This window comes from Glandiceps talaboti, chromosome 2 (genome assembly GCF_964340395.1).
Source record: "Glandiceps talaboti chromosome 2, keGlaTala1.1, whole genome shotgun sequence".
NCBI classification, from domain to species: Eukaryota; Metazoa; Hemichordata; class Enteropneusta; family Spengelidae; genus Glandiceps; species Glandiceps talaboti.
The window spans coordinates 15084036-15156124 of NC_135550.1; the positions used below are offsets into that span (position 1 = coordinate 15084036).

Here is a 72089-nt window from a genome sequence, read left to right on the forward strand (position 1 = left end):
CTTTGTCCCATTTTGTAAAAGATGACCCTCCCCATCACAATTGCATATACTGAAAGTTAATCAATATTCCCATTTAATATGTATACATAGAAATTAAATGATTTTGACTCTGTATTAGAAAACAATATTTGTACGTATAAAGTGACAAACAGTAAAAGACTGGCTAGTTACCTTTCTCTTATAATCATACACAATCTAGTTAGTATCTAAAACGTGCTTTCCATGTATATACTCTGCCTGGTCTGGTCACTTAATGTTCCCTGATGTCATCATCATCATCATCATCACCTTCAGTATAGCCATTATCAGTGTCACTCTAATCTGACTCACTGTCACTACTTGAGTCAGTACATGTATCACTGTCCGTGTTCTCTATTACATTCAAAACTACATCATCATCATCATCATCATCATCATCATCATCATCATCATCATCATCATCATCATCATCATCATCATCATCATCATCATCATCATCATCATCATCACCATCATATTTTAACAACAACATTCACGGACAGTGTGAGTGATAATGTGAGATAGTACACTCAACAAAATGCATTCTTACAATATATGTATTTTTAATTTTTTTAAAATTTGGCATGTAAAGTACTCGTAAAAATATATGTTGAGTGCTCATCTCACTTTTGCATCTAAAAACACACAAAACAAATTGACAATAATTGAATCTTCAATTTGGTCACAAAACTATGGATTGTAAAATGTGACCCTCCCCCAAACATTATAATGCAAAATATGACCCTCCCCCAAGAACAGATTAGTAAAATGTGACCCCCTCCGATTCCTCCCCCTTCTGTAAATACTGAAGGCTCCCTAATAATCTGCTAAAATTGATATCACATTAAAAAAAATGCAGGAATGTTCTTAAAATTTTGTATCACGCGAGATGATGAAAATTAATGTAGCACTGTTACAGTAACGATTTTTGTCCTGTCAGATCATAAAATGTAGCCATGTTTATAGTTTAAAAAGATTTGTAGCGCAAGCTTGCAAGAAGATAGCTATATAGGTAGAAAGATTTTTGTTAAGTCAGACGACGTTTTGTTTGAAGATTACTGGCTTTAATGTACCACTGTGTATGAATGACTCTAAAAGATTACCATACTTTCAGTTGTCTACTTCATTAAAAAAAAACGCCGACAAAAATGGCGTCGGGTCACGATTCGGGACAAACATGTAGCAGTGTCCGTACACGTGACTTGCGCACATGGCTCCAGAGACACGACAGTCCTCCGAGCACCACATGTCGAATGTTAATGTACGGTAACGGTGAACATATGTCTGATTCGTGACAATATCATACGAATTTAAAAGAAAGCTCCTCTTAGAAACCATTCATATAATTTTGCCTACCACCTTTTTTTTATTAGAAAAGCAAACAACCCCCATTTGCACTACCAGCGGAAACGCTTCTTTAAGTTTGCTAGATGCCTTCGATGTTAATCTGTGTTGGAGGTAGAATGGAATTTTAAGTAACGTTTATGATATATCGATATATCGTGTCTGCTTTTTTTGTTTCAAATTGAAATATCGTTGACTTTTTCCAACCACTCAAACACATTGAATCATGTCTAGCCACCAGTAGAGTTTCCCACTGTACCCGCAGCTGGTACGCAGATATGTATTATGGCGTCCGCGTACCAAAGAAATATCCCAAGTAAAGCATTCTCATTACTACACGACAAAGAGTCTCTACATTAATATCAAACCACCTCTATCCATGATATTTAACCGCTGTTTCTCAGATTTTCAATGTTAACGTTGTCACTTTGCACACTAGTTACAGACTTTGGGTTAAATCACCTGTTTCCGGCAACACGACTTCAGAAAATACGTAGGGATGGGGGTGGGGGGGGGGGCAATTAAAGACAATTAAAATTTCGGTTAGAATTAGAATGTTTCTGACGTGAAGAGAAAAGAAAGACAGTAATATGAAGACTGGACGAAAACAACGTGCAGACTGTAGGTCTTCTGAAGTTAAGAGGCAGTGGCAGATAGCCTGGTTTTTATTCTTTGCAAAATCAACATACAAGGACTTTTAGCATAATGTTTGGCCAAAAATGTACAGAAAATTCATCATACAAAACGAAAAACAAGAATAGTACATTTTTCCCATAAAACTATCTGAATAGAGTCTGTCTCTGCAACATACACACAAAATACGAACGTAAACTGGTGATTATAGTTGGTTTGCTTTGTCATGAGTAAATAGCAAAAAATAACGATGACGAGAAACTGTGATCCATTCTCGCTAATTCACTAATGACTAGTATTAAGGGTTGGTGAAATATCGGTGTTTGATTTTATTACAAATTTGTTTGATCCTAATGGGAATATTCTTTTTTTGCGGTGAAATGAAAACTGAAATTCCAGGTTCAATCAAGTTGAATGTTTATCTTATATACTGGTTTACTCGGTGTCATCCGGGCCCCAAGTAAATGGAAGACAGAGATGAGAACAGACTATCCTTGTTCCGTTTCATAAAATCATGAAGTCACAAGATAAAAAGTACTATATGATCCGTTATTACATTCTGTTTTTTTTTCAAGCCCCAACTGTATTGGCAAAATGGGATTCCTCCTTTGATTGTTCACAATTCTACTGGAAAACTGTACGGAAGGGTATAACCACAAAGGAATTTTTAAAAGGAATTTTGAGTTTAGATAAATGCGTAACATTCATTATAAATAGCCTGTGGGGAATCAAAAACGCAACTAGTGTCCTGCAATCGAAACATTGTATACCACTTCCGTTTGGTAGTGTCCAGCAGCTAAAGCTTTTTGGGAAAAGTTTATTTCACTTTATTATACCTGATATTCATTTATCTAGGTCAGATGTGATTTTGTTTTTGTAAACCAGTTTAGTCTTGACGTAGTTCGTATAGCGTTAGTATTATTGATGGAAGCCTAGACATCAATTTTGAATAATTTTCATTTAATAGTGAACTAAAAAATACAACAGACATATAGAAAGCAATTTACTCGCAGACGACTCTGAGACAAACAGCTCAAACGACAGTCATTAACTTTGCACTAATGAATCACTGTAACTTATACCATTGGCATTTCATCTTTAATAGTAGAGACTATCTTTAACAATTTAAACAAATAATTTCTAACCATCCTTCACCCTCTCCTTTACTTGTATCCTTTATCCTTTCATTATCCTTTCGTTCTACACTTGTATTGGGATAAAAATGGCAATTGGTTTCCATGAAGATATCACAAATATATTTTTTGACCAAAGATATAAACAACATTTTAAAGAAAAAGTAAAAAAAAAAAATCAGCAAAGCAGAATATCACAGATATCGCGTTTTGATAATATAAAACTGAATAGAATAAATACTAGAAGCATGCATAGCAAGTATCGATGACCAAAAATACTTTTAAAAAATCACCAGAAAGGCAAAAACTAGCTAGCGTGAATAAATTTCTACTAGTACTGCTAAATAAAGGTTGTGCAACATGACAAAACACAGCATTTTGCCTTTTATGACATTGGATCTAAATATTTAGCGTCAGTGGTTTTGAACAGGGGTCGGTCGAATTTCCGGAAACACACATTTTTTTTCTTTGGTCACATTCGTTAAAAAGCAATAGATTTGACATAATGACATGTTCATTGCATGCTAGAACCAAAACTACCGCTGAGTTGTTTAATAGCTATAACAAATATGAGTTGTTTAAAAGTGACGTCGTGATTTCTAAGGGGTCGGAAAGACCTACTTGAGTACATCATAAAACGATCTTGTCAGCGCGAAACGAGTTAAATTGTAATATTTGATTGTACATTAGATTCTGCAACATATGAGTACAACAACAACAACAACGGCAGTAATGTTTTAATCGGTTACCTTACTCGTTCACCCTTTCTTTCTATTTTTAACTGCGCAAATCAACATTAAAATATACGAATCGGTGGCTGTAAAATCAAACAATCGAAGTTACCCATATCCGCTTTGTTAATTTACGGTTTGTGCAATAACGTATTCATGACGTACGAATGAATATTACTTCACATAGCTCGAGTAAACAGCAAGGGTACAAAATGTATTACTAGAGTATTTGCCAGTTGATATATCCCCTTGGCAGTATTTTACCTGGGTCTCTATCAGCTTCAAAAAAGAAAACGGAGAAATCATTGAATTTGACACCTGAAGGAAACCACAGACAAGTAACACATGCGTTACTTGTCTGTGAGGAAACTAAGCAGTTAAGCTTTCACTTTGTTAAATTTCAAATCCATATAATTTGTATTGGTTTTCGTATTTTATTTTCTTCACTTCGAACCACAACAGTACACTGTAATAGATATACATGTAGATGGGTGAATAGTTTCTTGCTAACATTTTACCTAAATGACATGAACTATAACCATGATAACGTGTCACCATCCCATTCAGATGTCAAATGAACAGTGTGAAGGATGGAGGTCACCCGACATCAACACTTACTAACAAAGTTGTATTTGGGTTTGGCGCTGATAAGGGACTGTGACGTCAGCATATCCTATCGAGTAGCAAAATCCCTGTGTTTGATACTGAATAAAAAGTGGCACCTGCGTTCTGAGTCTAGTTGTAGTATGTTTAATTGGTTGATATCATTCAGACTAAATGTAGCAGGGCGTTGTATTCATTCCATCTTGCTATTTTAATGTGCAGTGACTCATTGGTTTGCATGCATGCATGCATGCATGCATGCATACATACATACATACATACATACATACATACATACATGCATGCATACATACATACATACATACATACATACATACATACATACATACATACACAGTACCGTAGCCTGCGGGGGGCAAGGGGGCAGCTGCCCCCCTGAGATTTTGGGGAAAAAAGCAAGAAAAAAAGCCACTTTTCAATACATACCGATGTTTTTAAAATCGTAATTTAATATTCCTAGCATACGCGATTTAAATTGATGGTTCACCATTGACTATACACTGACTCCTCCCTAATATGTATCTTATATCTCAATTGTACGTTGGCTTAACTTTGTAACTTTTTAAAATTGTAACTTTTTGTAGCAAATTAAAAGAAGTGCGCACATGCACTGTGCATTTTCCTCGAGTAACAGTACATTCTTGAAAGTCTCCTTCATTTGAAGATAGCAAGTCGCAATTATAATGTCAGCGAGTGAAACTCAAAAAAGACGGAAAAAGTCGTTCAACGTGAGGTCGCCTGCTATGCTGCGTGCAGTGACCCCGAAGATGCGCTCGATCTTATATTAAAACATTCCATACTGATAAAACGGCAGATCTCTTTTTGGAATATTTGGTGGCCCTGAAAAACTATTAAACTAGGTACGCAGTTTAAGATCCACTCTTTGAAGATCCACTTTCAATAATTGTGTTCGACGTTGTATTTGGTTAAAATGTTTGATATAATTATCTCATTGCACACTGACACTACCGTTATTCCGCAATTCATTTTGAAGCGACAATTTGCTATGGAAAGAATGGCCCTGAATTTGTAAACAGAGCTGTACCTTCGACATCAAAATCCAAACTTCCATTTCCATTATAATGAAGATGACAAGGAGAATCCACTGAGTTCACCTTGGGTTCTAACATAAACGCGGCCATAAAGGTTTTAGGAGTTGGGTAAATAAAATGATTATTTTGTTGTGTTACTTATTTGAGAAAGCACCATCCATTTTTTTTACTTTGAATGTGATATCTTTTCGGCAACAACTTTGAAAGATACGACATTAGGCCAGACAAAAATGAAAAAGCTGTTCAACCTACCCATATATTTTTCTGGTGATGGGCAATATATCCTCATGCGGGCTTCGCATTTTTTTTTCAAAAATAAGGATATTTCAATAGTTCATGTAACAACACACATTTGAGTCTATTCCAAATTATATAATATCTTGTACAGTGGTTTACTTGGCTCTGATGATGTATACAAGCATGAATTGAGATTAAATTAAGCTGTTGCATATTCAATGTGCACTAAAACGAATTGAACAAAAGTTTACGACCATTATAGTGGGCTGAGCAGTCATTGGGCCATCAAAAGTCTGAAAGTTTTGAAATGTTTCGCTTTTGAATTTTTTGGAACCAAATTAAACTTCAAGAGAAGTCATTTACAAAGTACACATCCGCAAAATATCTTTCACCTTTGCCACAACAAAATAATACTTGAGTTTCAATTGGCGGGGCTTAACATTTTTTAAGAAGAGAGAGTAAGAGGAACAACACTATTTGTTTAACCTTAAATTGTGTACATTTTCTAACTGTAGCTATGCAGTCAAATTGCAAGAGATAGTATCAAGATGACTGAATAAGTTCTATCTAAACTCGACCTGAAATATTTTGCTAACGTTATATATAGTTTGTATTATCCTTATCCTTATCGACCAACCTACCCAATGTGATGGGTTAGGTTACCCGTTGACCAACATTTTTTATTTTTCTGGCCTTACATATGATATTTAATTTCGTATGCTAAAATATATATTATGTAAAGTATATGCAAATTTATGTAAATTAGCACCTTTCTAGATTTTAAATGTATGATTGCACCAAGACGAAGTGCTGCCCCCCCTTGGCAATTTGGTCAGGCTACGGCCCTGATACATACATACATACATACATACATACATACATACATACAAAACAAAACAATTATTTTCGAAATTTAAGGAGACATATATACATGGTGGATGTAGCTTATTTCAAAAGCAGGAGGTATCAATGAATGCAGCTTACTCCAAAAGTAGCAAGTAAGATTGGAAAGTAGGCGGTAAAAGCTGAATCGGAATGAGAGTGGATACGGGGGGAGTTTGCCCTCTTCCCGCCTGTGGAGATTTTTGAAATTCAAGGACTAAAAGAATGCTTTCTGTTACTATTTTCACATGTCGAGGTACCGGTAGTAACCGCACTCCAAGTTGGTAAAATGAGACTCCAAATACATGGAAGCAGTGTGCGGGTGGGTACGGGAGGGGTGGGATTTTGAAGACTTAACAGAGTGCTATCTGGTGTTATTTTAACATGTCTAATACCCTATTGAAATTTGAATTCGGAAAACTAACGTTCTGAAAAATTCTCACAAAGTGTACTACATGTTGCATGCCATACCATTATAAAAATATGGTTTTTTTTTATCATTATAGAAAATTACAGTATTCAAAGTACTATTAAAGTCGAGTCAACTTGATATTCTTAGTAATTTGATTTAATGGTAGTGTGTCGTTTTCTTTCAGCATTTGCCAACAGTTAGTGTACAACTTTAACAAGAATCTTTAAATTAGTGTAAATGCCGCTGCCGTAGGGGGTACCCGGCGCCAGAGACACATGTAAACGGAAATTAGCATTTGTAATAGTTTCTGGACAATGATTTTATTTTTAGCTTATATCCTGGAATCAATTTTTTCTGTCTTGAGTTGGTCAGCACCCCTCCCCCCCCCCCACACACACATACTCTTCAGCTCTCTCCCAGAAGGAAATAGCGTACCCCCTATTATACCCCATTTGTCAACTGAGAGTGAAATATCACGAGGCAGCCTAGAGTCTACATTTCCACGTGCTATTCCTACAAATTCATGAATGATCATGACATTTTCTACAACCCGCACGAGTTCCAACCATACACCGGTATACGCCATGTGCACCTGGTCGATATAACGTCATGAATGACGTATATGAATGCGTCGTCGACAGTTTTATTGATATAAATCGCCAGATTTGGAGATATTGGGACATGCGTCCAAGGTAATTTGGACAAATAAACCATCATCTACGATTATAGGCTATAAATGTAATTGATGGGTATGGTTGAGGTGGTTTTTTTTACTCGGACGGAATAAAATGAAGTCAGTGAACCAGAAAAAAGCATCGTCTGGCGCGAAAAAAAAAATCCTACAGTACAGCCACATTTTATTGTCTGGCGCGACAAAAATCCTACTACACTTTGGTACATTTTATTGTCTAGCTATAAGCAGTACAACCTTTGCACCAGTTGTCCAGAAATACCCGGCGCTGATCAGCAGTAGACAAGTCAAACTGGCTAAGTTTGTAGGTGTGGAAGAGTCTTCTCCTTATCACTATTCAAATTGATATACATTGATTGATACAAAAACAAAATGGGTGCCTCACGCGATTCTCCTACATGCTGTTTCTTTATGTCTGTGAAAGTTAGACATATCATGGGGCCATTTAGCTGTCAAATGTCGACATAGGGGTGCAAGGGGTGATAAATCACAATTCCTTGGTGTCTTATCAGTAGCGTGTGTACTTTATCGTCACCTATGTACGTATAAATAGTCCCGTACATGTCAAACACTGTGTCAACATTTGATAACAGGTAAAGTGTATTATTAACTGTGATCTAGTCTAGCAGGTGAGACGGGCTAATCCCACCACCCTCGGGAACTGAGTAGGCATAAAGGCCAAGTAAAATAAACAGTGTGTTGCCGATAACTCGACCGACCCTAAACATATTTTTAAAAAATATATGTTTAAATACATACAAAAAGGTAAAATTATGACAATTTACTTCTATCTCCCTGTTGATTTTCTTGCCAACGTATCTTTGATTACTTTAAAAAAAATCAAATTCCAGAGAGAAGTGATGTCTGTGTGCAGCCTATAAGTTACAGCACATACATAATTATCGTCATTTTACGTATACACTTCATCAACTGTAACAGTTTCTGAAATATTGTAGCCAACGGGTATCTTGTCTTTGGGGTTAAAGTAATTAAAATAAAATAAAATGTAAAATGAAATAAAATCCCAACCTATTACCTACCCTATTTCCTGAAGTCATGTTATTGGAAAAACATGTTTTTAATTTTTTTTTTGTAGTACAATAGACATCGCTGGAAAGATAAACAACTCGGTTATCTTTTCTAGGGGTGTCTATTGTATATTTCTACGCTTTAGCAACCTTACATACCTCCTCAAGTTGATTTATTGCCAGGTCAAGTATATAGCAGGTCAAGATAGTATCTCTTGGGGATGTTACAGGTATCATGAGGACAATGTTTACTGGAATGTGAATGCTAAATATGAAACAATCAAGGAATAAAAAGTTAACTCGGCTCCCACCTCGTTACATTGTAATCCCTGGATTGTTACTTAGTACACGTTTGCTGGTTGGTGATTGACGTTCATTGGGCCCGATGATACAACAGTATTGTCATTTAATAAATTTGTTTGAGTACATACCATTACATGAGGGCAAAGACCGGTCTCAGACCGTGGGTTGATGGCAAGCAATATATTACCATATGGATGAGATCGGATGGTGAGTATGCGTACTATTATTCGCGCGCTTTTAAATAAAGAGAATTATACTACTATTTGAAAGATGGATGGATGGATGGATGGATTGATTGATTGATTGATTGATTGATTGATTGATTGATTGATTGATTGATTGATTGATTGATTGATTGATTGATTGATTGATTGATTGATTGATTGACTGACTGATTGATTGATTGATTGATTGATTGATTGATTGATTGATTGATTGATTGATTAATTGATTGATTAATTGATTGATTGATTTTGCAAGGGAAATGTTACAAGTAATGTAGTACATGGAGTACGTATGCATATAGGTTGTATCAGTCAAAACTAGTCGTCAAGCAAAACACTTGCTATTTGTGACAATGTAATAACGTGGACTGTTAGCCCATGCCCAGGATAGTGAATGTCTATGCTAATCTTCAGATTAGAATTACATGTAAAATAGAAGAAGTAGTAATACTAGTATACTAAGGTGACGTATAACCAACTGTGAAAATAACATGAACATAAATAAATTTCGTCAATTTTACAACGCTTAACCCAACAAGTAGAGTTAGCGACCACTCAAATTATACACACTGATTAAACTTTATCACGTGAAAAGCTAACCCTGGTGTTACTAGTATTAGGGTTAAAAAAAATTGATTAAAAATTAATGGGTTGACAATTTATGGCAACCTTTATGTCGAAGGCTAAATTATGCAATCATGGTATCACTGAGGGTCAGATACTCTTGACACAATATGACTCATGAAACATCGAAAGAGTCCCTACAATTCCCCCTTTTTCATTATTATTGTCGTAAATTAGGTCATGGAACTGTTTTTTTTTTTGCAAACGTTACGCTGAACCTTTCTAGGACATGGCTACACCGAATATTTGTGGAAGAGTTATGGGTGACTGGACCTTTGTTGTTGTTGTTGTTGTTGTTGTTGTTGTTGTTGCCGTTGCCGTTGCCGTTGCCGTTGCCGTTGCCGTCGTCGTCGTCGGCAAGCGTCATCGACCTTGTTGTCGAGAGCTGTTGTTGCTGTTTGATGTACAATTATTTGCAGGTCTTGGTCCAAGATCTCCTTCAATAGTCACCCATGGGCTGTTCTGTGTGATTTGAGTATTCATGATAAGATCGCTTCAAGTCGACTCTACATGGCTGTCTAAACTTTGATCTATACAGTCATCTCCACACTACATTGTATGATGCCAAAACCTGGTTCGTCACTTTGTGTGGTGGTGGTGGTACACAATGCTCACGATTGTATTACTTACTACCTCAAGAAGCGTAACATGGCAGTACAGTATTAGGATCCATGACTTGGTATGCCCGACCGTGGAAAGTACAAGCATTGTCTCAGACCTCTATAGTTAAGTGGTCAGATGTATTGTCATTCATACGCCTGAAAGCTATAGCAGACTACTAGGCTCAGTAACTCTGTGTTAACTTTGTATCTTTCGTTGCATGATCTGAAACAATACTAAAGAGAAAAGTAAACGGTCAACCATGATCAATAATGTTTACCGTCGTAGTTTTCCCACGTACGTCAATTAAAAGTTTTGTACGCCGATATACCTATGTCTGTTTGATGTATATAAATCACTAGTATGGTCTAATATGGTCGATGATGGCAGTTTTGCTTGTTTGATTGATTTATGATTAATTTGTCATATTTCTGTGTTAATTTGTTACTACTGGTATCTATAGGTATATATGTATCAGTCTCGCAGGTCAGCGTATATTTTTCCTTTGACGCCCACGCTTTGCGATGCGTCTAGGGTGGTGTCGTAAAGAGGTATGTAGTTCTTACGACGATGTAAACGTATGTAAACGACTAGGTCCATAGGTTCGGATTACGATCTTGTGTTATCCTTAATCGAATTTTTCAGATCTCTCTCGTTAGACCACCTTGGCACGTTGGCATTCAGACTAATGCAATCCTCGTGGCTTCACTGATAAGATATAGCACTAGTGCGAGAACCTGGGATCGAAACCCTGGCCTTTAACCAATGTGTGTACTAGATACACTGGAGTGTGTCGCGAGAGTGCAATAAAAAGTTCAAGTAACCTACTTCACGATAATTGACCTACGAATGAATCATGATATCATAACACTACCACTGATGTAAACCTTCTCCTATAGAAAGCAAGAGTATTGGACATAGAACTCAAAATAGAATTCGGCAACAGCTAAGAGTAGTACCATTCAAAAGGGCAGGGGGTTTTCTGCGAAAAAGTGAAATATGCAATATAGAGTTGATGGAACAGTTGTGCTGGGAGGGTTACGTTGCTCTCCCCCCCCCTTCTCTCTCTCTCTCTCTCTCTCTCTCTCTCTCTCTCTCTCTCTCTCTCTCTCTCTCTCTCTCTCTCTCTCTCTCTCTCTCTCTCTCTCTCTCTCTCTCTCTCTCTCTCTCTCCACCCGTCCTCTCGAAACGATAAAAGAGCATCTGTGTGTCCCAGTGTATATCTATATTACTGTTGGATCTTTGCCGGTCTCTTTTTTCTTTCAGTCCCTGTTTTTTTAATTTTTTTATAGATAGATCTGCCTCTGTCAGTCCATTTGTCTGTCCCCCCCCTCATTCCCCTCAATCTAACTTTTACGTCGATGTGGATAAGGTGTCTACTATAAATATCAACATATTGACAATCACATCATTTGCAGTATCGCACTCTAATGAATCACTAGATCTGTCAGATATTATTCCTCTGTCCTCATTACATTGAGTGGCGAAACCATCTCTCCCGTCCCGAAAATTCCCCCTCGCAAACGACCATTGTTCGATTTTGTCATGACTTCATTTTTTTGTTTGATGCTACGTGATTTGTGAACTAAATGTGAGCAACCACTGTACAACTATTATTGCCGTACTGGATTATACCAACTGTATGTAAGTCCTGACTGGCACTTCTTTTTTAGACTTTACCTCAAACTTCAGCGAAATATGTATACTACCAAGGTTGTTTCGTGGTGTGCATAATATATTTCAAAGGCGAGACCAGACGAACCAGGGATTAAAAATGGAACTGTGCTCTGACAATAAGGTAATATGAAAATTAAAACATTTGCTATAGTTTGGTTTGGAAACAAGCAGATTTTTACGGCAGGGGGACCTGGAGAAAATATTTTGCGTTTAATTTGTTTTTCGCAGCCCCATCCTTCCCCTCATATAAAATTCCATGCCCCACTTCACCCCCGACTCGGAAAAGAACCCAAGAATGTTCGTACTTTCTTGAACGCTAGATAGAGATATCTGTAAAAATGTAAAATGTAAACATGAAACCATTCACATAATTTCAAGCCATAAAGTACTTCAATATTGTCTTCAATACCTCACTTTTAATACTCTCCAGTATATATTTTGTCCTCTCATAGAGAGAGACAGACAGAGAGATACAGACAGAGACAGAGGCAGACAGACAGACAGACAGACAGACAGACAGACAGACAGACAGACAGACAGACAGACAGACAGACAGCGACTAGACAGGAGAGACAGCAAGGGCGATTATAGCAACGCTATCATCTGCATATTAATTAAATATACGAAAATGAAGTGTAAATTATTTGAGCAATAATTCAAGAACAAAATTTCTAGCGCCCCCCATTTCAGATAATCAGAATGTTCACCCCCCCCCCCCCTCCGTAAATATCTGCTCGTTCCCAAAATGACACTAGACGATTATAGTTAACTTATTTATAAAATATTTACCATTATACATTAATTGTCAATCCTCACAAGTAAATTGGGCAATTGGAAACATTATTGTTTTTTCACGTACATAATAATCAACGCTAAGAAGTTCACGTCTATATTTCCTCCATGATGCCCTGTCTTGAATGTTCCTGCTTGTCGACTGTCAACATCAATAATTTTCTTTCTTGGTTTGATTTCTTCGAGTATTAGATTTATGCTTAAAGTATTTCGACAGACAGACAGACAGACAGAAAAGACTTAGTCTATACTCAGATCACTGTGGTCCGAGGTCTATGCGACACGACATGAAACTAGTGATCTTGTGAAATTTCAACGGAATCAAATGTAATTAAAATTTTGCCTGCGACTGGGAAATTTTTAATGCACTTCCGGCCAGGCCGCAACAATATGGACCAATTTTACCACTCATTTCATATTTACATTGAGACAACATTTTTTGTTTCGACATTTGGGCTTGAAAACAGCACCAACGTTTTATAATTGTTAAATCAGTTGTACACTTTAGTTTGGTAGCGTAAATGAAGGAAAGAGAAAATCAAAAGAGCGTGCCAGGCCACGTATTAAACTTTAATAGGTGATAGGCCACCAATTTTGTGACGAAATACTATGTGTCAGTCAATAAACAATGCGGGCTATAGAGGGGAAAACCCTCTGACGGGAAAGGTGTGCCAAGCGGTATGTAGGTCTGTGCATATCAATGGATATATATTTTAATACGTTTTTTTTTTTTTCAAGTGGCAAAGTATGTAACTTTATGGTTTTTGGTGCAACCTGTCGTTTCATGATTTTTTTTTTTAACGAAATTAAATTTCTTTATAACTACTAAAACATATCAAATCATGTCTGGAGAATGTTAGAAGTCTCACCCGGTCTTTGACATGAAAATGGAATTTTGGCGTGTTTTTTTTTGTCGCCACAAATTGGGAAAAAAAGCCACAATCTTAATTACTCAGACTCTACCATACTGACGATGCCGGTTTGCTACTTACTAAGTTTAGTGTGTAGAATTTGTGTACTTTGTACTTCCAGACAACAATGGGGACACAGTTCCGAATTGTGTCCCTTCTATGATGAGAGAATGAGTTTGAGCATGTTCGGGGTTTCAAAAATGACCTCTAGGTCTGCTTTCATATACCCCCTCTCACAAACAGGTGGCAACTCGCCCAAGGCGAAACAGGGATGTTAATATTTCACGAGGCTAAACCCACTTTAACAATATTGGCTTCTTTTTTTTTAAATGAAAAAAAAAATCTTTTAAATTTCTGAATTTCATTTGATCTGTTATCGTACTATGTTCTCATACAGTGAACCGACTAGACAACGATTTAATGTTTACTTCGATAGCGGCTAGCAATTCTGATACGAAAAAAAAATGTATCGGAGCAACAACGGAACGCAAGTCTAGCGAAATTTCATAACAGTTACGTAAATCCATCGCGCACTAAATTCAACTTTCCGAAAAGGGATATTTATTGCCCGTGTTCGGAAACACAAAAATGACCATTTTTACATTGATGACAAATGAGACAGTTATATGTGTATCTAATACTGGGCTCACTAATACCAAAATTGCATACAGGTCTAAGGTATTTGTCCCAGTTGTAGTCCTAAAACCTTATCAATATTTTACTGTATAATGAGACCAGGTTATACATTGACATATTTAACTACATTTATTATTTAATCAAACACCTATACTTAGGCTATAGACCTACCAAGTTGTAAGATGTAGCCGTAGAGGCATAGCATTCCGTATTTTAAGGTAGTATACGGCCGTAAAAGAAATATTTAGATTAAGATTTGTCCAGGGCTGAACGCTGAACTCTTTTAGTTCAGTTGGGAATAGGGTCTCTTCACAAAAGAATGGAAAAAGTTCGTTTTATGGGTGAATGTTACAGTCTCGCTTATTTGGGTTATGTTAAATACAGATTCAATTGAGGGCGAATCCCATTTTATATTTCATTGCCCGCTCTGTCATGACTTGCAAATGCAATTCTGTCACATTTTGCTTAATTCCTGTCCAAATTTTGTAATTTTTAATGAGCCAGACAATGGAACTTTATAATGAGCAAAGAGCAACGAGTAAATTTATTCAACAAGAATACACTTTAGTTGATATTATACATTTTTTTATTGATAATTTTTAAAACTCAGTTTTATTCATATGTTACTATAATCTCTCCTGGGTAATCACTCCTATATTATTAGAGTGGATACAGCTATTGTTTACATCATTAACCTAATGTAGAACAGACGCATTGGGAGCAACGACTGTGTTCAATCTGTATGTGTTTATCCATGGGTGATCTAATACGTCCATGGTTTATCTGAACATAACACCTTGTGGTCAGTCTCATCGAACTTGATACGCCGTCTATTATAAACTCTATGCTCATGGTGAAACCACTGTAGCAAATGATAACGTCATCTACCCACAATCCAATCTGATTAATATACGATGTGGTAAAAGCGGCTAGATGTCTTTATTTACGTCTATATGTCCATCAAAAAAAACGTCACAAAACGATGGAAATACTGGTAAATAAAGGCATCTGTCGCTTTCACCACATCACATCAGATTTCAATCAGATTGTTCACAACCGTTCTCAGCTCACCTGTAAGTTCAAACAAGGGAATTCGTTGCTCAAACATTACAATTCAGTATTTAGTATTCATGACAACTTCGTACTGACCGTACCTTGACTAAATAATGTCAACAGTCAAATGCCCATGGGGTGTTAAAATCCTGTTAAATATTTCAAGTTAAACTTAACGATCGTACAATTTGCTACAAAAGTTTTGACTCGTACAAAGGAGTTGGCCGATACTATCCAATTAATCAAAGCGATAATTAAAGCGTTCAATGAAATATGTCCATGGTTATATGAGTATTTGTGATGTTTTGATCAACAAGTTCGTTAATTGGTTTATCGTTAGATGATAATAGTTATAAGGAGAATACTCGGGTCATTGACAGACTATTGATAATATCGGGGAGGGGGGGGGTAACAGTAGCAGTTGCCAATATTCAAATCAAACGTCACCGTGTAAATTAAAAACAATGTGAGTACAAAATTTATTGAATATAATTTACAGCACGTTGCAGGTTGCTGTTCACTGACTCTCTTTGATACAACAAATCAGAAACCAACAGAAACTGCACATGCTACACTTTAAGATAGCAATACAATGTATTACAATTTCTTGGTACAGTGAATATAATACACCACCACGCTGCAACAATACACACACACACACACTCGGGAGCCATTGCTTATATGTCTGTGTTTGATGTCTGCATGGTGACACGTTAGTTAATTTCATTTTAAAGACAAAATGTCGCAAGAAACTGTCATTAATGACTATTCATCTTGCTTATCTTATAAGGTGTAGACTGTGTTGTTTCTTATTTGTTTCTGTGTCGGGTTGTATCAAACAGAGCCAGTCCGTGAACAGCTGCAGTAGCCTGCAACGTGATGTCCACACTATATGCTGTTGTTCGGCCATTTTTTTTTACAAATTTGTCACACAGTTTGATTTTGAATGAATCCGGTATGTTATAATAATCGACTGTGTTATCTTTAATTTACTTAAAAACCTTAATTCACCAAAAACACAAAGATAAATAAGAATAAATTATTGTTTACACAAATAATTACAGACAGTAATTCTGGTGAGGACTGTGGATATGCTAGTAGTCCACTTCGAACTAAGCTAGTCCATGGTCCTTGCAATATTATACTAGAAAAATATACTAATTGCACGGCGTACAAAATGAATATATTAATGAGTAAAGTCAATCTACACATCTACAGTGTACGTGTACTTTGTCCAACCAAAACAATACTAGACAATGGATACTGAGAACAATACAAAATATACAAAGTTAACAAAAGAAAACGGAACAAAACGGACATTTACACAAATCTGATACAAAACACGGGGAAATGAAAAATAATTGAAGGAAAAGGCGTATTTTCCTTGCCACTGGAGACCATCAATGAACGGCTAAATCATACTACCTGTATGTGTATATGATAAATTAATTACTATAATTCTACCCAGACACATTATAACTAATAAACCAGGCTCAGCCAGACTGGAAATATAAAAACACAAGCTTGTAAAAGTTCTCGTTATAGTGTAAATCTGGCCAAAGAATGTAATTTAGATAGTGTTTTGAAGAGACAATTATAATCTAAGGAATTTCCTGGTAGATTATTTCCTGCTAGCATGCTACCGTTTAGTTTTGACCCCTGATAACTGCGCGTCATAGACACCGTGTTACTCAGTACTTCTTGGTATATACCTGTAGTGAATTCTTAGTACAGACGATCTATTGTTATCGAAGGAACAGGTTTCGATTCGTGGTTTAGCGAACCTAATTCGTTGGTTTCAATCTTACAAACGTTTACGTACCGTACCCACCCGAGATCTTTCAAGCGTTTTCATGTTTAGAACAGTTGTTACAGTATTATTAACTGTACTTCGACAGTTTAGTTGTTTTCCTGTGACAATCAATACGCCAACTTTTTGAACTAAAATGTGACGTGTTGGTTGTTATAGCCGGGGCTACACAACACAGTATATATCTGAGTCCAACACAGGCTTGATAAAATAACTATATAAAAGAGAGACCGACATGTGAAAGGATTCTTCAAAGAGTAAATGAACTCCCATGGGGATGCTTATGTTCTGGGGCTGTCGTCTGTCTCAGTGTCTGTCTGTCTGTCTGTCTGTCTGTCTGTCTGTCTGTCTGTTCGTGTGTTTGTCTGTTCGTGTGTTTGTTTGTCTCTGCGTGTCTGTGTCTTTATATTCTCCAGAACCATTGGTTCGAATGAATATTATGTGGTTTATGTCAGTGTTTGAGAGAATTCCGTGCTTATCAGGCACCCTAAGTTGCAAATAATTGATATGTTTGGATTTCGTGGAGATAATTAATGCTAGTATTTTCCAGGTGTACATTATTATATATAGCAATTTCTCAGTGAACAAAGTCTAATATTAATGTGTATGTGATTAGCATTTTCTCAATACCACCATTATCTCAGGAACCCTTAGTTCAAATTTAAATTTGGTACGCATAGTATATGTTGCTAGGTCTAGATAGTATGATTTTAAAAAAAAATAAATCCACCTAAGGAATTGACTAAATGAAAGAGTAACTGATATGATTGTATATTTGTATATGGGCGAAAGAATAAGTTAATTTTATTTTGTTATAGATATATATAATTCATGCCAGTAAGTCAATACATTATCTATGCTGTTGTCATCAAGAGCATTACAGTGCCTGTATCTGTTGTTTCTACCTTACAAGTCGATTAGGTTATATATATATGGTTTATTCGGTACTTTGGCCACTGCCCTTAGGTACAAATGTACAAAGATATACAGTAAATGGACACTGAACATGACAAAACAAAAAATAATCAATGTGGTAGTAATAGCTGTGACGGACATGGTATACTATTCATTATCGACTCGGATTTTGAATGCCGAGTGTAAAAAGGGTGCAATATTTCTCTAAGTCTGAATATTGGTGGTTTTCAGAAGTCTTGTATTCTTGTAAACTTATCAAAGTGGATTGTTACCGTAATACAATGGAATGATTTTGTGCCTAATATCTTAATAAAGTGGGCAACAGAGTAAAACGTGAAATTCATCTTCAACTGATGTTTTACAAAAAAAATACAAAATCTTCTCTCTCTCTCTTTGGATGTTATTAATTGCGTCTACCTGATTCAATCTGCAAGTTAGGTAGAAAGTATAGACGGATTAGACAGAAACAATAGACGGACTGATAGATAGAGGCACTGGTGCATAGGTATTTGAGCACCATACCCAGAATTCCCTACCCCAGTGTACAGAGGACGGTGCATTGCTAATTTTGAATAATTTTATATCTATACAAGTCACATTTAGAGGAGTGAAAGTGACTTTTCGTGACTCACTGGCAGTTAGGACAAAATTGAATTTGTTCCCCTTCAAAGGCGTGCCACCATTATAATGTATCTATGTTTAAGTAGTACAGTGAATACAATAACTAACTATGTATGTATGTATGTATGTATGTATGTATGTATGTATGTATGTATGTATGTATGTATGTATGTATGTATGTATGTATGTATGTATGTATGTATGTATGTATGCTCCCCAGCTCTAATTCAATTCTAAAAGTGTACAATCAGTCATGTCCGTTCACCTTTTGTCAATACTCACCCACGACAGTATCAAGGTATCTATATCTGCATGCTACATCCGTATATACATCAATATCCGTGTACATATGTTGTGTAGGAGATGACGGTCTGGTAATTCTCCGACTGGGGATGGTCGATTGTTATGTACTAAACAGAAACCTTTCTCCAATACATAAATTGAGAGTAACTGAACAACGATAACTGTTATTTGTAATTTTCCATACTGTCCTTTCACATTCTTAGGCTACATGATCCATCAGACTTTCTACCCTCTTTATTTTGATTGAATGTAAAGTAATGTTGTAACAGGGGTCACAATCTGTTCTTCAAAAGATGGTACCGATAGTCGACCCGGACATACGGGTTTATTTGTGTTACAAGCAGGCGAACAGAGAGAATGGCCGATCAAAGGACAATACACATATGTCACACACTGTGTCTGTACTGTATAGTTTCTGTATTTTTGAATATGTACCTGTCTCTGAGTCTGTCGCTCTGTTTATACCGTATATAAATCATTTCTTTGTCTCGATCTCTATGCTCGTATCGTAGGCTCTCTGTCTGTGTGTCTCTCTATCTCCCTGTCTAGCCGTCTGTCTGTCCGCCACCATCGCTTCTGTTTCTCGCTCTTTTTCTGTCTGTGCCTGCCTGCCTGTCTGTTTGTCTTTTCTTTATGTCTGTCTATATCTGTCTCAGTTTTGTCTATCCATCTGACTCGCCCAGTCTGTCTGTCTGTCTGTCTGTCTGTCTGTCTGTCTGTCTGTCTGTCTGTCTGTCTGTCTGTCTGTCTGTCTCTCTCTCTCTCTCTCTCTCTCTCTCTCTCTCTCTCTCTCTCTCTCTCTCTCTCTCTCTCTCTCTCTCTCTCTCTCTCTCTCTCTCCTAAAATAATCATCCCAAAACCACTAACGTAATACCATTTAAGATTGTTTTATTTTCTCTGATATGTTTAGAGTATGAACTTACAAAAGTCTCAAATCCCGTTATATATAATAAGTTGAAACACATCGCATCATTTTTCTCTCGCTCCAAATCTTAAGTAGGAAAGCTGCATCTACAATTGTAAGTACGCCATAGCGATAAATTCATCGGATACAAACTATATAAGTCACATGGTCTAAAATGAACATCCGATCACTTCAATTCAACAGAAACAACTTATTATGGTGGGGATTAACTAAGTTTAATAGTACCCGCCCAATACACATACATCTTAAACATTCAAATTCCTTATATATAATAAAATACACAAATATCTCTCTCTCTCTAATCTAAAAAAAGTAACTTCTTGACAAAATATAAACATTTTTTCTGGATTAAATAATTAATTGACCGGCAATTATTACAGGCTTTCAAAGTATACTAGAAAGCAAAGTATTGTATTTCATACATTAAAATGCTCAAGATTAAAGATATAGAAGTATTTCATACAGCCTTTGGAGCCCTGCTCTTAACTTGACCATAAACCACAATTCAGATATTAATTATAAAAATTGACTCAATTTCTGATAAATATAGGCAACCAGTACCTGACTGTACTCGCAAAAAAAAAAACCACGACAAAAAAATTCGGCTCAAAAGGTAACCTAGTAAAATGTACTCAATGGTATATATATTAAGGGATTTAACAAGCATGTCTCAAATCTTCAATAAACTTGAATAAAATACAAGACTGTGAAGAAAGTCGTCAAAACAATAAGATTTTATAAACAACTAAAATCCACCATTGGAAGAAAGAGATGTAGAAGTGCTCCCTATTGAATAGAGGATTGAGTCTGATATTCGATATGGTGGTATGAAAAGGCAGTGGCAGAAGCGGATAAAATGACCAAAACCCAGCATGGCCGTCAACCCTGAGCCAAGTTGTCAATCAGCACACACACACACACACACGTGTATATATATATATATATATATATATATATATATATATATATATATATATATATATATATATATATATATATATATATATATATATATATATATATATATATGTGTGTGTGTGTATATGTGTGTGACGTGTATTGAAATACACAGCAGCCTGTCAGTGTAAACACGTATAAAATGTGTAATCTGAGTAATAGAGTGACGTTAAGTTTATGTTCACCTTATTTTTTTTTTCATTTTATATAAGTTTTTTTTTACACAAATTTGTAAAATTATGTACTAGTATTTGATTATTTAGATAGTATCTATTGAAGCACAATTCTGAAAACTACATGGTATCAAATTATTTAATTCGTAGTCATTAACAAGAATATTGATTTTTTGAACGCTTCAAACTTGCAGCAAAGGAGTTGAAAAGGTCGAATACCATGTTTTAGTCCACAACATGGTGTAACATGTAGACGACGTGTTCCTTGACTACAATTAGTTCTCTCTGACGTTAGCAAACATCTGTTCGCAATTCAAAGTACCTTTTAAAATGATAAACAACGAACATTTTTATTTGTAAGCATTTAAAGAAGAGTAAATGTTGGAAATTCTATAAGAAATATGTTTATGAAAAAGATCGTTCCGTGAGTTGATCCCCAGATGCGGAATGAAGAGACGAAAGGTCTGCTGGACACTTCTGTTTACTTCTACGAGAGTGCGAAGATACCGCAGTAGGAAACTATTTTGTAGCCCCGAAGTAGACATTTGACAACTATATCAATACTAATATTGGTTGGATGACTAGTTCTTTCTTGTTTAACATGACAATATGCCATACACGTTGCAAGTCGTAGACTTATTTCGTACACACAAACTCACAGACAGGGATTTCCACATCCTGTAAACAGATAGAAGGGAGATATAAAAAACATTAGTATTGGGAAACGACTCTCAGGCGATTAAAAATAGGGGGAAACACGATCACTACACTCGATGGAGATCGGTCGGAATTCCAAACCAAAATTTGAAAATTTGTGGCAGGCAAGCTGACAGATTGGAGGGTGTGATTGGGACACTTCAAGCGGAGGTCATTCCATCACATAAACGGGGGATTTCCAGCTACTTGCCAAGAGTCGTTGTGGTAGTTGCCTTCTTAAGCTTTAAACGCCTTCCCTAGGTGAATATGTTGCCCGAATCGCCAACTGAAGAGAGTCCGACATGAATCGCAGTTTTACTGAGATTGGGAAGTCGTCAATGTGGAAAATGGAAACGTTGTGAACATGTATTAGCGAAATAAAGAGGTTTTTGTTCGGCTCTTTGGCGTGGTCAACCCTGAACAAAAAACTAACTTAAAGTGTACCCGTAACTGCGCCGTATATAAATTGTCTAATGTGGGGGAGTATAACCAATTATTACACATTAAGAAAAAACAAGTTATCATTGGATGGTGTTGAGAGAAAACGATTTGCAAGCAAGTTATATCGCGTGTAAAATTCTAGTAAATAAATCAATAAGTTAGATCGGCTGCAATACAACCAATAGACTTGCGTCAGTCTCTTTGCTATTTGTGTTCTTGTTTTCGTTTTTTTTTTGTTATCTGAAGTCCAGGAACAACGATTTAGGCATATTCAGAGTTTCTAGTTGAAAAAAAGCACATCGATGCCAATACTTACATTTATTGGTGGAATGGATGTACAGCAGAATTTGTATCGAGTTCACAGAACCCAAGTTCCCCATGACTTGGGGTAATGTTACATGGGGTTGAAGTTAATTCCATATCATAACTTTCTAATTCGTCTATAAAACTGCTAGCATCGGACTCATCAGAGAAGCACTGCTCACTCGGACACGACTCCTGGTCGCTATTCAGAAAGTTCAACTGTATCTGCTCTGCAGATTCAAAGCTGAAATGAAGATTTCCTGGCTGTCCTGCAGCTGCCAATGAAGGAGATTTTGACGTCACTGCTGTCGGCGACGGTATGTAATTATCGCTAGTTGTGGAAGTACTACTCTCAGGTGAGTCGTGAGCGTAAAGTGGAGATTGGTCAGTAAATAGTGACGATTCCTGTAAACAGTCATTGTCTTTCACTCGGAGAGTATTTTCTGACGGTACATGTTGATCATTATCCAAAACGTTTTCAGTTCTCTTGGTTAAATCTTTTGTAATTTCTTTCAAAGTTTCCCTCTCTTTCTCGGTTTGTATGGTACTAGTGTATTTGTCATTATTTAATTTGGTCTCACCGAGAAGAGTAGCTGCTAATTCACGAAGTGTGTTCAGGTCTTCGTCCGACAGACTTTTCTCTTCGTCGGGTAAACGACTTCGGACTTTACGCTTGCAATGACTAGACGAGTGTGGTCCTTGCACCGGGTTCACATTGTAGGTGAAACGCGACGGAGCAATAGCCGTGGACCCGTTCGCTGAATTTAGTTCAATTGTCGGTGAAGGGTCTGGTGTCAAAAGACTGTCCGGTATTGCAATTTCTTGTTTTAAACTGATATTACTTTGCACAAGATGTGGAATATTCATCGCGTACATTACATCAGCTCGACTTGATGGTGTAATTGGAGTTGGTGGTGGCACAATTCTGTCTTGGTGGAGACGGTTTTGGCTACCGCTTGTCGGTACTATGTCAACCATGGATGCTGTGTTACCAATACTGTTTGTATGGCTCGATGTTGTTGTACTTTGTGGTGAAAACATACAACTAGAGTTACTTCGGCTGATGCTGCGACCGAAAGACGATGTCAATGGCATAGCATAAGTACGAACTTTCACGTCATACTTGCTGGAGTCATCGTCGGACTCGTCGTATCGACAAGCTTTCAGTGGTGGCTCCTGTCCCGATTGTTCGCTGAGTCGCCGTTTCAGTCGAGTCCGTACAACTTTCATGGTAAGGTCTTTCAGAGCCGTAAACATTACACCCGGGCTTGGTGTTGTCGAAGACTCTGATGGGGGTGGAGGAGTGGTAATGTAGTTCGACTGGTTTAGGTCTCCAGGACCTTCGCCGCTCGACGATGGAAAGTAGTCTTGTCGGTCTTCTTCCTGAGACGGTAGTTCGACGGGCCATACGTCAGAATTTCGGAGAGATGGTCGAGATTGGAAGAACGAGTCGTGCATGGATGTCATCGGCAATGTTTCTGTGAGCATGTTCTGTTGAAGGACCTTATAGAAGTGCATTTCACTCTCACTGTAGAAAGACAAACATTGAACGAAAGATTTAGAAACATATACATGTACATGAGCTGGAAATTCAATGTTTTGACCACTATTCTCGTCTTTTCTTATTATATTCCAGGAAATTTAAAGAATTCTCCAAGCTAACTGGTAGCATTACGTTGGCGTCAATCTTGGCGGGTCAAATCAGTTGGCCACGCATTTTGAATAACATTTGTACGGAAGGTAGAGTTTTTGAACGACAGTTACAATATTGTATTGGATGTCACCGTCAATATATGTTCTTGATTTTTCATGTTTCTGAAAAAGAGTATTACATTATTTGAAGATGGTTTACCTTACAACTCGGTTCTCAAAGACTATCGGTGTGTCGGCAATATCAGGTCTGCTAGTGGCGTTAACACACACGTTCACAACACTGCCATCTTTTCGCTGCAGACGAACAACAAACTCGCAGCCATTTTGACGCCCCTGCTGTACTTGATGGACCACTATACAGGAAAAAAGAGGGGAGACGCAACATGTTAGAATTAAACAACTAATAATATTAGACTGGAATAGTAATAAATTTGAAACTAAAATTATAACCATTATTATGCTGACGTAAATGTGTAACTTATACTTACAATATTGGTGGTGTGTTCTGGTGACGACATCGTCTTCAGCGTACACAACATTATACCAGGACGTAGCATACAGCTCATCAGCAGAATATCCGAGATGGAACATAATACTGAAATAAAATTATGTATGAAATTATTAGTTTTATGCGACTTTTTTTCTGAATCAAATTGACAAATACAATCAAACGCCAATCTTATACACATAGTCAGTCTCTCTCTCTCTCTCTCTCTCTCTCTCTCTCTCTCTCTCTCTCTCTCTCTCTCTCTCTCTCTCTCTCTCTCTCTCTCTCTCTCCCCTCCTCCCCCTCTCTCTCTCATTCGATAACAGTTCTCTCACCTTGAAGATGCGTCGTGTAATTTCAAATCCATGGCATGGTAGGTTACAAACACCATTGTATCAAAGAAAGTGTTGTCGTTGCCATTTAACAGTCTGGTAGCACTAGAAACTGGCGAACACACCCCAATGAAGATGGGAAGTGGGTTCCAGCCACTTCCCGATGAACAAAAGTGGTACCGACCTTGAATATGTATTACCTGAAATGAAAACGGGGATGACCAATTATAAGAAGTCGTGACAACCGTTTTTAATGCTAAAACCCCACCCACAACAACCTGGAACCTGGCAACTGAACTGTACTGACGAAAATGTCCTGCCGGTGATAGGTCTAACATTTGAAACTAGTGACATTTTTTCCAGATATTTCTATGAGTTCAACTTCAACATGTACAACAAGCTATTTTGAGCTGTTGTATAGTTAAAAATAACACAGACACCGTGTCACACACGAGACGAAAGTAAGATGACGATTTAACTCACTTTATTATCACTGCAGTTGTCTTGTCTTCGCATAGAGCGAGATGTGTTCATGCGACATAAGAAGGAACGATCCTTGGCGTCTATGAAAAAAAGTACAGAAAACAAATTAGTCAGACATACATGTATGTATTAGCGATATTTATGGCACAGGGTTAGTGCGATTAGCTATTGTACTGTTTATAGCGCTCATATTGTATATAGTCCTCAGACCTAGAACGTTGAATCGTAGCAATAGTACGGTCGGCTGTTAATACACAGGTGAAGCCCTAAACCAAGGAGGTCATTTTTGAGGTGTTTGCAGACGCTTTTTTTAAGTTTTAAAACCTGAATACGTTTCACAAACATGTCTAGCAAAATAGCAACAGTGAATGTGAGCATTTTGAATCACTTTTCAGAGAATATATCCAAGCCTAAGGTATAAGTTTGAATACGTCCTGAGAGATTCAGACAGTTGAACGTGAAATTGTATAGGACTACTTGCTGTTGATCGAACACCATTTTCCTGATTACTATACTATTTGTATACAGTTTGTATCAGACTTAGACTTGCAATGGATCTCAAACATTTTCGCAGTTTAGCTGCACAGTCACGTCAAAGTGCAGTTTATGGATTTTTCACGACAAAAACAAACAAACAAACAAACAAACAATGAAAATCTACAAACCTGTTTGAGATTCATCGTAGTATCGTAGCTGAGTACGAATGACTCCATGATCACGGTCATCAACAACATCAAAGATACTGCCGCCTTGGGTGAGCAAATCAATCTATGAAAAAATGAACATATGACATGCGTAAGACCGGTGTGACTTAAGTGTACAAAGCGGATTTCCTCCATTTGAGCTAATAACAATAAACAGAGGAGTAAATCGTCAAATTGACAGACCATATAAAATCCGACATGAACACATTTGTATTTTGCTTACCATTGAGTGTCCAAGGTATTCGGTAACGTTCTCGGAGATATATAAGAGTCTTCCCTCACTGTTGGCGACCATCAGAAATCCGTTGATTGCCTACAAAAAGATTGAATGAAAACCCGAATTAGTGTACAGAATATTACCGGAGCATTTGTTCGGACAGTCGTATTAATTTCTTCTTCTTTTTTAAAACCCTTAAAAAAAAACTCAATATCTCTGATCCCCTGAGCTGATTCAGTTTTGTACCCCCCCCCCCTCATACAAAATGGCAAGCAGGAAAAAAAGTATGCGACCACGGATCTGAATATTGAAAATAAGTACACAAAGCGAAATTGTAATCTGGGTCACATTACTTCAACTTTACAAAAATAAGGGGAAAACCCTTCTAAGATTTTGTCTTTGTCAATTGTCTTTGTTCTCGTTTATTAAAACTAATCAAAAGAAAATAAAAACATGGATCACATGACTTCCGTTAAGTTGTAGACTTCATAAATATGCATACCAAAAATGTGCCTCTAGTTTCAGTTCCCAAAGAATGCTTCCAACTGGTCTAAAGTATGCATATTTCGACTTGTTGGTTTCCTTAAGTCGAAATTTAGAATGGAATGCCAAAGAGAGTGTACCTAGTAAGGGAAAACCCCTAATTCTAACCTACTCCTTATGACGCATACAGGTTGCCATGGATACAGTGTATTTTATCCAAAAAATTGACCTGAGACGGGGCAAACACACAATATCTATCTCGTGTTCTTTGTTTTGATTTTTGTTGTTTTTTCTCTCATTGTTTAAGTTATCTTAAACAGACGGCCTAAACAATTGTGTGTTTGCGATTACGCTCAATCATGTTTAGAATAGGTGGGGTACCATAGGTCACGATAGGTTTTTTTTCCATATGTGAGTGTCTAGTTTAGGTAGTTATGTTTTCCATTGTTTTCCATACGGTCTCTGTGTGTTATTGGTTTCTTCCCATTAGATGTACAGCCATTACAAATTGAAAGAATAGTTTTATATTGTCTTTTTAAGTTGATGCATCCACTCTTTCTCACTCTTCATAATTTTCGCGATTTTATTTTATTTTTTCTCGAAAAAGTTTAGGGTTAGCAGTGAAAAACAATGTGGGATCAGGTAACCGGAACCAAACAATTTTTTAAGGACCAATACGCTATGATCTGATGCAATTGAAGGAATTAGAATTAATATGATGTCTTTCGCAAATTTCGCAAACAAATAAACGAACAAGCAAACAAAACAAACCAAACAAAGCTGTGTTGGGCGCTATATGATCTTTTATTTCGAAAGCATTGGCGAAATAGGGGCTAGACAATGTAACCAAAACGAAAACAAACAAACAAAACAAAGACACAAACACAAACACAAACACAAACACAAACACAAACACAAAAACCACCTACCGGAGTAAAGTCGTATTGTAGCTTAAAATCTTCGTGTTTTAAGTCAACTTCACTAGATGAATCTTTATCGTTGAATTCTGGAAACAAACATCACAAGTTGATTTAGAATAATTTCACAAAATTTGAAAAGTCGTCATAACTCATTTTATTGGCAGTTCCAGATTGTTATGGTTTTGGATTTTACACCCAAGCAATTCTGATAACGAGATTCAAAATTAAAAAGAAAGAAGAAAAAAGAAGAAGAAATACGGCAGAAGAATTTCAAAACAAAACAACAATGTCCGAAAAAGTCGCGGTTAGTTCGAAATTCAATCGGATAAAACGACCAGTAACGGCTCCAAGATCGTAAAACACCTGCACTTTGTCTCGGCGCAAATCATGCACACATATATTTAAAACATTACTTACCTTTCGAGAAAAAGTTGCTCTTTCTTGTGTACACACACGCCAATGACATAACGTGAAGATACGACAGCCTTGCTTTTACTGAGTCCGCTAGAGGCAACAGATCGCGAAGATTCTTGATCTCGGCGTTGATGAGATCTCGACGTTGCTTCGATGCTCCTTTAGTGGACCTGTACATCGTTGTAATAAACGAAACGTTAATCAGAGCTGAGTACTACACTGCTACCAAACACCAACTAATACACTGTACAAAATAATATCACGAATCGAACACGTGAAGTAAAAATACACGCGGACGAGACAGATACAACTAAATCGAAATTATTGCAATCGTAAGTCTTATACCAAATACAATGTTGGCAGTCGACGTTTGTTTAATTATTTACAACGAATGAAATAGGTTGACCTGGTTAAACGACACGCCCTCCACTACGTCTATTGGAGGGAAAACCCCTGAATACTCCCCACGATTTCCCTGTACCCTAGTCCTCTACAACCTTTCACACAGACACTATTGATATCAAAGAAGTATCGTAGATCCCGTCTTTAGCTTCGGAAGTAAAGTGCAGCCAAAATATTTTCTTACTATAGTAGAGAGTTTTAAGTGATCCTAATTTTAAAAGCACACGTACGTTAGGGACTATCCGCGGAAATGCTTTATGCTTCGGGTTTGTGAGACAGTGACTGTTGTGCCGACAGGTAGGCCAACTGTAACCCCGGTTGTACACTTCCGCGTTCATTTGGCATTCACAGTGTGCGAAGGTCAGTTATCATGACCCCAGATTATGACAAGATGGCCAGCTTCCATTGGTGAGACAGTAAAATGATTGGTAGCTGTGTATGGTTATGATACGCCTCGCTTACAAAAAAGAAGTCGAATGTTTTGATATATATTGACACATGGTGGCGCTATTGTACACGAGGACTGTTCGTGGTAAAATGGTTTGCATGTCCGTTCATAGTTTCTAGGACACAGGAACTATAATTACTGTATCATTTTCCATAACATTGTTCATTTCGTGTAACAACTTTAGTAACTATATAATAACACAAACGCACATTGAATATACAAAACAAACAACATTCCTTTCCTTCAGGGCCCCTGGGAAGATTAGGCTGGACCTAACAGGGTCACCCTTTTTCTTTTTTTTTTGAAATAAAAGACGTTATTATTATTATTATTATTATTATTATTATTATTATTATTATTATTATTATTATTATTATATAACCGGCACAAAGAAACAACCCCTTCTCATCAAGTGTGTACAAGTCGCATCATACCTATCTACCTACCTACCTACCTACCTACCTACCTACCTACCTACATACATACATACATACATACATACATACATACATACATACATACATACATACATACTGTAGTATATTATTTTAATAGATACAGGCTCGTATATCGTATATATACAGGTGTATAGATAGTTATCCATGAGTTTAAAATGACATTTCCGTTACCCGTGCATATTTGTTTTGTTTGTTTGTTTGTTTGTTGATTGATTGATTGATTGATTGATTGATTGATTGATTGATTGATTGATTGATTGATTGATTGATTGATTGATTGATTGCTTGATTGATTGATTGATTGATTGATTGATTGATTTGTAATACAGTTCCTGGGCTCCTATGGTCTACAGACATTCTAAGATTAGACACTGCTACTGCCGTAACAGTACTGTTGCGGACACGTTGTTTTTGTCCGACACGAATACAAAGTCCATGTTTTGTACCTTCCCACCCACCCACCCACATACATACATACATACATACATACATACATACATACATACATACATACATACATACATACATACATACATACATACATACATACAACAGCAACGTCGGATAAAACCCACTAGACCAACAACAATAAAATCTATCTTAATCAGACAATAGTAATATCGATTTTATGAATGTTACTATTAAAGCTTAAAATTGGGATCATACGATATGACATTGTCCTGTGTAATAATATTTAGTAGTCTCGGCCACAGCCTGAGATATTCTGCACACGTACGTACTGTTTTAATCTATATACTGTGGAAACTGGTTAGAGCGCCCTCTCTCTACCCAGAACATTTTAGGTTGTTTGACTAAATCCAAGCACCGAAAGAAGTATTAGTTGCCAGGCTGCGATTGACGTCGTCAACAACTCGGTGTCAGACACCAGCACAGTGACGACGTTTCCTTTCTAGAAGTCTTCAAGACGGTTCCTTTGATTTCGCTGGTCTACCTCCACATCACGTAGATATACGGTTACCATAGTTACGAAGTGGTGGAAATGACGTCCACGATAGTGTTTACGTATTCATACGAGTGTTCGACTCAGAAGAGGAGAAATATACAGATGTCGGAATCGTGATTCTTTAAAACCCACTTTTTCTCCTTTTTTTTTTACCTATTTGAAAATTTCAGCTAATAAATACAATACTATTTTCGAGGGCAGTGTTTCTTCTTCCATTCATTGTCTTACAGCGTTATCCCCCCCCCCCCGGTTATTTCAATAGTGAAATGACGATCTCGGTGTGATGATAAATTCATTTTAATGGGGTGTCTATGTAGTATATTTTATAAAAAGATTCCTATCTCTGGCAACTACAATTCAATTAGCTTCGAATCTAGGTGACACGTGCCGTTTTAAAAAATTATCACCATCTACAATTATTCATATCATTAATTAATATTAATTTCTCACGAATCCGTTTGCTCCTTAACACCATTTACGAAATCGCGGAGCATCCGATCGGGAACTAATCATTAAACAAGGAGTCTTTTTTTTCAGACATGGCAAAAAAACTTTAATTTGAATAACTGAAACAGACATAATTACTATTTTTTTAGCGATGGCACTAGAAACGATGAGGTCAATTTCCAAGAGATACAGATAACAAGACCAATTGTTTGAAGTCATAGAGTAATAAGAGATCTAGACATATTAATTAGTGTCAGAATTTTCAAATTAAATTGAATACTCCCTTATATGTAAATCAGTTGTATCAATCGCATTATATCAATTTTCCCTACTGTCGCTTACGCGGACTCCGTTGCTAGGGTAACCTGCCTCCCGACGTTTACGTCAATGAAAGAGATTACTGAAGACATGCGTCTCGTTGAAAGAACGTAAAGATTAAGACTGCATGAGTCTACGTGTGAGATACAGTCTTCCTTGCCCCGTTATTAACATCACAGAATGAATGAGGAATTCTTCACCCATCGGCGTTGAATATCCACCACTTAAATTGACAATTTTCAGCAGCAATAGACCATGAGTATATGATATCCGAAAATGCAATCGGATAATAGTAAGCGATAGTACACGTACGTGTGCAATTTTAAATTTGACTTTTCGAAATTCATTCCCAAATATAATGATCATTAAGGGGAGGGTGTAGTTGATTGAAGGGGGGGGGGGTATATGGTGGCAAAACAAACAAAGGCTGTGTTAACATAATAATTACTCATAGTGTACCTGAAAGGTGCGTTCTTCTTGTTTTTTGATGTAGTAGTGGTAGCCATTTTAGATACGATACTTTGTTGTCTGCTGATTGAACTACCCTCGAGTTGCTGACACAATGTCATCTGGGTTGACCACTGGTGGTGATTAGCTAGAGGTGTTACTGTGGAAACTAGGTGATGAGGTGAAGATGACGATGCGGCCACACTGACCGGCAGTGTTAGGCCACCAAGGCACACTGGTGCTTGTAAAGGTGAAGATGAAGATACTACGCTACCGAAAGACCTACGGAAAGTAAAACATACACACAATAAAAACCACCTTCTTAATAGTAAACACTTTTGCAATAACATACATGACAAATATGCTGATTTCCGGAGTAAATTGAGTCAGCAATAACCAATATTGTAACTGCCTGCAGTCAGAATTTCACTAATACTATACATCGACCGTAGTCACTATGTGTATTACATTCATATTAAAGATAAATTCAAAGGTTGCTTGCCAGCTGTATAACCACGTGAGATTCATTAAATGCGTACAAACAAACGTGAAACAAAATAATGAAAAGAGAAAGGAAACTGCGATGCAAAATTTTTTGAAAGAGCTGACATTGTAAAAGAATCGACGAAACGATTCAACGTAAGGAGTACACATAGACAGAGTGGAAGCACACGGCAGCATGATAATAGGCAGGAAGAATGCCCGTTAGGGATGGCCATTTTACGCTACGGACTACATCATGCGTGCAGAGTGATATTACATGTATAGATATAGGTTGCGATGATCTCAACATATATAAACACAACACTCAAATAATACTCGAGAACTACAAACTGAGTCATCATGACAGTAAACAAATAAACGAATAAATAAATAAATAAACAAATAAATAAATAAATATGAAGATGCTGTGAGTCCGTATACGACTAGCTATTATGGCACACATTGCAACAGTCAATGTCAAGGGATATATTTAAATTAAACAGCGGCGTAACTTGAACTTGAACTTGTGTGCTAATCTTATTAGTTAAAACAACCCAAAACAATAACAGTGTAGTGAATTCTTACCCGTCCTGTCCCGCAGTTGGGTAAAACATCGCAGCTACCAGCGCTGGATTTGTCAAATGTGTCGTACGATGTTTTCGCTCAGACTGTCTACATACAACTGACTGCCTAGAACGCAACAAAACTAGAAAAAGAAGTCGACTGGGCTAGGGAGGGAAAAACCCGTGGTTTACAACGAGACGACATCTATTAGCAAGTCAGTGTATAGTATAACCATATATGGGCATACCACGTCACTGCGCAGCCTTAACGCTGATTTGGTTTGACGTCATAGCCTGTCATCCAATACTTACAAATGAACTGAAAGGAGAGTAAAATGGCTATTTATAGTAACAATGCTCTAAAAATAGACACATGGTGTTAAATTTAGAAAGGGTAATGGGTGATGTACTAAATTCAACCGGGGACAAGAAACAAAACACAAACAAATTTCCTGCGAATTAGTTTCAATGTTCTGCCCAGTGGATTTCCACATATACATGTATGTCGTACAAGGTCAACTCAGCAGTGACCGGACAATACGAACGGTACTTCACCGGTAAACCTGTAGGATTTACCGCCTTGGTTTGTTGATATTTTGGTCTCAGACTGATGTTTTCTTGTAAAATCCAAACGTTCCATTTTAGTCAGTACAGTACTAGTGGCGTGTTAAAACGATTTATTTATAGGGCCACTTGATATTTGCACCGAAGTTTTTACCCCAATGTTCTTGAATGTTCAATTATATACACAAGCCTCTCGAAACAGGAAGTTTACCAAATCGGTATCCGGTATCGCCAATAATCAAAACAACGTGTGTTTATAAATTATAGTGTATCCTGTGGCAGAATTCAGTAGCGGCAACCAAAACATGGACTTTGTATTCGTGTCGGACAAAAACAACGTGTCCGCAACAGTACTGTTACGGCAGTAGCAGTGTCTAATCTTAGAATGTCTGTAGACCATAGGATGAATCAAAACAAATATGCACGAGTAACGGAAATATCATTTTAAACTCATGGATAACTATCTATACACCTGTATATATACGATATACGAGCCTGTATCTATTAAAATAATATACTACAGTATGTATGTATGTATGTATGTATGTATGTATGTATGTATGTATGTATGTATGTATGTATGTATGTATGTATGTATGTATGTATGTATGTATGTATGTATGTGTGTGTATATATGTATGTGTGTGTATGTATGTATGTATGTATGTATGTATGTATGTATGTATGTATGTATGTATGTATGTGTGTGTGTGTGTGTATGTATGTATGTATGTATGTATGTATGTATGTATGTATGTATGTAGGTAGGTAGGTAGGTAGGTAGGTAGGTAGGTAGGTAGGTATGTATGTATGTATGTATGTATGTATGTATGTATGTATGTATGTATGTATGTATGTATGTATGTATGTATGTATGTATGTAGGTAGGTAGGTAGGTAGGTAGGTAGGTAGGTAGGTAGGTAGGTGTGTGTGTGTGTGTGTATGTATGCATGCATGCATGCATGCATGCATGCATGTATGTATGTATGTATGTATGTATGTATGTATGTATGTATGTATGTATGTATGTATGTATGTATGTATGTATGTATGTATGTATGCATGTATGTAATATGTATGTATGTATGCATGTATGTATGTATGTATGTATGTATGTATGTATGTATGTATGTATGTATGTATGTATGTATGCATGTATGTATGTATGTATGTATGTATGTATGTATATAGAAATATAGTATACATATAGAATCATCGTACATTATTTTAATAGTATACAGGCTCGTAAATACAATATTATATAAAAATGTATATTATATAGTTATCCATGAGTTTTAAATGATATTTCATTTACCCAGGCATATTTGTCTGTCTGTCTGTCTGTCTGTCTGTCTGTCTGTCTGTCTGTCTGTCTGTCTGTCTGTCTGTTTGTTTGTTTGTTTATTTAATTATTTATTTGTGTGTGTGTGTGTGTGTGATTTTGTTTATATACTTATTTGTAACACGGTTATTGTGACAACAGAGGTGGAGTCTAAACACTGGAGCAATCTCGCTCATAGTATACAACTAATTTGCATATTTTGATGATATTAGGAAAAAAAATATAATAAATTTCACGCTTCTGGCCACTGCAGTAGTTTAAACTTACGCTATTTTTTTCAGTTAAGAAACCCAAAGAAATGTTACATTTGTAATTTTTACGTCTTTGAAGCTTTCACTATTCCTGAGTCAGTGATGGCGTTTGAGGACGACGACTCATTGCAGATCATGTAGTAATTGTCCCAAGTCGCGCTAGCTACAAGTATGCCGGGCATGCAGAAAGAGGACTTCCGTTTGCCATATTAAATCTGAGAGCCAATTACAAGCAATGGAATCCCGATATCAGCGTTGGAAATGGCGGAAATCAACTACCAACTATAACATCAATTCGACGCAGTGATGCCAACAGACAGAGATAGGAAACACGGTCGCCAAGGCAACACAAGCTGTCGTCATCACGCCATGATGGATGCAGATGTAGAATGCATCATGGAAAGAAGACACCATGGGTGTCCAATTACACGCTTGCAGTGATAGCTCTGCTGACTCAAGATTTAAGATTTGTTCATTGGTAATAACTTGAACCACGTTTGCCATTTGTATTACCCTTCCTTCTCATACATTTAATTGAAATGACTAGACATACACTATAGACGTCAGTGTAGGCTGTATTGACTCTAACATAAATACTGTATATTAGCAAAATTCGCTTTAAAATCATTTTTATCCATTTTACCATTTTCATCAAAAATATAACACTTTGGAATTTCTGAAATCTTTATAAATGTTACATTTATTAGTGTATGTTTAATTAATATTTACTTAATGTTATTTTAAATATACTGGTATCTTTTAGCCTGGGTTACCGATACTTTTATTAGAACGCGTCGCGTGTATGAAAAGTCCAGTTAACCGCTAGTTTCGTGACGGTAAAACCGGGCCGCCGCCGGCCGCAAGCTGCTCTCAGGTCAGAAGCACAACTACGAAGACAGGTCATACGGGGTCCGTGCCAATTGGGTTCAATTTTTACCCTGGTACATGTATTCGTATTCGTTCATTCATCTCCATTGACGGTACATGTTGTTAAAATCATACTGGTGTACTTTTTTTTTTTTTTTGTTTGTTCACAAAACAATAGTTGTGTCGCACTACGACGACGCACTCGAAATGACGACAAGAAAGTCAGACGTCGCTGCTCTTTTGTTCGTGTTTAAGACGGTGTGCGTGAAGGTTCAGTGCGTCAGAGAATTAGCAGTAACCTTTCAACGTACGTCCCCCGCCCGAGGGACAGCTTGCCAATGCAGCTGCTACTTGAGTTACGCATTGCACGGAATCCGGTTTCTTGTGTGAAAGATGGCAAACTATTGTGCTTGGCCGAGCTGACATGTTTTATTTACTCCATGAGTCGATGACGCCCGCATGACTCTGAAGACGCTTTGTGACATTGGTGCACGAATCGAAGGCTGTGCATAAAACAAAGTTATTTCATGGACGCCGTATGCTGTACTTAAACCTGCGGGCAAAGTATCAACTGAACTGGTAGACGTCCCGTGTACGTTTCCCAGTTCCACTTTGTCAACAAGAGCGTGTACCATATGTTTACGGAAGTAACGCAGGCGCATCGGAGCATTAAGCGCTTTATGCATTAAGATTTCCGTCGTGACACCACAGTGGACTTGAGCGTCTATACATGTAGCACATGTACTAGCAGCATGTGTTGTCAACTGTTTTATGACAAAAATGTCCCGATTGAATTTTAATAATGACAGTAGGTCACGAATTTCGAAATTATCCCCGAGTCGCGTTTTGAGTGATAACCATTTATTCTATATCAGAACTAACAATGCAGGACTCAATTTCAATGTTTGTCTTTCACCCATATAATAATGATATATGCGGGTTGTTATATTAATGATATGATTGTGCCGTCATCAAAATTTGAACAAGAACGCTCCCCGCGTTCATAAATTTCACACTTCGCCAAATATAATGGACCTATAAAGGAGAACGTTGTCGGAGATCATAATTTAGAAATAGGACGAGAACTAGAAATAAACAATCAAACCAAATAAACATAATATTATCTTTAATGTGTTTAAACTAGTGCACGCAACGCATCGTTTTTTCCTTTCCCTTGTATTTTTGTTTTGAACGAACGAATGTGTTGGTCGTTAAACAATTATCGACACTACAGAACACTTTTATTCACACATCAAAATACAATCTACACATGAAAATGAAGACTACTGTTAATCTAATCATTCTGTAATTATATTGATCTGCCCAATAAATCGAACGTAGAAAAAAACTCATTTATATGCTAATTGTAACTAAAATAATCTAATTGGGCTCCTTGTCAATAGTAATATAATTCCATAATAGTACACAGGCATCTGCAACATTGTATTTTTTACATAGTTGACTGGCTACTTTAATTCATTTGGGAGGGGGGGGGGGATTAGTGATGTCGATTTCATTTTACCGGACCCTCTAGTTTCGCCCCCTCGAGTTAATTTTGTTCTCATTTTTGCTCCGATACAAGCGTTTGTAAGGTTTTTTTTTTTTTTAATTTGTTACGGGGAACAGAAAGCTTTGTTCCGCCTTCTGTTTTTTTTTTTTTTTTTTTTTTTTTTTTTTTTTGCGATTCGTGATTTAGTTTAGTGTTTCTTATTCAAATTACTACATACAGTATCTGACAATGGCTGACAACTGAGAACAACGGTTAATTGGGTATAGCGGAAATGAATACTTTCAATTTATAGCACAACTGAACTAATAAGGTTCAATAGTGCTATAGACATGGTGTGGTGTCTGTCTGTCTGTCTGTCTGTCTGTGTGTGTGTGTGTGTGTGTGTGTGTGTGTGTGTGTGTGTGTGTGTGTGTGTACTACTTAAACTCAAAAAACCGCCAGACCGATTGCCTTGGTATTTGGGTGGGACTTTACTTGTGGTGTCTAATTGCGAAATTATTCAAATCAAAATGATTGCACCTTAAGTCTGTGTTTTGGGTAAAAAATGTAATTTTGGTTAAAAAGAAACATAAACTCTAAAACTGTTAGGCGGATTCGCCTGAAATTTGGTGAAGATGTTGATAGGGGTATTTACACAGAAGATTGCTCATGACATGGTAATCCCAACGGAGATATGCAAATAAGGAATAAAAATGTGATGTTTTGCTAAAAAATCGTTAATTCCAAAAGTGCAGATTTGGCTGAAATTTCTCTGGAATGTTTCTGGGAATGTACAGATCAAGTAATATTAATTAGATAATGACCCCATCAGTGATATGCAAATTTATTGATGTCATTAAGCCATTAAACATTTTATGGGGTGCTTAACATACATTGTAATGTACACAAGCACATACATTGTAATGTAACAAGTGTACGTCAGTGGCACTGCGATTAGGTTGCTTGGAAACATTCTCTAACTAAGTTTAACACAAACTGAACCATAGATTGGTTCAAGGTAAAATGTCTGTCTGTCTGTCTGTCTGTCTGTCTGTCTGTCTGTCTGTCTGTCTGTCTGTCTATCGTGTAGATGATGCAAGGGATTTTGGTATTAAACTTTACCTCTCAAATTTAGTAATGATTCTTAAAGTGTTAGTCTGAAAATAGCGATTGTGTCATACTTACGTAATTGGCCCTAGCAACCACGACCACGCCCTTAGCAACAGTTAAATGATAGGGTTTATTGCAATATAACAATAGGGATGTGTAGGCAATTGTGTAAACATTATTTTAAAATATGCCAATGTCCTTAGCAACAAGACCACGCCCATAGCAACTGATAAACGATGACATATAATGCCAATATAACCATTGATAACACCAGTGAAGGGAAGGCAAATGAATAAACATTCCAAAAATGTATGTAGATATGCCTAGCAACAAGACCACACCCATAGCAACAGTTAAACGATTTTGTATATTGCATATTGCAGCTATAACACCATGGATTGGTAGGCGTCTGAATAAATCTTCAAAAAATGCATGGAAATATGTCAAGAACACATAATCATAATAGAAAATTAAAGTTTACAGTTGTGTTACAATGCTATTGGCGTTTTTACAATCCTGTATATATATGTATACATACATTGTGTCGTCTGATGATCGCAACAGCGTGAAACACTGTGTAACGGCTCCTGTGTATCTTGCTTGATTCTGTGTTATATATATATATATATATATATATATATATATATATATATATATATATATATATATATATATATATATATATATATATATATGAAATTATTAACTTACATTAGTGTTATATATTTGTCCATTTATTTTTTACAAATTTTTTTTGGTGGGAGGGGGGGGGGTAAAAATATTGATGTGAGAAAGTGTACGTACTTTCAAACTTAGTGAAATTTCAGATTGAAAATGACAGTTTGCTCGGCAGTGTACATTCATAAATGATCTTGCATTGTCCCTCAAACCATTCATTGCAGTGAGGTTTTCCTAAAGTGGTCTGAGATTGTGCGAAGGGTAGTGTAAGAAAAATTGTGACAAGTGTGCCGACTACAAAAACCACACCATCTAATGGTTTGTAAATTACCTGTTGGGGGTGACGCCGGGTGTTGTTGCATCGATATCTATCACTTCCACAGACGCGTCAGATCGAACGCTCGTGGTGTTATTTTATTTGCACCTGTAGTAGTCGAATTCATGAAACCCTACTATCCCTGTCTGCCAAACGCATCACTGATCACATAGATTTTCGATCGAACATTCACTGCTTTTTTGTTCTGCTTCGTTGGCGCTCACCAAAGCCCTTACTAAAATACGGCGTTTGAGAATATTAATGACGGAAACTTTTTTACACATCTTGATATGCAAACCATACCAATATAACAAAACGAAGTTCATGGCAATTACAAGAGTTGACAGCATCATTGAAGCGTGCAAAACATCTCCGGGCTCGTTCTTCCAAAGTAACATTTCGAATCCCATCGATTTGGATATAGAAAGAATCACCTGATTCTACGATATTGTTAGGAGTTGTTTCGCGTCTTTATAAAAAGTAGCCTAGAGGAATATATTGTACAGTGATGGGGTACGTGATGTTGTTGGAATAATTACGTAGAAACTAAACGGACGACAGTTTTCAAAACAGTTCTTTTTTTGTCCCACGGGTTTGATTGGCAGTGTTCCACTTCTGATTATAACATGAGGGATAGTATGGGAAATAAAATATGATTAAAGAAGAAAAAAGATGACATTTTTCTATGAACCTGTAGTTATCGTGGTTATATATGATGTATTTTGCAGTGAAAAAGAATCGTGACGATACAACCTCCCCCTCCCCCTTTCGTGTCGCTATCGATAATTTCATCGAGCGTAGTCTATAGTGTAGATTCCAGTTCGATAGTGTTCGACACTAATTTAGTTATCAGTAATTTGGCCAAATAATATATATTGGATTCAAAAGTGCATTGTGTATATGTATTATGATCAAACCAGAACTCGGTTATATTAGCGTTCACTGGTTTGAATTCCATATAACACATCCAACGCTTTCCAACAAAACATCCTTTATATCATATAATGGTTAATTATACGCAATTACCTTGTGATTTCACTCTTACTTACTTTGCAACACAAAAGCATTAATACAGGGGAAGAAGAAAACTCCAAGTTCTCCAATAATCACATTACGTCTTTCTAACATTACGTAACACAAGTGTCACGTGATATAACGAAGTCAAACTCACGATTTGGAAACATTCATATCAGTTATCAATAGATCTTACTTTTAAGACGATCTTCTAATATAGGTATACTTGGGTAAGTAACTGTGAAATGGGGGTTCTGTATTACATGTAATAGATTCGAAGGAGGTATTTCTAGTTTTTAGACCCTTGCCTACTAACATGTCTTCTACAATATTACATTAGAAGAACTCCACTGTGCAGATTCGACAGTCAGGATGGATATACTTGTTTCTGTCTCTTGCAGAGTGGATTTATATATACATTGTAATACAATTGTTGCATATTTCTGTCTTTTGCAGAGTTGATTTATATACATTGTAATATTTCTGTCTTTTGCAGAGGGTATATTATATATACATTTTAATACAATTGTTGCATATTTCTGTCTTTTGCAGAGGGGATTTCTATACATTGCAATACAATTGTTGCATATTTATGTCTCTTGGAGAGTGGATTTGTATAGATTGTTGCATATTTAGGTCTCTTGCAGAGAGGATTTGTATACATTGTTGCATATTTATGTCTCTTGCAGAGGGGGATGTATATACAATTGTTGCCTGTGTCTGTCTCTTGCAGGGGGTGATTTATATACATTGTAATACAATTGTTGCATATTTATGTCTCTTGGGGAGTGGATTTATATAGATTGTTGCATATTTATGTCTCTTGCAGAGGTTGATTTATATACATTGTAACACAACTGTGGCTTATGCGCGTGTCTTTTGTAGAGGATGAATTGATAAACAAGGACAACATGAAACACACCGTGGCAAAGCAACAATTGTGTCTGTTTTGACTGTAGATTCTGCAGAGCTTAATTTCTATTTTTGATATAACAAAAACCCACCGTATTTCAAACATATAAAGGTTAGAGCGATTATTATAGTATTGATTCCGTTGACATAATATGTAATTGAAGAAAAAAATCGTGAGCTGTTTAACACGTACAACATTAACAAACCGTTATCATAATTTACGTTTATTTAAAAAAACAAACCCCACAGTCTTTTGAATAGTGGGATGTGTTACCAAAGCTCAAGCGCAGTGATGACGAATTCAATCAATCACGACGTCACAATCAACTTTGAAAAATAACAACATCAAAACTGTTACAAGCAAAGATGAAAAGGAGAAATTATACATTGATATTGTCAACAGGAAGATGTGTGATGAAGTTTACATTTCGGTCACCGCAGGCAGATCTATGCCAAAACGTAGATGTCTAAATAATTCGATATAAATTATTCAAAATTGCAACCGACCGTGTTTCTGCATTGAAAGTCCGACTCCTTTCTTTCAAAACAAACAAATTTAATTTCAAATTTATACACACGCATCCATGGTATTAAATTACTTTCTTTTTTCCAATATGCACTTTAATATCAATATGTACATGTCAAGTATTCATTTCATATCTAATATGATTTATATCATACACAAGCCATGTTCTGCTCTGAACAGAAAATATGGATTATATATCCCGGTCGTTCTACGTCACGGCAACCCGTGTCTACGTCACTGGTTCGTGGAGTTCGAAATACTACCAAGTGTCAAAACGTTCCAAATAGCCATTATTATATTTTCCCGATTTTTCATAAATTATGCCTGAGGAGGAATAAAGTACACCATTCCCAATAGTTGTCTTAATTCAGCCCGAAAATATTCGTGACCCAAGGATTGTCAACTCGTCTACCGACTCGTAGTGATAGGGCCCCTTCGGTCAGTCGTATTTCCCTTGACTAAACGAAGAAAATTATTGGGGAATACAATATTTAAAAGTAATGTCCATTGTTATAAGATACCATAACGCATATTAGGCCAAGTAAAAAAAGTTGTTGGGTTCCGGTTACCCGACCCCACCTAGTTTGTCACGCCGATCCTAAACTTTTTTTTTCACATATTCGAGAAAAAAAAGATAATTGCGAAAATAGTGAAGTCTTGCAAGAAATAATGGATGCGGAAACTGATATCAACTGAAAAGGACAGTTCTTCCAATATGTGTTATGGCTGTATATCTGATGACACAGAGACCATATGGAAAACAACAGTAAAAACATAACTACCTGAACTAGACACTCACATATGAAAAAAAAAATAATAAAAAAATAATAACAAATCTACCTACCCCACCTATTCTAAAATGGAATGTAATCGGAACCATACAATTTCTTTTACGCCATATTGTTAGCAGCTTATATGAAGACAATGATTTTTATTACCATAGCATTTCAAAACCAAGCCATCAACAATAACGTGCGTGTATGTGTGTGTGTGTTGCCCATTGAGGACAAGATGTATTGAAAGCAAAACCAGTACAGACGACGTTAATACTATTATATACAATATTATTACCTAGGTCACAAAATAACTGCAACGTTTTAAGGGTAAATTGGGTTGTTTCTATGGTAACTTATTATGATTATTCCAATTTTTATTGACATTCGAACTTGTGTATTTAAAAAAAAATCCTACCTACGTATCTGAGCATAGTAAATACGACTATGAACTCGAGTTCGAACGGAGAGCGAGAATATTGTGTGCTAGTCGTAACGGTTTACGCCAGATTCTAGGAGACAGGGTTGGACGTGTGAAACCTTTCTGGCTGAGCCTTCTCTATTAACAGTTACTTTACTCAGTTGCGACACCTAGAGCGGCTCTGACAAAATTGACTTGATGTTTATCTAAATTCCTCATCAATGGAAAGTGTTTCCTTGATAGAAGAACGACGGAACAATTTGGTGAAAGGTGTTAGACCCAGGAAGGTTAAATATAGATCCATTGAATGTTTTTTTAAATCTTCCTTCGGATCCTTTGTTTGCCCCCCCCCAAAGAATTTAAGAAATAATAACACTTAAAAATAGAAAAAATTGTTTCTCGCGTTTTCAGTAAAAAAAATTATGTTTACTGTGTGAATTAGGCACTTGGTTGGGCTTACATATAGGGGGAAAATGGGTGAACAGCAGTAGATGTAGTTCGGCATTTACAAAAAAAAATATCTCCCCATTCCCCCTCCTCCTCCGGTCGCTGCGGGTGGTGCTGTTGGAAGTAAAATATACTTAAGGTCCTCACTTAGCAACTTTTTACTAGTAGTGCCACATACATGAGTACGGAATCGAAAGCCTGAAATACCCAACATCTCAAAATACACATTTACAGGCGATTTTATAGTAATGATTGCAGAAGGGTGTTCTGTGGCACCGTATACATTCAATGTTACACTGTGATTTTATAGAGCAACTATTAAAAATTACACCAGTCCACTTTTAAATCAATCCATCATGCTATCCCTAAAATTACAAAAAAAACAACATAATGCTAAGAGTAATTTTTTTTTACAAAATTAAAAATAAATGCACAATTTTGTGAAATCAACATTAATTTTGTCAAAATAGAGGTTGATGAAATCAATCACTCACGTTTCAAATATCACGCTATCGCTGTTAAGATGCGGAAATTATTTATCACAAGTGTATCGAGATTAACAAAGATCATATTTTCTATACCCCCAAAGTTGTTAGGAAATCTTTTAACAGATTTTGATAATTTTTATTGATGGTTTGTACATCTTGTTCTCCTAAAATGAATGAAGGTGTGTAAATCTGCATATCACGACCGCTGTACGTGACTCTGATGTGTACTTTCTTCCCGCCGAGTGTACTATCTGTTAGAATGAGTCGTCTGAAAATTGAAGAATGTTAGAAGTTGTTGGTCCTTTATACAAGTACAAGTACAAGTTCTGCCACTCTATTCAACTCCAGTTTGTATCAGCGGCTACCATATGTTTAGTACGCATGTTAAAAAAAGTATCTTCATCGCAAGTTTACCCCCCCCCCCCAACTATTGACTACAAACTTTTTCATCGGTGCACATGTCGTGTACAACACTTTAGTGCTCCAAAGATATCATTTTGGATGTCAGTGAACCCAAAACATAACGACAGACGGGCACTACATATGTTTCAATTTTTGTTTTCAATACCACGCATGCGTGTTTACAATTTTGATTTTCAAAGAATTTTACACGGACATAAAGATATTGTCACTACAAATTTAGATGAGTGAATAGATTGCTGAATGTGTTGCTATAATTCAACATTTTGTAGCGATAGTACGCGGAACATAGCAAATGATTAAGTTCTAGAACATAAGAAAACTCAACCAAGTATTAAACAAATAACAGCAGGGACTCTGGTTGTCGTGAGACAACATTCAAACCAATTTCTAAAGTTGTAGTGAGATGGCCTTCAAAGGTAAATCTAATGGGGGGGGGGGCAGTGTCGGTTTTTAATAACACAGCGAAAGCTTCTAAACCTTTAAATAACAACCATCAATATTACACAAATGAACAACAAAACATCGTGTTTGCTGTTATGTTTATGATTTTTGAAACATCTCGTTTCGACTGGAATCAAAGACACGAATTTTCAACCAATTGATTTATTATTTAAGGAGTATGATGAAAAAGATAGAACTATTTACAATGAAGACGACAACAGTCATCTTGCCAATGCATTTGCTCACAGGGAATGGCATACTCTTATTTCTTCCTAGAAATTCTGACGCAAGCTTAAAAGACGCCGAATAATCATCATAGTCATGAAAAGCTGTCCTCGGGGTATAATATTCCCATATTCGTCTATTACATAGCTTTGTTTGGAATACAAACTACACGGAAAGCATTGTAAATATGGTTTTGCCTATAGAGTAAACGAAATTATGAAAATCAACCGTCACGTGATTCGCATTTTCAAATAACATTTGAACAACATGTTTACAAAAACTGTATAGAAACATGATTTTATCGGTTGAATTGTAGAGAAAAGAACCGGCTTTTGGTTCCCTGCAATTCTTCTTCAGGCATCTTGTTACTGTTGCTATTCAGGAAGCGCTAACACAGGGAGTGTTCAAGGACACGGTGGCGGTTAGATCATACTTCTCGTTGTGTCCATACGTCGATGACGCTGTTCATAGCCGCAGGCTGTCCTGCGTCACAGTGTCCTTTGCACCAATCCGTCAAAACAACGTATTTAGGCGGTTTTTCTCCCCTCCATCTTTCAGAATTTGTCATTCTCTTTAGACTTGTTTACGGTAGATACAAATACTACGTGTTTATCAAAATGAGTAGCTGTTCGAAAGCATGTATGTAATGTAGTGATAAGGTGCGTCAGTACATTCAAGCTTTTGGTTCGTGACCTGCCGGTGGTATGTAATTTGACAAACAGGTGAATGTGGAATAGTATAACCACATCAACTGGATAAGGGCAAAGCCTTCAGATTTTTGTCCCTGCACACAATAATTGTAGGAATGTAAAATTCTGAGCTACCACACATGATACATCCCTGAGGTGGCAGACTAATTATACCAAACTACATGTATATGAAATTTGAATTTGTCATACTTAAGATATTGCCTAATTACCGAAAGTCATTAATTATGCAAACGAATCATTAAGATACCTACAGTAACAAGCGTTTAAGACAAATACACTTTATTATCAATGTATGTACCTAATTATTAACTTTGAGGCTTTGTTATTATTAATGCATGTACCAAACTATATGAAATTTGAAAGTTGCCTTCCTAAGATATAACCTGATAACAAAAAATAATAAATTATGCAAATTACACATTAAATGTAATAGCTACATAAACAAATTTTATAGGATGGGTACGTTTTGTTATGGGTGCCGTATGTGCCAATTATATGACATTTGAAGAGTGCGTTCTTAAGATATAGCCGAATTACTGAAAATCATTATTCATGCAAATACCTCATAAGATGTTTACCAAAACCCTTAGAAATGATTTGAGCAGGTCGTGTTCCAACAAAATGGAGAGAGAGAGAGAGAGAGAGAGAGAGAGAGAGAGAGAGAGAGAGAGAGAGAGAGAGAGAGAGAGAGAGAGAGAGAGAGAGAGAGAGAGAGAGAGAGAGAGAGAGAGAGAGAGAGAGAGGGGGGGGCAGACAGGCAGGCAGACAGACAGACAGACACACACACACACACACACACATCGTTATCCCCGCAGAATGGAAGGTTGTATCTGTCACTAAACTGTCACTAAACTGTCACAAAATGCTAAATTAAAAAGACAACGAACGTGGATTTCTAAGAGGATTAACTCTCTATCTGATATTGTACACAATCCACAATTACATGAAAGTAGTATTCTTGTACAGACTCAAATTCGGTGTCACTCTTTTGACATGCCCCTGACATGGAGAAGCAATGCGAATAACTGGACACTGCGTCTATGGGTGTTTGCACATGGCTGTGCCCTCCCTAATACACAGACAAGAAAAGACATTGATAAAATATTGTGAGGGGCAACGTGGTATTAATACACATACATGGTAAACGCTAAAATACATTCAGGAGCAAATCAATATCAACAGTGTGGTGACAGAAGTGATTGAGTATGACTCACACACACACACACACACACACACACACACACACACGCGCGCGCGCGCGCGCGCAGGGGGCTTGTAACTGAGACCTATTCAATTTTCGAACTATTTGGTTCCCGAAAATTGTTACATATTATCGTTTTTGTTTTTGATTATTTGATGCAGAAACCATGCTACCTGGGGATAAGACTACCAGTTGCTGTAAATATTCAAACGTATCCTATTATAAGAATTTCCATTGTGACACAGTAGTTATCAAAAATCTTAAACTTTTACACTTTTGGTGTTACTTTGTTCAAGAAAACTCTTCTCAGTTAAATTCAATACAAAAATCTGGGGGTCACCGTACATACTTCTGAATTTATTTAGAGATCAAAATGATATCAGTATTTTAGAATCCAATATGGCTGCCACATACTGGGTTATAAACTCTATGCAAAAAACGAGATTGGTGATTTCCATGAAAACAAGACGGTGAACAACCTACACATTCCGGTTTTATTCAAAAAGGTCTGGAACAAGTTTTCAAATAGGGAAGTTTAGAGAGAATTGTAGAACTTTGGGTTTCAGGCTAATTTGGGCCCGAGACGCTTTCTACTCAGCTAAATTGTCAGATGTGATTTACTCCGCGTATAATATGCGGTAACCCATTCACGACACTGTATTGAGTTGTACATTCACATAGTTATAAAGTGACGTGGTTATTTTTAGCGATTATTCGTTTTGATGACACACGACCGTGTGGACGATAACAGTACTCGACCAACGTACCCGTACATCCGGGCAACCTGGGTGACATTTTATTTTTAGAAAGTGAGAAGTGCAAAAATAAACCTTAATTATTTCATTTTCTCAGATATGATTTATTTCTAACCCCCCCCCCCCCCACACACACACGTCTTGAATTTCAAAAGGCTTTCCAGGGTCTAGAAACTTCACGTCGATTAATACCAAAGGTGTGAAACAGTCACTGATTGAGAATACAAAGTCACTATTCATCCGGGTCCAACTAGTTCCAAAAATAATTGAGGTGTGGCCATCTACAAAGCTAAATTTAGTTTTCCACAAAGATTATTTGATAATATTATAAATGGTACAATCGTGTTATTTTTACTGGAACCGTCAATTGTGTAAAAAATTAAAGTAATGCAATTTTTACCAATAGTTACTGTGACTAACTGAGACATAAACTGGACATACGCAATTTCATTAACTCTACGGATACAAGGATAGCACAAAGACCTTTTCACCCCTCTCTAAACTTAATAACACATTCACATCTTTGAAGTAGATAACGCTGACGCATTTTTTTATACGATCGTAAATTAAAATGTCAACCGCTGACGATAAATGGCGTGATTTTAAAAGTCACTGCTTGACTTGTAACTCACCTAATAACAACAGACACATAGATCAACTTTATGACGAATTAATATAGTCACCGTTTTTGCCGACACTTCAATATTCCAAGTCGAGACTGGAGATTTGTTCTAAAGCGTTTAGGGTTTAGTCTGCAAAACAATTTAAAGCAGTAATATGGATGAGAAATGGGTATTTATTGATAATATGATAAAACAACTTGTAAATGCACTATCATGTTATTCTACTTGAGAAAAAATATCAAAACAACATTTAGGCCATGGTCTGTGTTCGTAACTCACTAAATTACAAAAAATATCAAAAATGTGTGAAAAGTTTGTTATCATACGTACCGGAAGTGATTTGTAAACAAACTGGGTATGCGTAGATTGATCATGACGTTGGCTAATACGAGTGTAAAAAAAAAAAGCTGAGAAAAATTTAGACATGTGTGTGATTTATCGTAATTTTTTTTTAATCCGTCTATTATTTTAGGTTTTACAAAATATATTGTTTTGTTTAATTATTTGAATTATTTACTCTTATAAATCCCTGTCACACCCACTCAAAAGAGTCCACTTATGCCGATCTCTAAAACTCCAATATCATTCTGCAAATTAAGACAGTAACAGTGCTTAAAAACTGGCACATGTTGTAAAACCACAAACCTCTTTATGGCACTGCTACAACACACGTCAGTGGAAAAGTATATGTATGACTTTGGATTGGGGGCACATAGACTTACTTACTAAGTATGTTGATGGCTTTTTACCATTACATTCTTTATATGAATAACTTTTTAAAAACACAATTGTGATCTCGTTTGTGAAATGATAACTTGGGTGAATAAGTGAATGCAAAACAATCGGATGAACGCAAAATCCCATCTGGGGGACTACTAGCAAACTGGGAAAAATACATACATTCAAACTGAATGAAAAACACCTCAAAACATTTGAACATTTCTGAGACTACAACAATCTCCTAAGGGAATTGTGTCAGTCTAGGGGGTACATTGTGTAACAGTTTCTACGTGGTTATTGTTGTTTCTTTTGAATTACATCTTGTAGCACTCCCAGAACTGATTCAGATGTGTTGATTAATATGACGTAATATTTTGGTTACTAAAAAATGGAGATGTGCCAGGCCTTGTGAACTCCCTATGTTTAAAGAGATAAAATGCGTTAGTTTTAGTCATTTTCGCTCACAACTTTGAAATCAGTATCAGTTACTTTGTACAATTAGAACTACAGTGACAACAGAAACAGTCGACACCATGTTTAAGGAAAATTGTCTAGCAAGGCTTGTACGTCACTTCCGCCTAAGTTTGGATCGATGCAAACTCCAAACTGTTAAGTGAAAGTGAATAAAACCAACGCATTTTATCTCAATTTAACATGAAGTTTTTTATCAAACAAAGTGAATTCACAAGATATCCCTTCCCTTTAACGTAGTATGCGCCTAAAAATTGTGAACCTTTTTTCTGTAAAGTAGTTCAACAAAACACATCCTGTCTCCGGTAAAGTCAAGAAAAAAAATCAGGGTCAGCGCATACATTTTTGAAAAGCTTAAAGCTTTCATATAGCAAAGCTTGGAGAGATTGTTAGCTTTTAGAGAGATTTTTAGAAGTTGACTTTCTGGAAACTTTGTCCTTGAGGCACCTGAAATACAGATCAGGACAGCCAAATATTGTATGATTGTAGAAATCGTTGCCATTTTAAAAGATAAACAATACCGAAGCGAGATATAAGGTTTAAGAGGTTCTATTTTGTGGCATGATATTTTTTACTTCTCCAACATCGATTACTTTAGTGACTTTCATAAACAAGGTACATTATACCACAAGCCAATTTGAACAAAAACATATGGAATATATACTCTGGTCGTTCTACGTCACGACAACACGTGTAGACGTCACTGGTTCTCCTGCGTTCGAAATACGAGTCAAGACATTCAAAATTGCCATAACTTTCCCCATTTTTCTTGATATTACTGGCGCTGATATAATCATGTTATTCCCAATATTGTTTCTTCTCAATCATTCAGCCGGAAAATACTCGTGACTTAAGGGGTTGTCAGTACTCGTCTGTTGACTCGTAGTGACAAAGACCCCATAGGTCATTCGTATTTTCCTTGGCTGCACGACGAAAATTATTGGTGAATACCATCTAAGCGTCAGTAAAACGAAACATTTTGTCTTGTATAAAGTGACTTTAGAGATACGTGGAAGTGCTAGTGTGTTTGCTTAGAATGTATCATTCTATATACGTGCGTACTATTAGTGTCTAAATTCTGTTTTATATAAATGAATAACCAAATTTATTCTGGGAGATGTAAAGAAAAATATCACACTGTCTCGATACTGTCTTAACCTACCCTATGAAAATTAAGGATTCCTTTTGTTGCACTCTTCCTTTTTAGAAAAAATAAAACTCTCATCGATAAATCCGGACACAGAATGGAAGCTATCTGAAAATAGATACTAATCCGACGGAAAATATCTACCTTTACGTGAAGTGCCCCCGGTTAAGATTTGCTATGAATAGCACATACATGTATACTACGCAGTGTTTATACTAACCAACAATAGTGACACAATGCCTCTAGGCGTACACGCACTCTAAACCACAGTGCTCTAACTAGAATGTTCCAACATAGATAGTACTCTTTGTCTCTCTAGTAAGCAGCTAAATAATGTTGTCATACATATTAAAAAGATAATGACGTAAGGTATGACAAATACCTGCTCAAAGTATATGAAAAATATGTTTTCAAAGGAAAAGAAACATTGTGGAGCAACTAAATAATTCAGTTAACTTGGCTGCCGTATCCTTTGTAGTAATATAATACTATCAATGAGAAAGCAAACAATTTGTTCTAAATATGCTAAAATATATGAAGACTTAGTTTCCAACTGGAGTCTTTTATGGCACAGTTATTGTGCAAATTTGAATGATGTCTCTAGATACAAAACTTCATATACTTTATTGACAATTTGCTATTTGACCTTGAATATGGAGGTCAAAGTCAAATGTCTAGGTATAATGAGAAAATTACAGTGATACACCCTTATGCTTACTGTACTGGAAAAACCACGAAATAATGTAATCTGTATGATGTAGTATCAAACGAACGTTTGAGCCGTCACGGCCACAGTCATGGCAACCTAAAGATTATAAAAAGCTTACAATCATTCTCACTGCACTATACTATGCTCTAAAGAACATGTCACTAACTTTACAAATAGCTCATTTAGTGCAAACAATTGCAAATCTTTAAGATATTCCAACTGGTTTTAAACACAGTAGAAGGCAATAAACCTAAAACAGAACGGTATCTGACTCGACCGATCTGATTAAAATCCAATGTAGATGTCGGCTAAGCGTTCATTATGCTATTTTACCTTCGTTAGTTTGCCTGAATTGACCTTCGTGATACATCATTACATGTTTACGTTTTCGTCTTGATGGCCGCATCAGGAAGAAAACGTAAACATGCATCACGAAGGTCAATTCAAGCAACAATACCGAAGTAAAATAACAATGAACGATTCACAGGGAACCTTGTACATCCTAGCACTAGGATGTGCACAAACTAGTGCTAGGATGTGGGCACATCCTCGTGCTAGGAAAAAGAGCACAACTATGTACCAGCTGTGTGCCTCACAGTCCCGTTACAGGGTATATTTTTCCACAGCCCTGGTACATGGTTGTGAAAAATATGCCTGTTGCATGGATGTGGAATACCGTCTTGTGCCATGACTGTTTTACACATGCATCACAGTACCATAGCTGTGTACTGCATACCTAACACACAGTTGTGCACATATACATGTAACAGCTGTGGTGGAATAATAGCCTGTAGCAACCCCTTTGTTCATATCTGACAAGCATTGCTCACATAGCTGGTACATGGCTGTGGGAAATACCTATGTTACAGTTATGCTAACATAGCTGGTACATGGCTGTGGGAAATACCTATGTTACAGCTATGCTAACATAGCTGGTACATTGTTGTGGGAAAAAGCTGTGCTAACATAGCTGGTACATTGTTGTGGGAAAAAAGCTAGCGCTCTTGTACATGGATGTAAAAACCTATGCTGCATTGCTATTTTTCACATCCATATTACAGTGATGTTGGCATACCAGTTACACATCTATCAAATCTAGGTATGTTACACCTAGTGTGGTAACCAGAGCTGTTACAGGGATATTGTACACATGGCTGATACAGCCCCCCCCCCCCCCGGTTCCACTGAGCTGGTGGTACAGCTATGTGCACAACCCTGTCCAAGGTATGTGAATGTTACAGGGGTGTGCAAGGTTACCTGTGTTAGCCGACATCTACATCGGATTTTAATCAGATTGCTGTCTTGAAAGTTGACAAACATCTGTGCTACATTTGTGTTATGTGAGCTCCATGATGTGGGCTGAGTGCAGGTAAATACAGTTACAGCAGTTTGAAAAAAAGAAGTATATATGTTGCTTATACAGTGGGCATATAATTTGGCGACGATCTGCTACTGCAAGATAATGACAGCTTACTCAATGAACGACAATGTAGCAATATTGGTTAGGATGTTTGTCGCGCCAGAGGATAAAATGTAGCAGTATTGATTAGATATTGAGAGCTAGACGATAAAATGTAGCAATGTCAGAAAGAATTCTGCCAAGCAATACTTCAGGTTTACTTGTGTCAAGTGTACATAGCTAAAGCAATAAATAACTGATACGTGTACGTATAAAACTGTCTACTATTCTACTGTCATAACACCCGTATGCAGCCATCGTACAATATTTGATAATTTAGCTCCAACTACCATCTTGGAAAATTGTTTGTTCGAACTTGCTTGAAAATTAGACAATAACGTAGGAGACATGTCTTAACGTTCATAACGTTAGAAATTCAAGTTCAATCTCGCTCTTCTTAGGGATAGATTAGGTAGGGGTATATAAAGTGAGATTTAGACGACCTTCGTGGTTGATTGGTCGCGAACACTTGAAGTCGTGATGCTTGAAGATCCATGGAATACCGGCGTGCTGCAGAACTGTTCAACCCGATACTGTAACTTAGGTATGAATTACTAAGTAGGTTTCTAGTAACTTTAATTTATATATATAGATATATCAAGGTGCTTTCTCCTTAGGCATTAAATTCATGATCAACGGAACCTCAAACCCTGACCAAGTGTGAGTTTATCCAGTGTGTGCCAACTTACGATTCTGTGTACCTCGAGCTGCCAAGTTGAGTGCTTCCCCCTGTCACGAGCTAAACCCCGAGAGCTTCTAACCCCCCCCCCCGACGACAACATAATACTTTTACACTACAGTGAGTACTGTACGTACTACTAGTAAAGATCATACAAATCACTGTACAGACTAATGGAATGTTCAAGAGTCAAGTTATCACGATTAATATGAATGGTGGAAAAAAAAACACCTTTGAGGTCACAGCAAATACAATTGAATTTGAATGTAATACGCTGTTTACACTAACAAGCGTTACCGGTACAGGTCATGGTTTATGTTTAACAAGAATTCGAATTATTAAAAGATGGTTATATTAAAAATATCGACGTTTGTCGAGCAGTTGGTTGAGCAAAATGCGTGTTTTGAAAGCTATCTTTACATGACTGCCTTTTCTACTATCACATATTGCTGTACATTCATTGTAAATGATTGATATTCTGTACAAAAGCACTGTAAAAGTATATTCCATGGATGGTGTAAATTTTATAAAATTACTTTTTTTTTACTTTTTATATCACAGTTACAGATATTTCGATTAATTTCACTCGTATATACATCATTCTTCGGTACTAGCCCACAGACTTGGCTGAATAATTTCGACGTCCTTCGTTCGATCGTGAGCTAGCCAGTATATCGAGTCAAGATAGCCAGGTCAGACTCTGTGGACTATATCGTCGTTACGTGTATGACAAACACACACTCGCTGCTGATGTGGTATACAAATTAGAACCAATTCCTGGGAATCCAATACTAAGAAACATATACATGTACATTAAAAGCGAACAGGAAATGATTGAGACAAACCACTCAGTTGTATACAACATACAGGGGTAGCATCATATCGTTGTATGGGGGATCAGTGACCCGAGGTCACACTAAAAGTTAGGCGTTGGTCCAGTTTTTACCAAAGTAATCAAGGACAGCTGAACTCTATCATCGATTCAAACACATGGATCCGGGTAACGAAAGCAATATTTTTTTCCCGGTCCAATGAAATAACAATTCGGCTGATTTGTAAGTTGTATAAACTGCTATTAACATGACTGAAATCAGCGAATATACATACAGAAAATGCATGTATGGGATTGTTTACGTTATATTCGAAATTTCGACATTTTTGTCCCGGTAATAAGACTTACTGACCCCTTTATACAGACAAAAGATAGTCTAAGATGTCTTGAACAATTCAGAACTTAAAAACTACTTAAAATGTATTAAATCCTTGCAAATCAGTGTACACCGGATGTGTTATATTAGAATTTGATAAAGTCTTCAATTAACGAACGACCTAGATTTGGTCTTCAGTAGATTTATACGACGGCATCTTTAAAAATAAATAATTAAAAATAAAATTGTCGTTTCAAATGCAGTTCACATTACTTCATAAACACACAACCTAAATCTTGTACGGTCGCCATGGAAACGTGATGCATGTCACGCGAATGGGTACATAGTAAAGCAAAGAGATCTATTAACGTGTATGTTTTCCAGTAAGATAAAAATGAACTGCATATTTTGTCAATATACTCCACATACATAATTTTATATTTGGTGGATTTTTTATTTTTTATTTTTTTAAAAATTTAATTTTTTTTAATTTTTTTTTTTACATTTTTGCCAAACTTGCTGTCAGACATGTATGTTTCCACTCGATATATTACGTAAAATGGTTGGGCGCTCTTTAAAAAAAATGGAGGAAATTGTTATCGCATTACGTACTTAATCAAGGATTAGAAAATTAGAGATAGACTTATTCGCTTTATTAGTACAGTATTAATGTATTAGAATTGAACAGATTTTGTATTGCGAGTAATCGCGGATTAATATTTGACCCTCTTAATCCATGCGCCTTTTCAATGTAACGTCATAAACATAGCAATCAAATTCACTTTACTTTTCTATCCTGAAATAGACGGCCGGATTTGGAAATTATCGTAAATACTACGTGAGTCGGGGTTTGCATGACTAATATTTGATGATTCAGAGTATTATGTCATAATAATCGGTAAGTACATTGGTAATGCTCGGACAAATGGCAATTCTAGCAAAAATAAATCTTATGTAATGGCATGAAAACATGGACAAGATTCATATTATGAGCAGTGCATTTTCCAGTGAATAAATTTAAGCTTCCCTTCACTTCAGGTAATAAATTTATGATCACTATCATTTTCCTCGCCTCTTTCATCTTCTAGATTGCAGAAGTACCATTTAGATAACTTGCGTAGTATTGGGAAGGCAAGGACAAGTTATGTCTCTCGAGACTGTCTCCTAATTCTTTCTCACTCATTCATTCTCACTCTCTCTAACACTCACTCACTCACTCACTCACTCACCCACCCACCCACCCACTCACTCACTCACTCACTCACTCACTCACTCACTCACTCACTCTCTTACTGTCGCTCGCTGTCTGTGTCTGTCTGTCTGTCTGTCTGTCTGTCTGTCTGTCTGTCTGTCCGTCCCCCCATCAATAACTATCAATAACTATGAAGGATTTACTGTAAACAATTTGGTGAATGTTTCCACCGTACAATTCGTTGGTTCCCCCCCCCCCCCCCACACACCATCTCTCATATTAATCACTGTATTACTGTCTCACAGCTGGCCATTAAAAGTGCATAACACGTTTTCAGCCAACAGACAGAATTGTATTAATTACAAATCACACTAAAAGGTTGCTGCATTTACGTTCTCGAGTCTTAATTTTCCTGGATTTACTTTCTTTGCATTCTAGGCCGGTTATGGATGACATATCGTTTTACATGTAAGTTTGAATGTACGAGAAACAGTCTCTATCATCATGATCACACCATCTTTACCAGATGTTCCCTGTTCCACCAAAACTCAGTCCAGATCACGAATTCTGTACTTCCTATCGTCGTCAAACCACAGGGCACCTTTGTGGTGACGGTGTAACACACACGTCACTGCACTGGGAGACATTACTTTGCATTGCATCAGCTAACGGTCCGGATAACTATGTGCTTTCGTGTGCTTACCAGAAACAGTCATTTTTCTTGAACGGAAAAGAGGAAATAATCGACCCCTTTACTACGAGTGTTTGTCCGTAAAATGGTTTTCGAATTATGCTTATTAGAGAACTATACTAATAATGTAACTTCACTTAGACACATAAATACATTGTAATTATTAATAAAGCTTGTTAAACCAAAGTTCTGATTCTTAACCGACATATAAGTTATAGTTTTGACAGAAAATCAAGATCACCCTATAGTCTAGATATTCGCACAGAAATTTTCAAATGATTACAAACTATATTTAAAGTTTCAGCCCCCCCCCCTTTCCATGGCAACAACAACAACAACAACATCATCATCATCATCATCATCATCATCATCATCATCATCATCATCATCATCATCATCATCACCACCATCATCATCATCATCATCATCATCATCATCATCATCATCATCATCATCATCATCATCATCATCATCATCATCATCATCATCATCATCATCATCATCATCATCATCATCATCATCATCTTGTTTTTGAGATTTTAAACATATCTCATAGTTTAAATTGATGGTATTTCTCGAGTGCTCCTTACGGATATCCAGTTTCCTGTTTACCCCGCTTCCTTCTGGTATGGCTCAGGCTTTTTGCTGAGACGATAATTCCGAGACCATAATTCCTTGTTCACGACAAATAATAGAAGAAAATGAATGACACGAGTGTTGCGGTTCAAGTATATATCAAACTTGATAAAAATTGTATGTTTGTTTATACATCGATAATAACAAAGCGCATTTGTTCAGAACGTTATTCAGCATATGGAGCATATATTGATGATGTAACGAGGCGTATGTCCTTTAGATTTGGCGGGTAGAATTACCCTATAACTTGCGATTTTGCATAATTAATGATATTTGTCAATCGCCTATTCTTGCAAAGAATGACATGAAATATGGAAATGTGGCGATTTGTATAGTAAATGATTAATTTGCACAATTTATGGCAATTATCAGCTTTAGAATATCGCCAAGAATGTCATGATACAGTGACTTGTATAGTAAATGACTAATTTGCATAATTTATAGCATTTACCAATTAAAGCATATATCTTCTATTCTTGCCAAAAATGTCATGAAATATGGAAATGTGGTGGCTATATTGATTATATAATGACTGATGTTATGGGCATGACGAGTATAGTAAATGACCAATTTGCATAATTAACGGTTTTTGGGGGGTTCAATTTCAAGTTCCATCAAATTCTTTAGGTGTATAGAACAACTGAATCGATTGCATATTCGTGTAGAACACCATCCTAGTACAATTGCTTCGTTCCTTTTTTTGTTGTAGAAACGTTTGGCCTTGTGCTAAAATACAGAGTTTTCGAACTCTTGTTGAGTGAATAGTCGAATTCTCGTGCTTTCCATAAGGTTATAGCATAATACATATCTTATATACACATAAGGTTTACATGAAGAGTTGTGTGCGGGTAGCATGTGAGTCATTCGCAGGTGTACTATTGTGAAGTAGGTCACTTGACCTTTTAAGTGCACACATCAATACCTCTCTAGTACACGCATGGGTTGATAATCTTCTACATACAAGTCAATGTCGTAAAAACCACAGACCCCTTTACGACATGGCACCACCCTAGACGCGTCGTTAAGCATGAACGTCACAGGAAAATTATACTCAAGTAACATTAAAAAACCGTGAACCCTAAATGGCGTGTGATGGGGCGGGGGGGGGGGGTTCCGTGACTCGATTCTTACTCATAAACATACCTAGGTGCAGTCAGCCCCAGTCAAAAAACTGTTTAAGTCAAAAGCTGTTCGTATACTAGTGCACGATTTTTTCAGTTCGGGTGGATTTCTTTTGGTAATGTCAGTGGGAGGTGAATAATAGTCATTCAGCTGGGCAAAACTTGTATTTCAGATGAGTGGGTAAGAGGAGAATGGAAAGGTATCAGAAATATAGTCAACTGCTTTAAGATAAGTGGATTTTTATAAAAATATATAATATCCAGAGTGACTGGTTATGGCATTATAGAGTATGTAATCTAGTGGCGAATATATTACACATATTTTTGGAGAAAAAGATGAAAGTGAATGATCAGGAGAGGGCAGTGTGGAATATGCCTCTATGAGGAGAGGGGGAAAGGGACACGTCGGACACCTCTACTTCTGTGCAGCGGGTATGTGTGTGTGTGTGTGTGGGGGGGGGGGGCATGTAGTGTTACAGTAGGAAGGCACATACGAACAACTGTCACTTTCTGTTTTCAATTCACTAGTAGCTAACTACTAATCCACCATTTTAGATGCTGTAAAATGGTAAACCTCAACTGTTATCTCTTCTTTCGTGCTAGTAAAACCAATTTACGAATTATTGATTTTACGGCGTTTTGATGAAGCATACCTGATCTCCAGACATTTCGGCCCGGTTTTTCGCTCACAGTTACTTTAATACGGACCAGCATGTTTACAAATTTCACAAAAGGATGAATTCTTATGTGCTATTACCATGGTAAAAACATTGGCAAGGTCTTTGAATATTGAAGAATTTTCGGTAGAAAGCGAGGGATTTGACAGGGGAAGTTGAAGCTGACCTGGTTTGACCATGAACGAGCACAGGAGTGCAAAAGCATTTCTCACCAAGTACATGGAAGTACAGAGAAGCTAGATTTTCAATTTTGATTGCGATGAAATAGTGAAGAGTTCGTATAAATTTATCTTGGCCAATTCTCCAGCAAGACTGCCCGCAGTTGCGGTCTATTTACGACCAACACAACACAACACAACACAAACACAACACAACGCAACACAACAACAAGCAATGTGAAATGCACAATATTAAATGCATAAATGTTATCTTTGCAAAATACACGATCATTTGGCTGTTGCTATGGGCATTGCTAGACATATTTGCATACATTTTTGAATGTTTGTTCACTTGTCTATGAATACCTGATGTTATCTGATACACATCATCGTTTGGCTGTTGGTATGGGCGTGGTCATGGTTGCTAGGGATATTTGCATACATTTTTGAATGTTTATTAATTTTGTCTATTAATCCCTGTTGTTATCTTTGCAATGTAGACGATCATTCGGATATTGCTATGGGCGTTGTCTTGTTGTTAGGCATACTTGCATACACTTTTTGAATGTTTGTTCACTTGTCTAAGAATTCCTGTTGTTATCTTTGTGAACTACACCGTCATTTGGCCGTTGCTATGGGCGTGGTCATTGCTAGGATATTTGCATAAATTTTTGAATGTTTACTCACTTCCCCACTACTACTAGATGATGTTATTTCAGCAAAATATACTGCCATTTGGTTGTTGCTAGGGGCGTGGTCATAGTTGCTAGGGCCAATTGTGTCGAAATGTTTTGAACAAAATCTGCAGAAATGACCCTTCTAGAAACATCTCACCAAATTTCAGTCTCATTGACCGAGTACTTTTTGAGATGTAAGTTTTTGACCAAAATTCAAATGTTTACACCAAATTTGCATATCACTGATGAGATCATTAGATGCTTAATATTTCTTCATTTATACTTCCCCAAATGCATACCCATTAAATTTCAGATCAATGTGCTCAGAAGTGTTGGAATTAAAGATTTTTGACCAAAAAGATACATTTGTAACCCTAATTTGTATATTACTGATGGAATCATCATGTCATAAACAAATCTTAATCTACACAACCCTAAGAACATTCCACCGCATTTCAGATGAATCTGCAAAGTAGTTTTTGGGGTTTATTTTGAGCAAAATGACATTTTTTGACTAAAATCACACACCTGTGATACGATCATTTTGCTGTGAACAGTTTCCTAACTAGAGACCAAAAGTAGTGTCCCAATCAAATACCAAGGCAATCGGTTCGGCAGTTTTTGAGTTTAAGTCGTCCACACACACAGACACAGACGGAGAGACACCGCATCATGCATGCCTATAGCACTATACTGAACCTTATCAAATTGAATTCAGTTGTGCTAAAAAAAACTGTGCCAACAAGTTCGTTAACTATTTTTGTTGTTGTTTTATTTTCCTAACTATAGTCAGAAAACTTACTCGTCGGATGCACCTGTATAAACAATAGAACTATAAGCAAAGTTCATAGTTATAAACCCTTCAAATATCCGTGATATACACGAGAAGGAAAGTAGCCTTACTTGTATGGCTGCAGTATACGTGACTCTATGTTCTACTGACTGTTACACATGTATCACTCCCACGCAGTGACAACAAGCGGGTTTGAGTCACGGACTGGCCTGAAGACATGCAAAAACTAGTAAGTCGGTAAGTATTCGATATTCACCCAACATCAGGTGAAATAGGCAGCATAATCGGTCTAAAAGCTGTACCCCTATTCACTGCGTCATTCGCATTTCGAAATAAGTTATATTTTACAACCTACTTAATTTTATGAGAGACGCTAATATTATCCGAAGAGGAGCTAGCACCTTTAGGTCTGCACTAGTGAAGTGCCTATGTCTTGAAACATTATTGCACACGTTTGTCACAAATTCTACTCTGCTCCCACGGAAAGAACACAGAAATTGTCACTTCCAGTAGGCAGATTACTGTACGTCACGTTCCTAGAATCTGACTATGTGGAGCAAGTCAAACATTCCACACAACGATGGTCTAAAATAGATTATCTCACGCTAGTCAGTGAATTTATGTCTCAAACTCATGAGAACAACAACAATTCGTCAACTCGTCTGCGTTATTCCCTCGATTACATGTAAAGCCCATTTGGTGTTTGGAATTCTCTTAACTTCTGTGACATCACATTCTTTTGCATGTTGAATAGATTGATTTGAATAACGGGATGAGAGCGCTTTACTCTTGCCTATTCAGGAAGATTGATTGACATAATGGAGTGCCTAACTTAATTCAAACTTTCAGGGAGGGATCGAAAACTTGAATGCAAAGACATGTATTTATCCTTGATTCATGTAAGCGTAATTTTCCAACTGTCTGCGGTTGAATAAGATGTTTTAGTATGACAACATTGGTAGTTCTCATGTGCTAGCTAGACCATACAGAATCCAGTAGTTGAGCTCCATATACAGCCAACAAACTTGTGAGACACTTTTCTGATGTGGTACAGAACATGAAATGAAAATTTGGATTATCTTACTATGGAGCCGGAGGCAAGAGTGTTTCCACTATAAAGTTGGTCTTTACAAGAATTGGAGGTGTTAAAGTTTATCTGCATTTTCACTGACACGAAAACTTTGTATAATTAACAGCTGCTGGTTTTTTAAAGTATTTTACTGACTGACTGACTGCCTGCCTGACTGACATTGACCCTGAGGGTCAAGGTCAAAGAAAGCATACTTCTAGGCTACACACTTGATGGAGTCTCTATGTATTACAGTTTTTACAGTAATGGGTAAAATAATTCCAGAGAAAGGGATCTGGCCTCCACTTTTCTGAAAGATGATACATTAGTACATGTGATATTAACAGCAAAATGGTACAAATAGTGAATTGGCCACATTCAAATACCATAAAGTGTCTGCTCAGCTTCGTTTTGAACAAATAATCCTGAAGTTACGTTCAAGTTCAAAGGTTAAGGGCTTAAAAGACATGTGTGCTCAGACCACTAAAAGACCACTGAGATGTGGTCAACACTTGAACATTGTCAGAGTAAGGGTGAGCTAATAATAAGTCACTCATTCACAGCCTAGCATTTATAATATTTTTATTCATCATACTTTCATGAAGGCATGACGATAAAATGTTGAACCATAGTTGTTGAGCCATTATATTACTCCCAAGTTGCAAGAACATAAATATTTTGTAGTCGATGTGACAGGACTATGGATATTTAACAAAAATATTAATACATACATTCTCTTAACTGTTACAGTAACAATTCAGGCAAGTGTTGTATAATGACAGCGAGTTGGTTGGTATTACCAACAGCCCAATTCGTAGTCTGATTGGCTAAAAAAACTCTAACACCTGGTCAACAACTAAACAATGTATGAGAGGCTATTCAACACAAAAAAATTGACCAATGAATAATTTGGGAAATAACTGGATTGATAAATAAAACTATACAAAGAAGACTAGTGTCTTTGAGCTTGTTTCATCAAAAAAAAAAAAATATCTACAAGGTGAAGTGTGATTGGCTAAGTACATATACTCATCAAAGGAACGTAACCTTATAATATTTCACTATCAATGTAGTACAAATATGTAAATTGCAAATTTGACAGACTAACCAATCAAATCATTATAAAATGTATTGCAGAATTCTCTTTTCTTTGTATGGGCTTAATCAACTTTATTAAGGTTTTATCTATAGATCTTGAAAGGGACTTTTTTTATCGTACCATTCTTTGTAAATTTGTAATTTGTTGTTCGTTGACATATAAAACTGACATAAATTAGAACTGTTGTAATCACTTCCATTAGTGAATAGAATGTCAGTCTTCAGGTAATGAATTCAATTTAGTTGGTAGTATTTTAAATAGTCCATGGTTCTTCTGACCTTCAATGGTGTGCTGGTTAACGTTTTTTCATGAATATTCATAAGTTTGGATGTCCAGTAAAGTTACATGTTTTAATGTGTCAATTGCTTTCTACATAGCATGTCCATAATATTGTTCACAATAGAACTGGTTGGAAGCTTTTTGTTATTACTAAAAGGTAGCACTTATTTTTTGAGCATTGACTGAATACAACACATGAATATCATTTTGGAAGAATCCTAATTATAATGAATAGGACAATGGCATGATAAAAATTGATGGCTAAATTACTAGGCAATTCAAAATGTGTTTAGCAGTTAGACTAGTCTAGTTCCTATACAGTATTGTTACCATTTACACCTCCACTCATATAGTCTAGTTCCTATACAGTATATCGTTACCATTTACACCTCCACTCACAGTATAGTGAAAGTAATTACTCTAGAAGTCCTGAGATGCATGAGGTGCAATTTAAAATTCATCCACAGGTACCCACACATAGTCATTAACATCATGTCTTTGTTAATCAATCACAATATTCTAACCAATAACACAGTCCCTCATAAAGTTAGTGTTTATTGGGAGCAGTTATGTAATGTCCAAATAGGGTATATTTGTCAGCTCAGGATATTACTTATACACTGTTTACGTCACTATAAAAGTTGGAGTTCAAGTGATTGGATGAACAACTTTTTTTGGGCTAATTGAGGGACTTTGACCAGATGTGGTTTAGTAAGAAACCACATTAGCATCCAGACTTACAGTTAGATCAAAAACGGTTATTGATCTCAAAGTGATACAAAAAAATAACTTGAAAAATATCAACGAAAGCATAAATAATACTTTCCTTTTTAGTAATATATTCACACCATCATAGCAGAGAAAGGGATCAAGTATATAAAAAGTTTATCAATTAAAAGTGCGTCAACAGTTAATGAAACATAATGTACTATCTTGAAAAACATCCACAGAAGTGTTACTAATACTTTCCCTTTTTCCATAATATATGAAATTGTAACACCATAATGTAGCTGAGGGTGTAGCACAAAAAATCGTATCAATTTCCATACTAAAATTATAAAAAATAGTAATTACACATATTTCTGAAAAAAAATGTACACACCATATTAATAGACAAAAATGTTAAAAGAGTAAAGACATGCAATACAACAGTCAAATAGTATATCTGGAGAAAAGATTTCAATAGAAGAAATAAAAGAAGTTCTCGATCATCAGCTGCATCTTTTGGTTCACATTTAGGAGAAAAAGAGCTTTGTAATTCATTGGGTGTAGTATATTTTTAGGGGGGGGGGGTGTTACATTACTGATGGTACTATCTTTAGAATTCTATACAAACTATCACTTACTAGTATTCTAGTTCAGGCTCATCTTCATATCTATGTTATGAGATCGTGACCTTTGAAATCTGGTGGTAATGTCATACAATTATTTAAGAATGAACTTTCTTGGCACCAGTCCCACATTAATTGGAGGATTTCACTGTATGTACCCTGAGCCCATTACCTTCTGATGTTGTTAATCATGTAAAATTGTTTCATTTTCAGTTTCCTGTATAAGGTCAATACTCTGTTCGCTATCCTTGGATTTTCCCAAATCCAAACAAGCAAAAACAAAACACAGAAAACACCCACAATGCATGTAAAATTCACTTTTGTGCTTTACTGTAAATGATGGTATTGAATAATCAAAGGCAGAGGGACTAGGTATTGTCAGTTACAACAATCTGTGCCAAAAGATATGACGATTGTCGATTTTCGTTGAAGAATAAAGATTTCTTTTGCAGCATTTCTGTCAGCAATTTGATTAGAGTGCAAAGCCGAAAAGTTCTGTAGTCCTGGTTGTAGGCTGTATTTACTTTTTTGACTAAAAATCACATCTTTAGACCCTTACATGTCAAAGATGAAGCCATCTTGTTTTAAATAATTGTCAATTCAGACATCCCTTGAAACATTTCCACCAAGTTTTGGACCTATCTCCTTAGTAGTTCTTAAATTTCTAACCCCAAAAAATTCACATTTTGATAGGATCATCTTATCTTGACCAATTCTTTTCTAAATATCCTAGAAAAATCTTCACCAATTATGAGATTGTCTGCCCAGCATTCTAGTTTTTCATACCAAAAAATCACTTTATGTTTGACATAATTTGCATATCACATCACAGATCTGGCCATTTTGCCATGAATGAATTCATGACTAGCCATTATAAGCAATATCCCAACCAACTACAAAGGTCTTGAATTTTTTGGCTACATGCATACACACAGCCGGACAGATAGACACATTACCATGCCTTTAACACAACTGGATATTAGTTCAGTTACACAAAAGAAACTAGAATGGGTAATGCCCTGATTTTTAATATCAAAGAATTAGATTTCAGAGTAAAAGACAGAGAAATTCCAGGAATCCACAAAGCGTTGCTTTAATAGTTCTTTAGGTTTCAAACAATGACTTTTAGTTTGCAGGAAGTGATTAAATATTAAATATCCATGTAACGATCAATACACAATTATATTATACCAGTATATTGATGGTGGAACTCGAGGGATCTGATTGGTCTAGACATCGAACTAGCGCGTCTAAAACGAGTGATAATGCACTGCTGGTACGATAATGCACTGCTGGCACGCGTCCAAATTTTGTTCGTCTACGAGCGTTGAGTTGTAGCAATGTGTAGTCCGCCGTGATACTGAAAGTGAATTCGAACTCTTCGAATTGTCAGAGGAGGATTTTCTCTCAATGAGACAATATTTTATGAGAAATTATGAAGGAAATTTCGAAAGCAACCCAGTCATCGCGTATTTGTTCAAATCATCGCCTACTACATGTACTAAGGTCAAGGTGCTAGGCATGCACGAGATCGGTCCCAGCCTCGGCGCGGCTGGAGTGGAAACATTGGTGAGCTGTCCTGTCCTGTCATAAAAATGAAGCAAGTGAAAGAGGTTACACTGGCCGACTTACCATTAATCTAAATAGAAATTTGTCTGGGATCCTGTCCTAGAGTATCAGTCATCAATCCGAGAGGGAAATCCTCAAATCTGCTGAGGTAACTTCCTGTATATAAATACATTGTAAATATCAACCTGTCTACTTCACCGAGTCACGATCGTACGAATTCGGCCGGCCGCGGCCGGGAGCGATCGAAGCGAGTCACGAATAAACCACTTCAAGTTTATACCTTGAGTCAAACAGGTTGTTTATTCATCACTGTGCACTTTTAATGAGCCGATCAATGTACAGATTATCCCTAGAAACGATGAGCAGATAAAATAAACCCAGTCGCTGCACGACGTTCACATTGAGGCCAAGATCAGCTGTCTTGAAAAGCAGCGTTATTGTTATGCAAATTAGACACAGCGGCGCATACTATGAAACGAGAAAACGTTAGTTCTTATCTTGTTTTCCGATATTATCAATATACTAGTATAATATAATAGCGATAAACCACCCCCTGGGGAAGGTATACCACTCGGTTTTGACCAGTGAACTCAATATATGCACTCGCTATCGCTCGTGCATATATTTCGTTCACTGGTCAAAACCTCTTGGTATACCATCCCCAGGGGGTGGTTTATTGCTTAAATAATTCTGCTATTAAAGCAATACAACAAACTTGGCACAAAACTGAAAACTCCCCTCTGACGGTGATGATAATTTAATGTATTGGTGATTTTTTAAAAGCTCCAATAGATATAACTACTGGGTAAGCCCTGTTTTTTTTTTTTTTTACTTATTTTGATAACTTGATGAAAAATGTACAAAAACTTTACTCAAAATGATTCAATCCTTCAAATCAGTTGAATTACCTAAACAGTCATTGATTGTACTGTGTACACTGACTTGATGTCCATGTGTAAACATTAAAATAAAGTCCAGTTCGTCTAATCATTTGTAAACAAACTTACAGGCCATTGTCCGACTCTGATGACATGGCGATCATACATGCTTCTAATCAGCAGTACCGTATGTTAAAAAAAAAACCAGTAACAAAAATTACGAAATAAATAGCTGAAATTTCTATACGTACTCAGGTTTTAAAGAGAAGAGCTTTTTTCTTCTTCTTTCTCCTTCTAAGCTGTGTGATTGATGTGAAATGGAGAGAAGTGACATGCTGAAGACAAATTGGCATACCCTTTCTGGTTGGATAGACAACCACCGTCAAACACATTAAATGGAGAGAGAGAGAGCGAGAGAGGGAGAGAGAGACGCCACACAGATTTTTACAGTTGCAAATTGGATTCAGGTTGATTGAGTTTGACTTGTACCAATAAATCACTATTATCAAGGTCTCCTTAGGAGTTTCATCAAGGAAATAGTTTAAAGAATGATCACCAAGAACACACACACACACACACACACACACACACACACACAAAGAAAGATTCGAACCATAATAGTCACTATCAATACTGGCATATATTGACAGAAATTTGAATCTTATTTTTACAGGCGTGACACAGGGATACTTAAAAAAAACATAAACTCTCAGAGTCTGAAAGACTCAAATCAGAAAATACAATAAATTGTGGTTCCTGTATGTAGCGATAACACCAGAGATTCATGAAAACAGTAAATTATATTTACCTGTTTTCTTGAACAGATGCAACAAACAGTTTCTCATAATTTTTAAAACATAGTTTTAGTTCTGAGATATTTTCTAGTTGAATCAATCTGAGCAACGTTTTTTCAGTCTTCCTCTACTGGCATGTGAGGAAATGATTTATATGTAACATTGGGTTCAGACACTGTAAGTTCTTCATGCTGTCAAATGAGAAAAGTTTGATTTATTGTGCAAATCCTTGCAGGATTACACAATATTTTTTATTTCAAGGTAATATCGCATTGAGGCTGGGTAAAGTGTGGTCACTGAGTGTTTACAGCAGTGAGTACAGATTGTATCCGTGCACTCATTGTGGTTTAAGGTGACAAAAATCCATGTCAAGTCTTTCATATGAACTACTTTGCAGGGTGTGTGTGTGTATATGTGTATGCCTATGCTCTGTGTGTGTGCGTGCGTGTGTGTGAGAGAATAATTGCTTTTGCAAATTAGCCAAACATATATTACATACCTCATTCAACCACACGGAAAAGTATATGACTCGAGGTAAATAGCCATTCTGATCATACCTTTCCCAAGGAATAATGTTTTTTTCTTATCCTTAAAATAATCTGTGTGGAGTACTCAATTTACGATATCCCATAAGCGTGTGTAAAACAGTTCTTGAAAATCATTGAAATTGAGTGGTTTTGGTGGGTGGCATTTTTCACAGTCTCTTAAAAAGCAGCAAAATTGGAAGTCCTAGTAACATACTGACATAATACAGATAAGAGAAAAAAGAGGGGGAAGCTTGAAACCTCTTCAACTACCGAGTCATAAAATGATATAGCAACGGTATTAAAGAGAGAATAAACATTTACGATGTGAAAATTAAAATTAAAGAAAAGGAGTTTTAGATTGTGTCTCATAGGTAGATTACGATAACTAGTTGGATAGAGTCGTCACGTTTACCATATGGGCAAATTTATTAACAGTTGTGGTATACATATAAATACACGGCGATGAGGGACTGTCTCAAATCGTAAAATTCTACAGAAGCAAAGTCATTTGTGAAAGACGATTCCATTCACTCCAACTTGGGAGCTTCATTTAGTTCTACGTAAACTCCCCCCTCCCCCATGTATTTATTTTGCCACTTAAAACACCAAGGGTAATATAGTATTCACCAATTTTTTAAAAAAAATTTAAATTTCATTTGTGTGTATGGTCACTGAAAAGAAAGTAGAAAGCACATAAAATAGGGAAAAAGTTGTCTTCGATGTAAGATTTTCATAATTTAATTTGTGCCAACTGCTGCAATCTGGTTTGCAATGACACTATATTGTACTATAAAAGTGTTCCTCTGTATTAAGGTAGAATGCAGCGTGGTGATAAATTTCACTGAAAATCAAATTTTTTCAAATTTTTCAAACATTAGTATTTGGAAGCTAGAAAAAGCTGTTCCTTTTGAAATAATACAAGAAATTTGGGTTCCAACGTCTTGTTTCAAAATTGATAATCAGTTATTTTCCCATAAAACTCTATGTATTTGGCGGCCATATTGGATTCTAAAACAGCTTAATTTTGGTAAAATGTTGACCTTTATTTTAAAAATTTGCATAGTAACCCACTTTTTTTATTCATTGATTTTAACTGGGAATCAGTTGGTATTTTCTTGAACAAAGTAACGACAAAAGTTTTAACAGTTTATTTCTGAGGCACACTTTCTAGTAAACTGCAATGCATATCACCTCTTCCTTAAAAGTTGTGAGGGGATGCAGATTAATGAAAGACAATGACTGCTGCTTTCTGAGTCCATCCAACAATTTGAGAGACAGCCCTCTAAACAATAAAGTTGTAAAATAAAATCACCACTTTCCAGACTAAAAAAATGTAAATGTGAACTGCAAATCATGATACAGTTATCACTTACTTATTTGAGCTTCAAGAAAAATGTTTACACTTTGTGACTTCAATTTCAGATTTCGATTTGTTGAAAATGGAAATGCTGTGCTAAGATCTTTGCAAACACATAAAAACATAATATCGGTGTTCATTGTCCCTGAATCGTGGGAAATATTTGCAAATACTTTGAAAAAAATGTCTGATCAAACATACAATTTTGTGGCTGCCCAGCCCTGATATCAAAATCAGGTTGAAAATTTTTAACCAAATTTGTCGTAAAACAGACAACTTGGTATGGTAACATCATTTTTACTGCAGTAGGGACTGGGTACAGTAGCTCAACCTTCTTGATACAACCCGCTGAGGTGTGCAACTTGCTTAAAATTCAAAGCTGTATTTTTTGTACTCATTTATACTATTTAATATTCCCATTTCCAAAACTATTCGGAAAAATTCATATTTTTTTGGGTCTTAACCCTTTATCATAAAAAAGAGTTCATTTGTTTCATGCTCTTAACACTCAGTTACAAAGTTGAATATCTGACATCCTTATTCTTACTTTGGTTTGAAATTTAGTGCTTAATGGAAAGTAAAGTAAAGTAAGATGCAAGTCATTTTTTACTATCAAGGTACAAGTCATTACAACTCATAAAACAGAAACTGATACATGAAAGAAAATCATTTCGCAAGGGAGAATTTAATGTGTCGTAACACACTACCATTTGACTTGCAGATCGAGTTTAAATTCATTTAAGTTTCTTTTTTTCTTAGAAAATAACTTTGAAATCCAACAATTGTGACTAAAGAAAGAGAGATACATTTTGTCAACAAAACATCAACCCCCTGTAGTACTAATGTATGAATGGAGGAGTAGTAAAATGAGCTTTTTTTGTGTGTGTACGTATGTGGTACATACACACAAATATGATACATATGCAGAATTCATGGTAAAATTGCTACTTATCTTAAAGACTGATATAACATCATCAATTCTTCACTATTATTGTTTGCAACAAATGTAAATGCAATGCTGTAGCTTTGTTTAGAATCTGGAAAATATTTCCCAGTAATAATTGTTCTCACAACGCAGCTTGTCTCACATCATCGTTTTCCGTTCACCATCTTGGCGTTTTTTTTCTTCATGATTCTGTATAAATCTTTGAATGTGAAAGTTTCCACAATTCATTGTTGTTGTTTTTTTCTTTCGTCTATCCTTGTGAGGCAGCAGAAGGCCGGTTTATGGTTGTGTTAGTTGTCATGGTTGTGATTTCCCATCTGTAAACAAAATGAGAATGATATTATTAAAATAACTTGTATAGACACAGCTGTATCTTCCACATATACATGTGTGTGTGTGTGTGTGTGTGTGTGTGTGTGTGTGTGTGTGTGAGAGAGAGAGAGAGAGAGAATTTCATGCAGTGACCTATATAAAGAGATCCTGTAGCATTTCTATACCAATAAATTAATAATAAGTTACAAGAGGATCTCTCTCTCTCTCTCTCTCTCTCTCTCTCTCTCTCTCTCTCTCACTCCCTCCCTCCCTCCCTCCCTCTCGCTCGCTTGCTCGCTCGCTCCCTCCCTCCCTCCCTCCCTCCCAGAACACAAAGATAGACCTTAGCTAGAGATAGTATAGGCAGTGAATCTATGGATGTCTACTATCACGCTGAAGTCTAGAATGCAGCAATATTTGTCTGTAATGAGTGTTTGACGCGCCACTGATTGTGTCCTGATCTCTTACTGTATGCCGACTCACAAGGAAACCTAGTTTATATAAGTTTGGCTTACAAAAAAAAAATTGTTTCATTAGAGGAGGGCACACTGCTTGGAACTCAAGTACAGCTAAAGATACCATTCTCCATTTTACTAGCTTGATGTCAACACCAGCGAACCCCAAGTTACATTTTTTGCCATAGTTTAATTTTGAAATTTGAAAAAAAAAATTCATACATTTATAAAGAAGGATTATTGCATTTGTTATTTTTTTTAAAATCAAAAATAAATTTGGAAGTTCAACAATAGTTTACACACAAAAAAATTCATTGAAAGTAGATTTTCAGTAGAAAAATACACGGTTAGATAAAAAGTAAAGAGCGGACTGTGTTTTGGGGGCTTGTATTACTGGATAAATAATACTGTTTTATCTGGGTTTTTATGTTAGACTGTTATTAAAATGTTGTTATTGTGGAAGACCTCTGATCAATGTGTTTATCATTAGACCATAAAATGTCCAGCTGCCTCTTCCAATTATTGAATTACAGTCTATGTTCTATTCTCATTGCACAGCAGGTACAAGTCATTAAAACTAAACACAGTAAGGTGACCACTTCTAATTTTTTAGTATCTCATTTCAACATTTTTTTAAATTCAAAGGC

General features: G+C 36.5%; 2 protein-coding genes and 1 long non-coding RNA gene across 5 annotated transcripts in view; 1 reads left to right on the forward strand and 2 right to left on the reverse strand.

Annotated features, from left to right (window-relative positions):
- The first annotated feature begins 8945 nt into the window (after positions 1-8945).
- On the forward strand, positions 8946-24990 carry LOC144453854 (uncharacterized). 2 transcript variants are annotated; one of them, XR_013482436.1, is made up of 3 exons: positions 8946-9295; positions 12210-12334; positions 24386-24990. It is a non-coding gene; the product is annotated as an uncharacterized LOC144453854 (long non-coding RNA). The 2 variants fall into 2 exon arrangements; XR_013482435.1 differs by lacking the exon at positions 24386-24990 and adding an exon at positions 22693-22807.
- On the reverse strand, positions 21215-33623 carry LOC144453852 (uncharacterized). 2 transcript variants are annotated; one of them, XM_078145225.1, is made up of 13 exons: positions 33528-33612; positions 32995-33291; positions 31939-32208; positions 28446-28612; positions 28038-28114; positions 26632-26721; positions 26370-26472; positions 25705-25784; positions 25225-25421; positions 24891-24997; positions 24602-24755; positions 22763-24277; positions 21215-21987 (listed from the first exon to the last, which is right to left on the reverse strand). In XM_078145225.1, exons 2-12 carry the CDS (start codon positions 33021-33023, stop codon positions 22765-22767), a joined length of 2787 nt encoding a protein of 928 aa, XP_078001351.1. In that variant the 5' UTR covers positions 33024-33291; positions 33528-33612; the 3' UTR covers positions 21215-21987; positions 22763-22764. The 2 variants fall into 2 exon arrangements, with proteins under 2 accessions (XP_078001351.1, XP_078001350.1); XM_078145224.1 differs by having other exon boundaries at positions 32995-33623.
- A 34067-nt stretch (positions 33624-67690) lies between these two features.
- Positions 67691-72089, reverse strand: part of LOC144448838 (kelch domain-containing protein 3-like) — a 95258-nt gene continuing 90859 nt past the window's right edge. Inside the window, exon 11 of the mRNA XM_078139149.1 lies at positions 67691-70992. Within this exon, the coding sequence (XP_077995275.1) occupies positions 70926-70992 (67 nt within the window). The 3' untranslated portion in view covers positions 67691-70925. The remainder of the gene's footprint in view (positions 70993-72089) is intronic.

Bases quoted from the DNA above. Each gene is read 5' to 3' on its own strand.
- LOC144453852 (XM_078145224.1), bottom strand. From the start codon at position 33,023: ATGTTTTACCCAACTGCGGGACAGGACGG. The intron at 28,115-28,445 runs GTAAGTAATGTT...GTTTGTTTCCAG, and splicing joins GAGCAACTTTTTCTCGAAAG to AATTCAACGATAAAGATTCA. The intron at 25,785-26,369 runs GTTTGTAGATTT...TTTTTTTCATAG, and splicing joins CTACGATGAATCTCAAACAG to ACGCCAAGGATCGTTCCTTC.